Source organism: Thunnus thynnus, chromosome 19 (assembly GCF_963924715.1).
Source record: "Thunnus thynnus chromosome 19, fThuThy2.1, whole genome shotgun sequence".
NCBI classification, from domain to species: Eukaryota; Metazoa; Chordata; class Actinopteri; order Scombriformes; family Scombridae; genus Thunnus; species Thunnus thynnus.
Window position 1 is genome coordinate 26807607 of NC_089535.1, and position 72089 is coordinate 26879695.

Here is a 72089-nt window from a genome sequence, read left to right on the forward strand (position 1 = left end):
ATAATTGCTCCATCATTATTACAAAAGACTAATCTGCATATTCTCAATATAAAATGATTTTTTTTTTAACTTAAACCAACCATTACATAGTGCTGATTCAGGGAACTGCTGAGCCTTTTTTAGAAAAGTGAAACTATATACTTGTGAGCTGTTTTTAAAGAATTACATCTTCAGTAGGAATCAATGAGCTTGAGGCTATGTGCCACAGACTAGGCACACAGCCCAGGTTTTAGTCTTTTCTTGGAATTTGTTGACAATGACAAAAATATGGATTATTGCCTTGCCTTATCATCTAAGGTTTTCACATTCAGTTCAACAGTTGTGCATACTCAGTCAGATTTTATTTGAAGTTTATTTGGCGAAGTTTTAGGAGCAGGACCACACCTCAACTGCTCCACTTCCAGCATTCCTATAAATACCCACCTAACCCCCCCCCCCTCTGTCACTCTCATATTCTGCGTCCCTCCCCTCCACCCTATTTCTCTCTTCTTGTTACTTCCTGATTCTTCCTGTCCTTCCTCCCCTTTGTAGGATCCTGAGGTGGTCTGTCATTGCCCAGGTGATGCAATGGATTCCCTATAAGCTTCCCCACAGTCAGCAAGTGGAAGAACTACACACATCAATTGTTTTTCTTAATAGATCATTTAAATGCATCTTGTAAATGATGTGGTCCTTGCTAGTGAATTTCAAGTTAAACACAGTTAAGTAGCTCTCTGTCACTGGTCTCACAGTTGGCTCAGAGTGGTTGCTTGTTGTAAAAATAGGGGTGAAGTCTGGTTGAGACCCGCTTGGTGTGCAGCTCTAGTCGACCTGCCACAATCCTCTGTCATCAGCAGCAGTACCAGAGGATCCTGTTACAGGTGAAGAGGCATCCTGCTGCTGTGTGACCTCACAGAAAAATGACCCATGAACAGCAGCAGTAACATATCATCCACTTCAGTACACTTATGTATAATGTCCTCATATAAAACTACTTCTCCAAGTAAATGATCCATCGTCCATTGTTGCCTTTTAAATTCCTAACACTACATCTGTTTAGTGTACAAAAAAGAAACCAAGAGCTATGAATGTGAAGTCACATGGTCTGAAAGGTAACTCTATGTGTGGTATCATCCTGTATCATCAATCCCACATGGAAGTGCCAGGGAAAATCCAAACACAGTTTATTCTGCTGAGTCATCCTGCTCTTCTCTGAGCCTTGTGGCTGTATTTATCATCTCTGTCAGTCAAGAAGAGCTCATAAATACAAGCCTTATTAGTCTAGACCACAGCTGGACCTCATCTGTGATTAATAATGATGAGCAGTTAGAAACAGGATGGAAATGAGACATCCTGTACTACAGTGTGATGGGGAATTGGTTGCAAAATAAAGATTGTAATGTCTACTCGAAGGAAAATTCAATTGTAGTTATTTTCTTCTATGAGAATCTTACTCTCATAGTTTAATAGTTGAAATCGGGGAACAGAGTGACATTACTTAACATTGTCAGACAGTTCAAGAAACACAAACGGTCAGATGATCAGACAGGTTGTAAACAAGTCCACAGTACAGTTGCTGGATTGCAGCATACAAAAGGAAAAGAAGTGGTCCACATACTGAATATCGCAGTTGCTTTAAAGACATTTATTGATGCAACTTTTTAACCTTCAAGGTCTTCAGGAAAACACATAAACAACATGAATGTCAAGATATTTCATTAAAAAAACAAAACTATCAAGTCATGGTGGAAAAGTCAGACAATCACCAAATTCATACAGTGAGTCCTCCAAGGACCTTGAACAATTGTGATAAATTTAATGGCAATTTTAGAAAATTAAAGTGTTACAATAAGTGTTCATGAATAAATTACCCTATGAAGGAGGTCTCCACACCAGGTCTCAAAAGGGAGTCTCCAAGATCATAGACGACTGTGCTGTATACTGAGCTAAAACTTTACCATTGCCTCATTGCAGACAGACCTCTACCTATTTATACACCCATAAAATAGAGACAGCACAGCATGTAATGTGTAGGGATGAGCTTCAAAGGCAATTCTTTCTGTGCACTTTTCATTTATGTGTCTGTTGAGTTTCAAAAAAGCCTTAAAATGGAAAATAATTAAGGATTATGATGCAAAATGATAAAGATGTAAAATAATTAGGGATTACAATTTCGAGTAAATTTTCTTTTTTTCTTTATTTCATACTGCTGATACTCTGGGTTATCTTATGGATTGTATAGGATAGGCAAAAATAAGCCTTGGCTTCAGCCTATTCCTTTTTCAGTCATTGATTCCGAATCATGTAGCAGGTGGATGTGACTCCCCTCATTGAGACCTGTTGATAGATGTAACAACGGAGCAGATGAGAGAGACTGAGATAGCGATGTAACCGACCTATGTGCTGGTATTTGACATGAGTTTGTTTTTCTTCCCAAAAACAAAATACTCGTATGAAACAAATATTCTTAAAAAAACAATATTTGTGGGGTTATAAAATACAAATAATGTATTTGTATACAGGCACACCCCTAGTGTGTATATCTAAAAAGTTTCTCCAAATCGCAACCCTGGAGAGAATTTTTGATTGACAACTGATGGTGTGGTCAGCCTGTTTGAAATAAGCTGTGATGGGGTTGCGAACCAAAATGCATCACTAAAAGTCATGTGAGAATGATCACTCTGTTCATTGGTTAGATGTGATGGGGCGGGAGTGAGAAGTTCCTGAAGAAGATCCAATCTGCCTTGTAGTGGGTCAGATCAAGGTTGGAACACATTCGCACCACAAATGAACTCCTCCAGAAAACATTTCAGAGAGGACTGAGAACACTTCTTAGTCTGGGTCCGGTTGCTTTGGTCTTCATCCGAATATAATTGCTGCCCAAACAAATCGTAACAAGGATGAAAACCAACTGGAGTCTGATTCAACTGGACTAATAATGCACGTTTGAAAACACCCTCACTGAAATGCAGCTTGGGAGTCTTTGAGTTGCAGTTGACTTCTGTCCATCAACTTTTTCACATACAGGGTAAAGAACCAGATAATATATATTCTATTATATTTATTTATGTTATCTTTTGTACTGATGATACAACCAGGAGAGTTTCATGTCCATCAAACCCTTGAAGTGCTCCAACTGTCACCTCACACTGTCTATGAGAAAATGAACCTGCAGGAATCTTGCACTCCCACAGATCTATACTGAGACATGCTTCACACTGATTGGCTGGTTGCCAGGTGGAGCAAGTATTGTCTGGAGGCGGAGCTTCTACTTGGATCCTTGTCAAAGTAATGCATGTCACTGCTGTCTGTCAGCATGCAGGATGACTCTGGTTAGCTCACAGCAATGGTTTCTGATTGGCTCACTTATGCTTACAGATGCTTTGTTTATTGTTGCACCTGTTGAATAAAGATTAATTTCACTTCTGTGATTTCATTCATTTCACGTCACTTCTCTGCATTTCCAGGCTGCCGGCGGCTCTCCTCGTGTTTGCCGTTGCCTCACCCCAAAACTAAATTTAGAGCTGCAGCTCTGGATCTGTTAACGTGTGAAGTAAAAATAGCAAGAAGGAAGCCTGCGCACAACAGAGTAATATGCAAGACAAACTGAGTGCACGCTGGTTAAAGTTTACTGCAGAAACTGACTGAAGACAGACAGACAGACAGAGAGATAGACGGGTTGAGAGACAGACAGGCACCTACGTAGCTACTGTAAAGATTAGAGACAGACAGGCTCAGATAGAGACAGACAGATAGTGGACACATAACTTAATGTAAAGTGTTATTTGATACAGCAGGGGATGTAAACAGACACTGAAAGAGACAGATAGACATCAGGTAAGTCATGATTGCTTTTAATGGCACCTGGAGTTGTGAACAATTCTAATTTAAGAATTTTTGTTTTTAATCACATTTCTTAAAAGAGCGTGGGAGTTGTTTATTCAGTTTTAGAGGAGCTAGGCTAGCAGTCTTACTGCTAGAACTAGCACAGTGGAAAAGCAGACAACTTAAATTCAAATTCATATTTGCTTTATCGGCATGAATGTCACAACAACAATATTGCCAAAGAATCAAGAGTCAATGAAACAGAATAACATTAACATAACATTAAGATTGATATATATTAAAAATTATGTATAGTATATATTTATGTATAGTACACACAAATACATACACAGTATATCCTGTGTATGAATTTGTGTGTGTGTGTGTTTGTGTGTGTGTGTGTGTGTGTGTGTTTCTAGGTCATTCACTGGCCCTCAGGTTGTTGCTACATACTGGGCAGGAAGATATGTCCTGTCTCCTTCTCCAAGGAGTATTTTTAATTTTAAGAGGTCATTAAGCTCTTTGAAATCCGAAATTACAGAGTTGAACTTGTTGAAGTAAAATGTTCCTTATTTCACTTGTAGGAGGAAATGCATCTCTGTCTCAGCCTCACCTGTAGAACAGTGACCACATATTCTGTTTTACTGTTGGTTTCCATGATTTTTTGTGTCGTCCTTTTTTGATTGCCAGTTTGTGGTCACTGAGCCTGTGTGTGGTTAGGATCTGTCGCTGCTTTCTATTTCTGACAGTAGAGAGATTTTCTGCCAATTCATAATCTCTTTTTAGGGCCATATAACATTCTTATCTACTTGTTCTAATGTACTTGTTCTTGTATCTAATGTTCCTGATAGGTTTCTTTACATTGCGTTATAATTTGGTTTACTCTGATTGCTGTTTGGAAAGCAGTGTTGGTGTGAGACTGGTCAGGTGTGTCTGAGAGGGCGCACTTAGTCTCAGCATCAACTGACATAGGGGACTCTTTTTTCTTTTCTTTTCTTTAACTGTCCTAGAATTTCAAATTTTAGTAAATAAACACATTAACTGCTTCTAATAGCAAAGGGAAAATTAGTTTGTTAGTTTGTGTTTCTCTGTTCTTTTACCTCTGTTTTGGTTTTACACACAAAGCAAAGTCAATTTCTGTGATTTAAATCTTATCCTCGATGTAAAATTTCTGAATGCAAAAATGATTATAAATGATTATGAGTGAATCTAACTGCAACTCAATAAAGACAGTAGCTATACTTCTCTCCAAAATGTGACATTTTCTTTATTCATGCAATCATTTCCCATATTCATTCCAATTTTGAAAGTCACATTTAATGATCCTCTAGTACATATTGAAAAGTTTTAATTTCTTCATCACAGTTCTTTATATTCACAGAAGTTTCTGAATTTTCCTTTGCTGCTGGCACAGCAAAGCTTCCACCAATTTTGAAATGCTGCTGATGTCTCTAATACTGAAGGCGCAGCCCAAACACAATTAATTAAAAACACTATCATGTACTTACTTTATTAATAATGTTTTGGTCCTCAGACCTTCAAATGTTTATCATCATGAAGTGATGTGATCCACAGTGTGCATTTTTTGGTCCTTTCACAGTCACAGTTTACCTGCCCACAAGATCCTCTGAAGTGCAAGAACTTTGTCTGCTACTTTGTAACTGTTTCTATAAAATAACGCTGATTCAAACACCCCCATCAATGGTGATTTTTTATGGTGTATAATGGTGTATGGTGGATGTACCTTTTCCCTCGTCATTATTTTCACAGAGGCCGGTAGCAGTGCTAGGAGTAGTTATTATTTCTGTACGCCAACTTACAACAACCTGTGTAGCTGCATCCATCTCAACCACATTTTGTTGCCATTTTTATGTCGCAATGTTTCTTGCTGTGGTACAGGGAGATGGCATCTTCAGTCTTACACACCAGACCAGATACAGAAATCTGAAATCAAGCTACATTGCTAGCTGTCATTGTGCTAAGCTTAGCTACACATATGTTGGATCTCTCTACTGGACACAAAGAAATCTGGGCTTTAACTTTTTCACTTTTATGAAAGGAATGCTCAACTGACTTCCTCAGAAAATGATGAGAGGATAGATGTCAATTTCATGTCTGTGTGTCCAGTACAGAGATCCAGGATGTGATTAGTATAGCTTCACACAAGGACTGGAAGCAGGGGCAAACTGCTAGCTGAGCTCTGCTAGTCAACTCTAAAGTGTTTTAATTTACAAGTTGAATCTACAACTACAACTAACGATTATTTTCATTACCAATTGATCTGTTTATTTCTTTCTCAATTAATTGATTAGTTGTTTGGTCCATAAAATATCAGAAAATGGTGAAAAATGTCGATCACTGTTTCCCAAAGCCCAAGGTGACGTCCTCAAATGTCTTGTTTTGTTTACAACAGACCACAACCTAAAGATATTCAGTTTACTGTTACAGAGGACTAAATGAACCAGAAAATAATCACATTTGTGAAAACTGGAATCAGAGAATTTGGACATTTAGTTGGCAAAGCGATTAATCACTTAATCGTTGCAGCTCTAAACTTGTGTGCTTTTTAAAAGATTGTGTATCATAGGAGCAGAGACTATTTCCGTGTTTTAACCCATTTCGGACCTCTGTGTATGGTTTTAAAAAACATGTATGATGAAGTCACTGAAATTGGATTCTCAGTAGTTTTCATTGGGGACCTCAGGGAGGTGAAGGAGAAGGTCTGAGCTCATTTCCTAATTTTAAGTCATCGTTACTTGGATTAGTCAGCGTCATTTGTCAACACAGACACTGCTAAGCCCCAGAGCCCAGCCTCCAGACAGAGAGGAATTTAAGTGTGACCTCTATTTCTGTAAGACCTTGGACTAAAGTGGCTTGTGTATATTAACATATTCACATGGGGAAAAATACAGGTGATTTTTGTATATTCAGCCCATTAACTATAGTTCAAATCCTCCATCAATTTTTAAATTAATTTCCATTGATTTCAGTTCATTACTATAACAATCAATTGGCAGAGACAAATAATCACACAGTCAGTGTTTAGTCATGTTTGTGTGGTATCTTCTTTGAGAGCAGAAAGTGTTTGTTGGTGTGTTTGAAGGCACTCTGACATCTGAGATTTCAAAACCAGCTGAGAAACAAATCCACATGATCATTTTCATCCATGTTTGTTTTTGAAAGTTAAATAATAATTGATATAATTTTTAAATGACAGTGAGCAATATGTTGTGTGTGGCTCATAGTGATGAAACTACAGAGAATAATCAGCAATCTGCAGCTCCCCTCAGTTTTAAGGAGCTTTATAATGAGTTTCAGCTCATTGTTTAGCTGTCCGGCTGCAACTTCACTGTTTTGGTTCACACTCAACACACTTTTCTGTGAAAAAGCTCTAAAAACCCACTGCACACTACCTGCTCAGTACAAAATGGCAAAATGGACACAGTTAGCTGTAGACTAGCTGGTGAACATAGTGGAGCATTTAGCAGCTAAAGAGCCAGATATTTCCCTCAGGAGTTGGTAGAGAGCAAAAACAGCTAAAAGAGAGTAAATATTGGACTTATATTCACCAGGTGGACAGAAACACAACTCAAAATAATGTTAATGTTGGTCCGTAACTTCTGGATGTGGAAATAAGCAACTGTTTGCTAACAAGTTCAGCATATCAGCTTAAAATGTGATGATGTGTCAGTGTTGTGTTCACTACTTGTTTTCTACTGCTTCCAAGTGGCCAAAAAAATCAATGAATGCAGGTTATAATAATGATGAATTCCTCATTTTAAAATTTTAGACCCACCAACAGAATCTTTACAGAGCAGTGGTGTGTTCTTGCTTGTTTGTGCTTTTGATTTCTGTGTATAGTATGTTTGATGTTTAGCAGAATGGACATCCTGTTTGTTATCTCTTAAGACTAAGCCAAGCAGTCAGAGGACTTAATTTGAATATTGGGTGTTTTTCCAGGACTGTGAATATGTTGATTCCTTTCAAAGAATTTCTCTTTTACTGGATATTTTCACTGCAGAGAGGGAAACAGGGAATATATATAATCCCAATATATTTAATCCAAAGTGAACTCACTTTCTTTATAAACAATGTTAAAAATCCTACAGATGTCTGTATACTTTGTTCAGTTTAATTACAGTTAAGAAGTAGAAACAGTGTTCATATCTGCTTTTATTGTGGTCAGTGTTCAGTTACTGCTGCATGGTAATGCAGTTGCAAATGCAGGCAAATTTAAAAGGCCTGCCCTGAATTAACATGCAATATTGATATAAATTTTACATGAATAAAAGCAGATTGGGCTACAACAAATGATCATATTCCTTATCAATTAATGTATAAACAATTTGAAAAATGCCCATCAGAAACTGAAGTCTTTAAATGTCTTGTTTGGTGGAACCAACTGTCCAAAACCCAGATATATTAAATTTACATTTGTAAGTTTAAGTTTATAAAAACAGAGTAAAGCTACAAATGAGTAAAGCTACAGTTGATGGAAGCAGACAGTGTTGTGAATGAATGACTTAAATTATTATCAAAGTTGTTGCCAATTAATTTAACTTTGTCGACTAATCAGTTAATTGACTCATTGTTTCAGAACTTGTGATGGATTACTTAAAGTAGCAATAATTTATATTTTTATAATAACATTGTATTAAATGACAATGTGTAATGTCAGAGGTGTGGCTCGTAGTGATGAACCTACAGAGCCACCGGCTGTAGGACAGATGGTTTATAGTTAGCGACTAGCTGGTGAACATAGCTGTGGCATTTAGCTGCAATTCCAGAGTTTCCTCACCAGTTCATGAACACAACACACACAACCGTAGAGAGATTTAAGTTAGCTGGATACACTATAGAAAGGCAACTTCACACCCTGAGTGACAGGTTTGTTGTTATGTCTGTCATTTATTGTTTGTTTGTTTGTTTGTGTGTGCCTCCTAGGCAACAGGATGTTGTCAAAGAAGGAGGAGCGGAGGACTTTCGGCAACGGGAGGCTCAGAGACCAATGGGAGCAGAGAGCTCAGAGCGTGGCAGACCAGTGCAAAAAGGAGGAGGCACGGAAGGAGAAAAGTTCTCTTAAGTTGTGAGAATAAACAATGTTTTTAGTTGTTTTTGTGTTCATCACAGTGAGGAAAACCTGAGCATGTCTTCGATGGCCACTAAATGCTGGCTCCAAGTAACTCCCAATCAAAAAGCGTCAACTTCTCCCTAGAAATATTAAGTCAATAATTTTTATTCATTATGGTCTCAATTGTTACATTCAGGTCCTCTTATAAAATATGGCGCTGAACATAAGCAGCAACTCTTGGCTTAAAACTTGCAAACCAATGGGTGACATCACATCTCACTACATCCATCTTTATATACAGTCTGTGGTCAGGTCTCAGAGCCAAGTGAACCTATGAAGACCTCAACCTGCATCTGCTTACAGATTAACCCTCATAGAATAGCAGATTTATTTGAACCACATGAAATAAAGTCCAACCTTAACCTCAACAAAACTGCTACCTTACAAAGTATGTTAATGCCTGAAATCATCTTCTCAGGCAGAGTACTCCTACGTACCAGACAAGCTCCGACAATGCAAATCTTTAAAAAAAAAAAACAATTAAACCCAACTAGTGCTAATATGATTACTCAAACTAATCAGCTGCTTTGTGGAACTTGTTGAGGGGAACCCTGATAAGTGAATTTCAGCACAAAAAAGTCAAAGCACATTTGCTTGCTAACTGTCCAGACTGCTGCAAACTATTCTGATTCAGTGTTATTGTCCATTATATAATGCCATGACAATGTTCTCTGACATGGACTAGTATCTCATGATCATGAATAGGTATTTGATAAATAGAAGGTCCGTATCTGTGAATTACCAGAAAAATATACAGAAAAACTGGTCTGGCCTGATAAAGTGGACACTTATTCTGACTGAATATCTGGATTGATTTTATATAAAATGATTTTGTTTATTTTTGTATGTGCAGACTTTTCTCAAAGTGGAATTATCATTGGTTGCTGGTCAAAGGAGAGAAGGCAAAAGAAGACGCAATCACTGGCAAAGATGAGGCAGAAAAACCCAAGCCAAAAATTAGATTCAAAATTGTCCCTCCTCCTCCCAAACCCAAACCTAAGCCTCCAACTCCGCCTCCTCCCAGGAGGGCAGCTTCACCCAAACCTCTGATAACAAGACGCAAAGTAGAGGTGGATGTATTCCGGATATATTGGAGAGAGTCCTGGATGAGTCTGAAGCCTCCAAAGTATCTTTTCCTGAGGGCCAAAGAACCAAAGGCTGAAATCGTGGGATTCCCAATTATAGAGCTGACTAACAGCAGGGAGTACAAACCAAAGGGATACGAATTGGAGACTGAATGGACATGTTCTACTGATGAATGGAGTCAGTCCTGGAAACAGGTAGACTGACACAAACTGATGGCTTTACATTAAAATAGACTAAAACCATTGCTCCATTTTCAGATAGTTCCAGCCATGGTTTATCCATCGTGTTTTATCCATCCAGTGGCTACCAGTGGTGATCTTAGTGTATATATTATCATGGTGGGAAGAATTTCAAGTCTCCAACTACCGCTCCCATGACCACTATGATCACCTGGGGTTAATGTTGTCTTCTTATAAACCTACTGTACTGTTTTTTTTAGTAAATGCTACATATGTGCACCAACAGATATCAGGAAGTGAAACTTCAGAACAGTAATAACCATTTCGGATATGCAAAGTAAGATGCTTATTCCAAATATGCTTTTTAATGATGTTCCATCATGCATTACTTTTTGAGACAATAATGCCCTTCAGTACAAAGAGATCAATCAATATTTTGTAAATCATATTTTTTATTTATCATTCTTGTTTCCAGGTGAAGGATCCAGCCATGCCAGAGCCCTTTGAGGAGAAACAGATCCAGTGGGAGATTTTGTTTGTCAGAGACCTGCTTTCCAGAACTGAAATAGGTGAATATCGTCTTCCTACCTGGGCTGGCACCTGGAAGATTATGAACTTTGCTTTCAGACAGCAGAAAGAGAAATGGGATTGTATTTGGCCTGATTACCAACCAAACATCAGCAACAAGTTTGACAAAGTACAGCAACTGATGGAGCAGGTGGGGATCATCATCGACATCATTATAGTTATTTACTTATATTCTGTTTTTCATTCTCACTGTAAATAGTGAACATTATTAGGGTTAGGGTTATTCCAGGTCAATAGTTGGATCTTTTTTATATGTTGAGTCACCGGGACACACAATTTTTTCCCCATCATCCCCTTTTCAAATTTTATGTTTTCAATGTCAAACAGGACAAACCCTCAGGTTGGGAGGAATCATGGAAACTATCTGAGGTAGAATTTGAACCTGAAGACACAACAGACAGTACGCCCAATACAGTCACCTCTTTAATGGTGAGGATAGACGATGTGTCCCTGCCCGGGTGGAGCAATTCCTGGCTGCTCTCTGCAGCTCCACTGAAGGAAGCAGAAGAATTTCAGAGGCGCTTGCGCTCCTGCTGGGGATACAGGCAGCATATCATGTGAGTGACCCATTCTTAATGTTATGCACAAAATGTATTTTTTACTTTGAAAGGTGTATGTCACAGAATGTATGCGAAATGCACCATCAGGAGTTAGAGCACGACAAAATTAATTTTGTGCCATGAAATAAAGAAAATTTGGCACCGTCATAATTTGATTTTATCGTTATCAACATATGATTAGGATAAAATGCACCTTTATGATAATTAGATGGCATGAAATATGCTTTTATGCCAATTGGAAAGTATTTTGTTTGCAATAGACACATTATTTTTATGTAATCTGTGTTATTATTCTGACAATTCAGTTTCAGATATTTCTCAAAGCATACATATTTATGTATGAAAATATATTCTTTTACGACACATGGTGTTCACTTTGTGCAAAAAATGCCCTTTTGGAATATACAACTTCCTAGGTGCATTTACAGTGATAGATCCAGTGATAGAACTTAACGTACTGTTATATGCGCACAATGAGTGTTAGCTAAAGATGACACTTTTTAGAAAACTGGCAACACAAACTACAGCTTAAAGAGTTACTACACACCCTAATTCTGCTAGTTCCCTCCTTTCCAGGATGTTTAAAAAATGCAGCAGAGGACTGCACAGGACAACAACTGTAGGTGGTGTGGCCTCGTTGCTATGTAGATGCGAGAAGTAAGGGGACTGGAGCTATGACAGTCACTAGGCTCTACAATGAGAGGCTCTCCGGTGTGTGTGTGTGTGTTTATGTGGGGGAGTGTCAGTACGTAGCCATAGCCCTGCTGTATATCATGTTAACGTTACTGTTGTCAGCCCTGAATATCTCATGAAGGTCTGAATATAGCGCAGTTAGTTATTGGTGGACTCATGTGTTGTGTTTACTGCCCCAGGAAAGGAATAAATCTTTGGGTTATTTGTATAACCATGGTTCTCTGAGTAGCACAACGTTGCCTCTCTGCCGTCTCTTATCAGGCTTATTAATGCCTTCAGCAGCTCTGTGTGAGACACACAAACTGAGACTATGATGATTATCAGTGTTGTGATATTTATACATGGCATGGCAGCAGTTTTTACACAAATTATGTGTGTTATTGAATAAATTACCGATATTAATATCATATGCCAACATAGACCCATGTGATTATGTGTACAGCGGGAAAAAAAGACTTAGTGTGTACTTTAAATCATACAGGATCGACGATGAAGTCTTCTGAATTTGCTACATTTTATACCTCTGACAGTCTTCTACCCCAAAGCAGTAATTGGGTCATTTCTTACCTTCAAAAATCAAAATCTATCAGTTTCCTACTGTGAAAATTGGTGTTTTATGTTACTTGTTCCTTTTGAAAGAATCCTCATTATTTTACATCAAACTATGGAGACCTAAACCCAAACTAAAATTGTGCCCACAGGCAGCGCAAAGTTTCACTGGAGTCCCATCATCGACACTGTGACATGCTGACGAGGAGACGTAAAAACATGAACCTCCTTCTTACATCACAGCTTGATGATGAGATCACAGACGCCACAGAGTGGATGGACGCATGGAGGATTCCTAAAATATGGATCCCACCAGAACTAGATGAGACACAGGAGGAAGGAGAAGAGGTGGAGGAGATGATGGATGACACAGAGGAAGAGGAGGAGGAGGAGGAGGAGGAGGAGGAGGAGGAGGAGGAGGAGGACAAGGACGAGGACGAGGAGGAGGAGGAGGAGGAGGAGGAGGAAGAGGAGGAGGAGGAGGAGGAGGAGGAGGAAGAGGAAGAGGAGGAGGAGGAAGGAGTGGACAATGAGGAGGACATAGAAGCAGATGAGGAGGAGGATGAAGGAGTAGAGGAGGAGGATGAAGATGAAAATGTAAATGAAAAAGAGGGGGAGAAAAGAGATAAGGTGGAGAAAACACAAAAGATACACAAGGAGAAGGAAAACAAACAGGTAAACAAGAGGGATGAGGAGGAGGAGGAAGAAGAGGAGGAGGAGGATGAAGGAGTAGATGAGGAGGAGAAAGAGGAGGATGATGATGAAGAAATACAAGAAGATGAGGCAGTAAGCAAGAAGGACAAGGAGGAGGAAGTAAGTAAAGAGGATAACAAAGATGTGGACGAGGAGGGGGACAGTGAAGGAGAAGAAGAAGAAGAAGAAGAAGAGGAGGAGGAGGAGGATGAGGAGGAGGAGGACAAAGAAGTACCTAAGGAGGAGGAGGAAGAAGATGAAGAAATAAACAAAAAGGATGATGACAATAAAGTGCATGAGGAGGAGAAGAAAGATGTAGATGAGGAGGATGATGAAGAAGAAGAGGAGGATGAGGAGGAGGAGGAGGAGGAGGAGGAGGAGGATGAGGATGAAGACAAAGAATCAGATGAGGAGGAGAAGGAAGACGAAGTGGACAAGAAGGACAATGAAGAACAAGATGATGAGGAGGAGAAGGAGGAGGACGTAGAAGTAAAAGGAAAGGACAAGATGGACAAAGTCGAAAAGGAGGATGAGGAGGACGAAGAAATTAAGGAGGAGGACAAAATAGAAACTGAAAAGGACAAGGAAGATGTGGTAGAAAAGGAGGAGGAGGAGGAGGAGGAGGATGAAGAAAATGACGAGAATAACATGGCTAAAAACATAGAGAAGGATGAAGATGAAGATGTAGACAATGAAAAGGAGGAAGCAGGAGAAAACGAGGAGGACGAAGAAGTTAGCGAAAAGGAGGAGGGGGATGAAGACGATGAGGAGGAGGAAACAGATGTAGACAAAGAGGAGGAGGACAAAGAACAGGAAGAGGAGAAGAAAGGGGAAGAGGAGGATGAAGATGTAGAAGAGGAGGACAAAGATGAAGAAGTGGATGAGAGAGGCGAAGAAGAAGATAATGTAGATGAGGAGGAGGAGGACAATGACGAAGAGATGGAAGAGGAGGATGAAGAAGTAAATGGGGAGGGGGAAAATGACAAAGAAGACGATGAAGATGAGGAGATGGCGGTCAACACAGAGGAAGACGACCATGAGACAGTGAACAAGAAAGAGGAGGACTTTGTAGTAAAAGAAGAAAAGAAGGAACAGAAGTTGAGAAAACGAATCAAACGCAGGCCGAACGTCCCGCTCCATCTGCAGTTCCACAAACTGAACGCTTCCTTCTCCTCATGGCAGCAGTCATGGATGGTGGCTGTAGCTCACAGAGGAGAAATTGTAGAAGAGGAGGAAGATGAAGAGGAGAAGGAGGAGAAAGAGGAGTGGTGGGCTTGGAAAAACTCGTGGAGACTCTGTCGCTGGAGGAAGAAGGAGGAGGAGGACGAAGTGTTTTGTTTCTCCACTGAGCACAGGAGTCAAAGATGCATGGAACTGATGCACGAAGAGGACGGCATGCCAGAGGAGGAATGGACTCTCAGCTGGAAGATGAACAAGACTGCAGCGAAGGATGTAGACAAGGAAGAAAAAGAAGAGGAGGAGGAGGAGGAGGAGGAGGAGGAAGAAGATGAAGAAGAAGAGGAGGAGGAAAGTTAGTTTTCCGAGTTGTGAAGTATGTTGACATTTTTAAAAATGTTGGAGCTCAGGGAAGTTGGAGGGGCTGGGAATCAAACCTCAGTTCTTATATGAATGTGTTAGAATGTGAAAAAACTGTCAAGAACCATCTGGTCAGATTCAACTTGTTTACTTTGATCAGATACAGTAGTTCCTGATTTCAATCCAATTTTTTGCTTGTTTTAGGCAAAGTTCTTGTATGGCTCATTTGATGGCTTTAATACAACTTGGATTTTATTTGGATTATATTGCTTATGATAAAGAGTGTACATTTGGTTTCAGAGGTTTATACTGCCATAATAATGGTAGTATAAAAAAGAATGCTACCTAAACTACTGTATTATTAATGTACCAAACCTGTTTAAAATCATAGAAAAGAAAATGTCCTTCAGACACTCACAGGGTCGTCATCAGGGCTGTAATAATACGTATGTACTAAAAATTTAAATAAAAAATTTCCACACTGATGAGGTCAAAACTGGTTGGCACTTTAACCAATATGCCCAACTAATTAAAGTCTAAGAGCACTAAGTGCCTGAAGAACATTTTCTTTTCTGTGACCTTTTTTTTTTTTTATCTTCAAGAGCACCTTAAGGTTCCCTGGACTTATTGCATATGAAACTGAGTGAGCACTTGGCCTCTTCATTTTTGCTGCTTAAAATCATGTTCAGTATCCTTGATAGAGACTTCAAACTTTATGAGATATTTTTGTAGCCTACTTGCATTTTTACTGTGTCCTTTACTGTCTTATCTTTGATTGATGCTCAGTTTTAGCTTAGATTACATTTAAGGTGGGGTGCTTTTTTCAAGTGAGTTCTAGGCTTTGAATGAGCTACTTTTTCTGGCAACACTGCCTGTATGTCGCCTGAGAGGTGGAACCCAGAGCTAAAAAGTCCCCAAATCACTTACTACACCACTTACTGCTGCTCATAAAGCTTATTGCTGTAAGTTCACAGTTCTGATAACATTGTACTCACCGAAGTAATTGCTTAGATCTTGGAATGCCACAACATTGCTAAAAATAGGTCCAACAGGTCAAAAACAAGATCCTAGACAAGATCCTAAACAAATCCTCCGGTTATAGGCAAACCTATTTGAAATATTAAAAAAGGCTAATAGTAAAATAATCACCCAAACTGTCTGTTGTAAATATCCATCCCAGTCTATAGATCGACTAGTCGTGCACACAGTGTAAAGAGGATATATTATTGAATTTACAAGTGTTCTCACTTTCAGTTATACTTCTGGAAATAAAGTAGCAGCTAATCTGGTTAAAATGTCAACAATCACCTTGCCACTCATGTTTGCTGCCCCCTTGGACCTATTTTATCTGCAGATCTCAGCAATAACATCAGCAATACAATGTTATCATGAAAGCCAAAGCCATGAAAATAAAACCCAAGTTGTAATAAAATGAAGAGAAAATATTTCTCAAAGTAAAAAAGTATCATTTTTGTGCTTCAGAACCCAAGGTATCAGTATTAGGTCTAGCATTGAAAATGTACCCAGCCCTGCAAGCTATCTCTGTCATCTACTCTACTGAAAAGCAGAGAAATCAAAATCATTCGCTGTTTTCTGAAAGAAGAAGAAAACTGTTTTGTGTGTGTGTGTGTATGTTTGCTTGAATAGCTAACATACTGTGTACTCTTTTCCCATGTTGAAAACATGACCTCACGAGTTACACTTGAAGGCAGCAATACTTATAAGACCATTTCATTTAACTGAATTGTTCAACCCTATTATTATTCATGTCAAAATGGGTCAAATTTGACCTGAACAGTGTTTGAGGGTTAAAATGTAAAATGATAAGTTATCGGGTAAAAAGAAGGGTATGAAAATGAAAATGTTTTGATATAAGACAATGATATTATTACTGTCATTATATGAACACCAAGGAGTCCACTCTATCTCTTATACCACTGTAGCTGTTTCCTCTGACCTTGGTCACAAAGAGTTAATGTTAACTAGCTATCTCCCATTGCTAGAAAGCTAATGTTTGTACCAGTGAACCAAATGTTCTGCCAAAGTTCAACATCACTTCAGCATCAGTTTGACTATACAGTAGGAGTTTACAGGCTTGACTGTGGTGGACAGGAATGATCAAAAATGGGGAATAAACACTGTCCAGGTAAAGCTGATTTCAGGAAAAATGTCCCAAAAGATAAAAAGAGAGAAGAGATAAAGAGATAAAAAGAGAAAACTGAAGAAAGATGGTTACATGAATGTTTGGATGGAGGGTTGAAATCACAGACAACTGGAGAATTCAGCCTACAAATCCATGTGATTTTATTTTCTAATACAAAAAACATGAACTGAACAGTGAACATACCAGCATCAGTGTCATGATCCTGTCACAGTGGCTCTATGTTCCTTAGTTGCCATTATCCACCAGTCCACCAGATGCCCTTTAGACTTCTATCCCTGTTTTGTGAAGACTGAACAGAGTGGGAGAAATGTTACCTGTGTACTGAAGTTATTTCATGTATATTTTGTTATGCTATGCCAGTCTATATCATCCAGGATTGAATATTCCTGTCCTGTTTCAGACAGACTTTGCTGCTGCCATCTCATAGTTCTTTTAATCCAGAGTTTATGATTATGAGCTTATTGGATAAATAAGAGGACTGTGTTTCTGGGTTTTTGTTTTTTTGTTTGCCCTGTGTTTTTCCTCCTGTGTCCCCAACCTGCTTTTCCCCCCACACCTGCCCTGCATCAGCCTCGTTAGCCCTGCTCTACTCCCTGTGTCTTCCCCACTCTATCAGCTCCTTTCCTGTTCTATTGTTCCACCTGCACATCATCCCCTTGTCAGTTTAGTTTGTATTTAAGTCCTAGTTTGCAGTTCAGTGTTGCTTGATCCTCTGTTCTGTTTGTTCTGTCTTGTTTGATTTTGCTGTACCTGCACGCCTGAATCTTGATTAAAGAGATATTCTTCTGTTCATACTGGCTGCTTTGTCCTGCGTTTGGGTCCTTCTGCTGCTAGTCTCATGACACACAGAAACTGTTAACATGAGGTAGTGACTGTCTGGGAATATGAAGCACTTTAAGAGAGTTGATAGACATTCAACGGAGAATTTGTCAAAATATGTAGAAAGTGTTAAATGAGAAATGTTCAGTGGTGTAGATGCGAGAGACGATACAGAGATCAATCTTAACAGTTTGTATAATGCTGTACGTCTTTACTGCATTATTGTCAAGGAGATCCTGTATAAATGTAAAAAATGACTGCAACCTTTCAAAGTTATGAACCATAAATGGTATGAAATAAAATGGTCTGTGTTGTGTTATGTGATGGTTTATTACACTTTATTTTATTAGGATGCCAGGTAGCCAGAGACTTATTCACTTTTTTCTGATAGTGAGATGACTTGGTCGATACCAATCTTGTGTGTTCATGATAAATACAGAGATGGAGTCTGGATGTGGTTAGCCTAGCTTAGCATAAATACTGGAAACAGGGGAAAACAGCTAGTCTGACTCTGTCCCAAGGTTAAAATATCAACACCTCTAAAACTCAATTATTGACATGTTGTATCTTATTTGCTTAAACTGTGCATAAACATAAATGAAAAACCACAGTATGTGCTTAAAGGTGATGTTACATGCTGCAAATATTTCTTGACTACAACAGCTGAACACAGTGACTGTGTGCAGCTTCATCAGTGTTCGGCAAGTAACTTTAAAATTTGTAATCGATTATATATTACTCAGTGAAAAAAATACATCATTGTACTAATTAACTAATCAACAGAAAATAAATCTGTTATGTTACTTGTTACTATCGTTACTCAGCTTATCTCTGTCAAAGATGCTCTACTCAACTCAAAAAGCCAACCCCAAATTTCCAAAGTAACGTAGTGTTACTGGGATTAGTAACTGTAATGTCATCGCTGAATTTCAAATTATAACCCTTTACTAATTGTTACTGAAAAAAAGCGGTCACGTTATGGTAACACATCACTAACTAATGTGTTACTGTCCGACACTGCTTGTCATCACAGTGAGGTTGCCAGGTTTAGTATCATCATATATGTACAGAGTTAAAAAACAAATCCTGTGCTCACTGTATCTGACAGCCTGCGACATCCTCTAAATCCCCCTAAAACCACAAACTGTCGCTTCAACATTTCTTCAATAGTTTCTCCAATCTAAAGCATGTAAATAAAATCTAGATTGAAAAACAGTGAAGTGATCCTTTAACTTCACATTCAGTTTTGTGTTGATTGTGTTAATAAAATCGGCCACCAGAGGGAGACACAGAGTCATCCTGTGGTCAATCTCAACCTGAGTGGAAAACTGACTCTCTACAGTGTACAAATGTTCTCATGTCACTGCTTTGATTTTTTTTTTTCTTTTTATTTGTCAAACATTAAATATAATCCATCTTTCTGTCTCCTCTTTTGACACATACATGGCCCATGTCCATTATGATGAAGGAACATTTACTTATTTACTTGCTTACTGCTCTTTATGCCTATTGGCATGTAGGGCAGCAACAAAGGACCGCAGGAGTTTTCTGAGGCTCCTTGTGTGGAATGTTGACAGCTTGGAGAGGTCGCTCTCTGTCGTTCTCCAGCATTCTGAGCCGTGTAGCAGGGTAGAAAGAACACAGCTCTGGTACAGTTTTAGCTTGGTGTTGATGCTGTACTAGAGGGACTTCCACACATTGTTCAGCATGCTGAAAGTGTTTCTGGCCTTGCTGAGTCAGCTTTTGATGTCACTGCCTGCTCCTCCATCATATTTAACAGTGCTTCCAATATATATAAACTCCTCTGTTGTGGGTTGTGTGTTTGTTCCATCTGCTTGTATCTGTGGGGAATTTATGTTCAAGGTCATTTGTTTTGTGAAGGTGTTGAGAAAGATGTTTTTTTCTTGCACATGGTGATTGATATTTGTAGTCATAAAAATAAATCCAAGATGCATATTCATACACCTAAAATAAGATGCAATTTGTTCAAAACGATATTTAGTTAGTAAATAATTTTGTTTAGCCTGGAGATATTTTCTAAAGATTTAGTGTAGAGGGAAATTTATTTAAGATATTCATGAAGGGAGTCTGATTTGGTAAATTAGTACTTCACCACTAAAATCATATACATCTTTGCATCTCCTGTACATTTTTGTCCTCCACGATGATCCCATTACACATTTATCTCTTTAAAGATAAATGATTGAAAATATCTGACCACATCTTCTTGATAAATATGCAGCTACAAAATAAACGTTAATATGTTTTAGATTCACAGAAAAGCAATTATCTATATTTGTATATTCATTGGAGGGATATGTTTCATTTAGGATATCAATGCATATTTCTTTGCATTTATATCAGCTGACCTCACTTCTCATCCTCCCATCAAAGCGCTGCTTGATGCGGGTCGACTTTTGCATGAATGATTGCCTTGATGTGGGTTGACATGCAGAAACGACATAAACATCATTTACTACAAAGTGAGTCGATTTAATGATGCTGATGTTCAAAATTAATTTGACCGACTCCATGAAAAAAGAAAGAAAGGAAACAAGTCATGAGCTTTTCTTACAACAGCACATAACCCAAAAGACTTTTCATACTACTCTTGTGAAAAGAAATAAAAGTGACAAATTACCCTATTTGAAAGAAGAGCCAAGAACATGATGGGAAAAAGAAACTAGGCGTGTATGTGCTTTAGTAGCCATGACAACCACTGCCACCATTTGATTCTACCACCAGTCAGCTGGGAGACACTTTCACTTTTGGCCTCTTTGCATCATCATATAATGATACAGACCTGCTTTGCTTCATATATCTGTGTCTTCCTCTTCCCCTCTGTGTCTTCCAGCAGCCTGAGAGCTTTCACATGCAGATTACCTGTTGTGTTCAGATCAGGTTTTTCCCTCCTGCTGCTGACACTCCTGCTGTGTATTAGCATGAGATCAGACTGCATTGTGATGCTGCACAGATTACAAAATACCCATTTCCACCTCTGATTGTCCCTGTGTGGTCAAAGCAGAGACAGATTAACCACAGCTTGACCTCTATTTATTTCTCTCCAAAGACACGCAGTATATAACCTCACTCATCCATCCGTAACATACTGATGAACCTGTTTCTCACTCAGCAGGAGCAGATGATTCAATGTGGATTTCAGCACATTCACTGACCTCCTTTTTTGTGATTAATTATTACATTTTAGTAAAAAAAAAAAACAAAAAAAAAAAACAGGGAAAGTGCAAAAACTAAAACAGTTGTAAAAATAATAATAATAATGATGATAAAAATAATTTTCAGTGATTCCAAACCACACCTTAACTCTTAAACCCACAAAAAGTGAGGGAAAAAGATATTATGATGAAAAATATCATTTCGGCATTCAACCAATCAGCTGTGTAGGATGATTTCCAACAGCAGGCAGACAGTTTGCCACTGTGATCACCTCTGATATACTCATACACAGACAGATTTAAAGAGGATTTACCATTCAAAAGAAGAAGAACTTAAAAAAGATCTTAAGATTGTGGATAAAAAATTTTTCCTCCATCTTCAAACATTTCTGGGCAGTGTCAGACCATGTGGATCTAAGCAACAAAAACTACAATCTGGTTATGATCTGGGTCTAATTAGATAAAAGTGATTTAACTGATAAATGTATTGGAATCTATAAAATCTGAAATACCTTCATGTATTGTGCACTATGTGGTGCTAAATTGAAACAATTAATATTGGTGTCTGGGTTAAAAATAAAGCACTTTGTATAAGACTGGAAAAAATAACACACTTTTAGAGACAAACTGAGTGTCTGTGAAGAAATCTCACTATGATACTATTATTACCTCTATGATGATGCATGAAGAACTGGATCATGTTTAACTAAAGTGTAATGGGATGCCTTGTAAGAAGTGATGAGAGTCTTTTTATTTCTAAAAGTTTCTTAAACTTATTCTAATTAATTGGATTTTTCAAAGAATCTCAAGTTCTTTCAAGGAAATAGCTGCTTATAAAATCAACTAAACTCAACTAACCTTTATATTTATTCTTCATTAATAGGACAAGATTACATTCCTGAAAACTTTGTGGGAAATAATTAGGACCAAAGTGATACCAAGTCCTCTTTACACTGCCAGAAAAAAAACATTCTGGTGGCAAAATACTAAATTCTTAATTGACTTTTTCCACATATTTTTCAGCTGACCTGAAAGTAGTTAAATTAAAATGTACTGAGAATATAAAAGCCTACAAAGCTCCTGCAGGTAGCTAAAAGGAAATACTCAGAAAAATACCTGACCCCTAAATAATATGTAACATGAGATTAAGTTATGAGAAAAATGAAGGAGATTAAAGGGAAGGATTCTTCAAATGAAGTTTCTTCTTGTTGTCTGCAGTGGACATGTTTCCTTGAAGGTGGACTTCCTTTTAGCAGTAGGCTCATTAACATGTGAAGGTATAGCTGGATGGGTGAGTGAGCTTGATATACATGTGTATGAAGAGAGGGAGAGACAGAGAGAAGAGGGGGGTGTTGGGTGAGAAAGAGGGAAAGTAGAGAGTGGGGGAGAGGAAGAGAAACATGAGAGCAGACAGAGACTGAATTTTATTCTTTCACCTGCAGACAGAAATACTGAGACTGAAGAATGTTTTTCTAAATATAACCTGAAGATTTTTTAAAAATTCACTATTTACTGAGATCCCAAAACATTAACTAATACAACATTTCTCGACTCAGGAAAAGATAGAAGAGCTTTTATGTCACTGTTTCAGTAATTATAGTCGTACATTTATGTACAATATATAAATTACGTCAACAGACACATCAAACATTATGCTTTTTCTTGCCTTCATAAATGTTCTCTTCAGTTTCTGCCAGATCGTACTGAATGTGATAGAAATACTCTTCTGCTAAAAATATCACACCGAACTGAAAAGCCAAGATCTACTAACATGTTTTGTTTAGATATTTTACATGCTTTTTATTGCAAAAGTTGTTTTTTAGGACAGTTTCATTATTGTTGATCCTGAGCACTTTCAGACAGACGGAAACATAGAGATTAGGAATGGGCGGGACTTCCGGAGCCCCTCCTCCTCTATGAGAGTCACCTGGACATCAGAAAACAGCGAAGAAGAAACCAGCTGAAGTGAAACAGAGTGACGAAGGTTGAGAGGAGACGCGCTGGAGGAGGAGGACTGACTGCACTGATTTTATTCCTGCACAACCAAGGAAAGTTGTTTTTAATTTTTTAACTTTTGGGCGTTTTTAAACAATCGGCGGTGAAGTGAAAACACAACTCAGTGCAGGAAATTGGAAATTGGTTTTGGCACAATTTGTAAGGACAATTGTTTCAAAGTTTTTAAAATTTTATTCTCGCTGTGACTGTGAAGAAAAATCGAGTGTGTTGGATTTTTTTCCTGCATCCATCAAGTAGAATGAGGTGGACGCAGCTGCTCAGGTGAGTCTAGAGATGACATGAACCTGTGATGCAAAGAAATGAGACATAAATCATTGTGAATATTTTGGGAGTCTTCCTGTTGATACAGTGTTATTGTTTGGATGTTTTCAGGGTTGTGATCTGTGCTGTGATCTGTCTCCACTCTGCTGCTGCTCTGCCTGCTTCAGGTCAGTTTATCATATTAACATTCAAACATCTTTCTCATGTGTTAGCTGCTGATGAGTATTTGATTTTTTTTAAATATTTGTTTATTTTCTATATTTGCTAATAAGGAAAGTGAAGTTTATTCAAAACAAAATTAGATGACAAAATCCATATTTGCAAAAACTCTTAATTTTAAGTCATATTTTAAATATATCAAGAATATAATAACATCATTTAAACTTGCAGTCATGCTGGTAAACTTCCAGTTGATTTGAACATATCAGTTTTTGCGTTTGTGTTTGTGATTTTAGTTTTTTTGATGAAACAATGTGTGTGAAAATGAATTTAAAGGACCAATGTTTTAGTAAATTTGAGCTTCTTTACTACATTTTTACTGACAATCCTCAAATACAGGCTGTACGGTTTGAGATTTTCTGACATTTTTCACTATTCTGGGCAGCCATTGGTTTCCATTAATTTCCATATGAAATTTAAAAAAAAGAAGAACATGAATACTTATACAAGTTATGACAGAAAATACTGAACACTTGATGTTCACTCTGGTGGATTTACACAACTCAAGCAAATTTCAAATCTGCTAATTGATTTACACACTGTAGAAATGTTGAAAAATATCAATTTCAAGATTTCAAGTGTTGATCTTTGTTTTCAGTGATCTCACTTGTTGACTCAGTTTTCCAGACTTCATTGACTTTATGCAGATGTTAGTGGGACAACCTGCTTTCATTCAAGACAACTCCCCCCGTCCCCCCGCCCCCCTTCTTCTTTATAGTCAGTGTGTTTGAGGATGATGTCTCTGATTATGAAAGTCTAGATAACACCTGATTTTACTGCCTTTTATTTTTCAGGCTGTGAGGGAGACGAGTGCAACAGAGGCCAGACCTCCTCTTCATCCACCTCCTCATCTTCATCACCTTCTTCTTCTTCTTCTTCTTCTTCTTCTTCTTCTTCTTCTTCTTCTTCGTCTTCTTCGGTGGTGAAATCCCCTCAGACCTCCCAGGACTTCCTGGGTCAGTTTACCCAGGTGAACTCACCAAACAGCGGGGACCGTAAACACCGTGACGCCAGCGCCGTCCTGCCCTTCATCGGCCTCACTGGCAGTGAGTTCACATTTTACTAATGTACACACAGACAGAGGCTGCAAACCCCCCACCCACCTGAAATACCAGCTAAACCCCAGCAAAGTGAAGAATTTCCCACTTTACCCAAAACACCAACTGTATCCAGACATAATTTAAAGTTACACTGGGGAATTTCTTAAAAAGGCAAACAGTATAATAAAAACATTTTTTCGACACAGTGTCCTTAAATTTTACAAACTTCTGGCCATAAGAAGTTTGAAATATATAAATGAGAAACTACAACAATTTAACAAATGTTTTCTTCAGAATTGATTCCTGGCAGAGAAGGAAAGATTGTTCGCAAACATCTTTAAGACCATCATGTAAAGAAACTCTGAGAAACTGCTTTAACGAATGAAATGAAATGAAAAAGTTGAATAATTAAATATAAAAAAAATCCAGATTCATAAAAGTTTTTACTGAATTTTCTGCGTGTGGGCTGGAGGATCAGCTTGGACTCATGACTTCAGTGTTTTATAAGTCCCAGCTACAGTCCTGGTTCACATCTACTGTAGAGGGTTAACAGGTCCATACATTAGTAAGAAACATGAAACTAGAATTAAAAAAATCCTCAAAATAAGCTGAATAGCTTTGGATAGATCTCTCCTGCAACAGCAGAGTTTTTTAAATTATTTTAAGAAGGAAAAACACTGTAAACTGTACATTCAGGACAGGTGATGTAAGTTCTTGTACTTATTGAAAGAGTGCTCAAGTTAAATTTCAAATTGCTTATGCAGCAGAATTTGTACGTTCTACCTCTCTCGATATTTCCTGCAACATAAAGTGATCCAGATCAAATATTTAAGTACAGGAATGAAGAGAAATACGTCCACTACAGAGGTTAAGTAGGCTGCTCATGTCACATTTATCGTAACAAAACCGCTATGATCACATTTTTAACAACACATGTTAAAGTAAAAGTTCTGTCTTTTCAAAAAAAAAAAGACTTTCTTTAGTACAAAAATCTCTCAGACTGCTCTCTAAATAACTGCGTCAATGAGAAGTTGTGTCAGACTGAGGAACTTTCTGGAGTTTTCAGGCAGTTGTTAGTTAGCTTTAGTGTTTTTCTGCTATTTTCAGATGTTTGTTCTGACTCTCGGTGTTTGTCTGCTGATGTAAAGCAGAGGAGGACAAGAATGTGCCGTCAGATGGAGACTCTGGTTCATGTCACAGATAGATAGAGGGAGAGAGGCTCAACTTGAGGTCTGGGGGCAGTGCAGGGACTGTGACAAAAATACAATAAAAACATAAATGACAATAAATGAAAAACAAAGTAGGAGCAAATAAGAGAAATAAATGAATAAAAATACAATGAAATAAAATGAAATTGAACAAATCTAACTGTTTTATGTTTGTCTTAGTACAGTTGAGTTCTGTATATGGAGGGAATAGATTTAGATTGTTGAGATGTCTTCTTGTTTTTCTTCTTATCCAGCTGCTGAGCAGAGTCGTAGCTGCTGTAAGAATGGAGGAACCTGTATTCTGGGCAGCTTCTGTGCCTGTCCGCCGTTCTTTACTGGGAGGAGCTGCGAGTACGACCAGCGTGTCAGGTAACAACAACACAACAGCACTGCTCACTGGTCTGCATTTACATTCAGCTTCTAACAGGGCTGACGGCTCCAGAGTCGCCCTTTAGTCTGAAACATTTAGCTCAAACTCCTTCTTTTTAATGTGTTTGAGAGAAAAAGTCTTTTTATAGATGCTCAAATCAAAGTGAGTGTTGCTTATGTCAGATTGCATATTGAAGTACAATATGTAGTCAAACATGCAAACATGCGTAACTGCACATCTAAGAGTCTTAAACTAGCAGTTTTTTCAAGTAATATAGTGTTTCCATATTTTAGTAATTCCTATTTTATCTGTCTCTGCAGGAGCTGTGGTTTGATTCCTCATGGCGAGTGGGTTCAGAAAGGCTGCTCCTACTGTCGCTGTGGTTACGGCATCCTGCACTGCTTCCCCCACGTCTTCCATAAAGACTGCGGTAAGATACATGTGTATGAAATGACAAAGTTTCACCTCTACATTTCTGAGTAGGCAGGCCTGATTTATTGATCCGAATCATTCATCATATTTTTTTAAAGATTTAGATTGGTTTCAGTTTATTTCTATGAAAATCAGACAGACTTAAAACTTCATTCAGTATTTAGGTTTAGTAGATTTTTTTGTTATCATCATGTCGTGATGGAGTTAAGAGCTGTGATTGTGTTTTAAAACTCTCCCTGTGTTCAAGAATGTGCAGAGAGTCAGAGTCTGTTCAGTCATTCCTGTGTCAATCAAATATTTCCATGTGAGTTACTAGTTTTCTGTGTGTATTTCCATGTCTGTTCACCAACTGAGGTATTATTCAGGTGAATGGACGGTAAACTTTTTTTTCAATAAGGGTGTGGACGACCCGTTGACGCCCAGCAGTCAGACCATAAGTTTAAAAACTGTCGTTCACACGTTGCAGTCCCTAAAACAAAACCATCAGGGTGTTCACAGTAAAGTCCTGCAGAGTGTAAATGTCCCTCTGAACGAGCACAGACCCCACCTCCTCATTTACAGTTCAAGGCTTTTATTCCAAAATGCAAAACATTGTTAACTCCTGTACAAACATCACACATTAACCCGCCTAAATATGAAGATGTTTGAAAAACATCTTTCTTTCTCTCTCACCAAAACAAGAGCATTTCTAAAACAGTCTTTTTGATTGGGTAAATGTTAAAGTGCCAGCTTATAGTCAAAGTTTTTTTTTTTTTTGTTTTAATCAAACAGGCCACATTTATTTAAGATTTTTCATAAAGTTCCAAATACAAAAGCATCAGTCATTAAGTATCAGGACTCAATAAATGTCAATAAATGTGATTATAAGTGGGGTCAGTGTATTAATAATACAGCAAATTGCAGAGCATGTCTAACTTTTACTGCATATGTATTTTTTGCCCTAAGAAACCAGGATTTCATTCCCCCCACCGTTCTGAAACCAAAACTACACTCTTGCTAAAAAAGTAAAAAAGTATAAGTTAAGATGAAATTAGATAAACAATATTGATCCCACTCAGAGTTTGAAGAGTCACAGCAGCAAAAAGAAGTAAAGAACAAAAATAGTATAGATATCATCTGTCATCTTAAAAAGGTAGAATATTATATCCACATTGAGCATCTACAATATACAGAATGAAGCACTGAATAACAAAACAATAAAAAGTAAAAAAAATGCTACAAAAAAATAAGACAAAATGAATGAAATAATTAAATACAAAAAATTTACTTGAGATCGGTGTTGAATGATGAATCCAGTCCGTCATTTATTTTCTGTTTCTTTCTCTGGTTTCCAGATGACTCCGAGGAGGTTCGTTGGTATCATTCGTCAGCTGTTCGGACGGCTCAGACTGGCTGCTTCCTGTATCTGACGCTGCTTTTTGTCCTGCTCTCGTTCCTCTGATGGTTTTTAAAAATCAGCTGCTGGACAGAAACACTAGGAGAAATGGGAAACACTGAGCTGTGGATTTCTTAAGCTGCTTCTTCAGGACTAAAGATCAGTTTCCAAACCCAGTCTGAGCATCATAATTTCATCTTTTATAAAAATCTTTGGTTCTTTCCAAATGCCACAGCAGTGGAGGAGTCAAGAGTGAAGACATGCTGCTTTCAAGTATCCCTAAAAACAGACACATCTGCATTTTAAACTCTATAGTTAGAACATGTTGTGCTTTCTGGGGACATACAGAAGGTCTTCTGCATTATAAAAAAGTTTAAGTATTCATACTGCATCACATTTTTGACTCTACCACCCTTTAAAGGACGAGTCTGTGAAAGGTTTGGGGATCCTGCTGAGGAATGAAGGCTAAATGGACTCAAACTGGACCTATGTTAACATTTTCAAGCAGATTAATTTATTCAAGCAAGAAAAGCATTTCAGCCAGTGTGTTTGGACTCATTCCATTTGCTCCCAGCGCAGTTGTTCCTCTTATTTTATGGAAGTTTCTAGATTTCTAACATTTAGGAATCAATAACTGACTGAAAGATATTTTAAAACATACAATTTTAAAGTGTCGATTTTAACGAAAACCATGGACGGCAACAAAAACAATGATTACAACATGATATTTATCTAGTTCTCCAACTGTAGACACATATTTAAATGTGTGCATGTTCAGTCTCAACAGTTAAAGCGACTATAAATTCTTCCAAACTCTGTTATGTCCCTGCTTGTTGTTTATTTTCCTTCCAGTGGAAGGTTGTCTGTGAGTCTATGATGTCTGGAAGAAATGTGAAGCAAACTGTACATAAGAGTTTTATGGAAAATATGTTTTTTTTTTCCTTGTAATTTTAGGATCTGCTGCATGATTTTTTCTTTGTAAAGGAAGATGCAGAGTTTCTTGTTTTTTTTTACTTTGTTTCTTCTGTCTGTTTGCACAAACTGAGCTGAGGTGACATTTTGTCCTTTAAATATAACAGGGTAAAACATGTATGCATTATGTGTTTATTAAAGATTTATTGTTGTGAGAAACAGAAATGACTTTGTCCCTGGCAAAACACACATTTACACATTTACAGTGTCATCACAAATATGACACTGAAAGTGACATGGAATTAAACTTTTGGCTGTATTTTTAACAGCCTGATAACATTTAATAACTTACAGTTTGTTTAAAAAAATACTTACAAATGTTTCAATCTAAATATTAAAATAATAAGTTTTCATTTTAAACAGAATCTTTCTTTGCTTAAAACTCTTGTCTCTCCTCTCACTCAGTTATCTGTAGGTATTTCCAGTGGGAGCTGCTCTCCCTCTGTCTCTTATCTCCAGAGTTTATTGATGAGGTTTGGATTGATTATCTGCTGCTCTCTTATCTTAGACAAACACATCAGCTGTTCTGCAGTCTGTCAGCCCACCAGCTGTTACAGCTTGCAGCTCTTAAACTGATAGGCACAATAATTATATAACTTTAAAAAGGTTAAAATAAATGATCATTGAAGGATACTTCTACTTCTATTACAACTTGGGCCTTGTGTTCATAGTTTTGTCAATTATTTCTATTAGTCATATTAATATTGTACTGTTGAATCTAAAAACGATGACATCACTAAAAAGACATCTGATGGATCAAGACACTTGGATCAGACAGGTTGAAATGATGCACAAAACTATGAAAATAATAGAACAAAACAGTTTAACATGTCCTTCCAGGAACCATTAAATGATTGCAGTCACAAAAATAAATACAAATCCAACCATCTCACCTCCCACATTATGGGATAGGATGTGGAAGATGAGTAGATGGAGAGGAAAAGTGGACAGATATCAGGTCTTTTGTCAAGAAGCAGGGTTTTCCTCAGTTTAATACCACAGTTATAAGACTTCAGTCTCTCCTTTGTCAGTCAGCCAATCACATGTAAAAACTTCTTTAATTCAAGTGTTTCGATTGGACGGATAACATCCATGACAAATAACTGGAAAATGTGATTTAACCTCTAAGATCTTGTCCTACAGAGAGATGTAGACATATTGTGTTTTTTCCCCCTCTGCTTCCACAGCAGATCCCCACTGAAGGATTGTACACTCTTAAACCTGAGAAAATGTGTTTTCTGCTGAAGCGTCCTTGATTGACAGTTCCTGCTCTCGTTTCCGTTTCTCCCAGCTGATGATGAAATGATTTAAACCTCTCTGCTCAGTGCGGGAACGTCTGCTGATTCCTGAATGTTCTGTTTGTCAGGTTCCTGAGGAGGAGGAGGTAAAGGGGATTGGAGAAGATTTAAGGAGCTGAAGGTGGAGTCAGAAGGAGCATCAGGAGACGAACAGAGGAGGAGCAGCAGGAGGTTTGGGAGCAGATTTGAAAGGATTAAAGAGGATGTAAATGAGAGGAAGAATGTTAAATGATTTTATCCCATGTTTTCACATCCTCCTGTGTTTTTAGGGACGTCCTCACATGTGTCAGGGACTGATGAACACGTGAAACCAGAGAGAGAAAGAAGAGCTGATATCAAAACACCAAAATCCCCCCAGTTTCAGACTGTACACTTTGTCTAACAACAAGATTCAACTAGTTTCAGTGTTGAGTAAAGCAAATAAAGGTGAAGAAAGAGAGAGTCAGGAGTTAATTATACCGAGGAGGAAGCTGTGTGTTTGTGTGTGTGTGTGTGTGTGTGTGTGTGTGTGTGTGTGTGTGTGTGTGTGTTCCTTATATCTCCAAGTTCCCAAACAACAACTTCACTTGCTGATAGCAGCAGCCAGAGGAGAGCACACAGCAGATAACGACACACACGCGCACACACACACACACACACACACACACACACACACACACATACATGTGTTTTGTGAGGACTCTCAATGACATAATGCATTCCCTGGTTCCTAACCATAACAACTTAATGCCTAATCTCAAACTGTACTTAAACATAATTCTAACTTTAAGCTTAAAACCAAGTCTTAGCCTTCAAACAGTCTTTTGAAATAGTAAGGACTGTCCAAAAGCATTTTGCATTGTCCCCACAATGCAAAAATGTCCCCACTAACGTCATCTAAAACAGCAGTTTATGTACTGAACTGTCAGTCTTTCTCATGGACTGTAAAAAATATTGACGTAGCCTCCGTGACGTCACCCATTGGTTTCTGAACAGTGGTTTTGAAGCTCAAAGTGGGCGACTCTGGTCGTCGCCATCTTGGCAGTGTCTGACTCCGCCTAACTCCTGGCTAATCCAAAATGGGCAAAGAGGTGGAGCTGAGGCGGGCCAAATGAAGCCTGGTTGATGAAATAAGCCACCCAGCGGCTCACTCAAAGCGGCCACGTCCTTAATTATGCATAACTTTACAGCTTAATAAAATTTAAATGGGTGAGTTATAAAAAAAATCACCACCCGTACAGTTGTCATGAAAGGGGAAATTAGCTATAGAGACCAAAACCGTTTTTTGTAACCAGGCTGTAAACATGTTTATTTCTACAGTAAAGTTGGATATTTTAACGTGGTGGTTTATTGGGATTGACTCACTTTTGGAGCCAGCCTCAAGTGGCCATTCGAGGAACTGCAGTTTTTGGCACTTCAACATTGGCTTCATTTTTCAGCCCCAGGAGTTGCCGCTTGGTCTTTCTCTCAACTGAACACAACTGTTAATAGCTCTGTACTGATATCTACAGGCTGCACCCTGAAAAACCACTTCTGGCTGTTATGAAGGCCTCTTATAGGAACGTTTTGGTGTGTAAAAGTGTGTAAAAATTTGAAGAATGTCAGTTTTTTTTACCCTTATGAATACAATTATGTGGTATACACATAAACATTACTTAGTGAAAAGAATTGGTCTCAGATCTCAAATTATATAATCTACTAACCTAATTACAAATCACCAAGGACAGGCAGAGGACACATATTGTCCAACAAAAAGAAAAAGAGATTATAGACAGGTATGATAAATTGATTAATAAAAAAAAAAGATACAAGCTCTGTCTCATTCCCCACACAACACAAAATAGTTGAAATTATAAATTTAATTTATTCATTGATTAAAATTGTATTTTCACCAAGAATTACATACTGTAAAAGTATGACACAAATGCTCTGTATTTAGTCATATTTTTGGCAAGCTGTGACTTTTTCTGTTACATTCATCAAACTAAGACATTTTTTCCAGGTGTGAAAACACCTTATTACAGGAATCTAATGTAACTGACATGAACCCAGTTCACATATTGTAATGTTTCATACTCAAATCATAGATTTTTAGATCATTGATTTTTGCTAAATCAGTGGAATGATCCTTTCATAGCATTCAGTTTTATTAACCCACAAACACAGACATGTTACTGTCAGCTGTTTTAATCCCAGCACAGAAGTTTGTTCTGTGGTGCTGATCAGCTGTTTGGATGGATTTGAAAAAAGTCATTGGGGGGGGGTGTGTGTGTGTGTGTATGTGTGTGTGTGTGTGTGTGTGTGTGTGACATCATATCAGAGTTTTGTAATGCCTTCCATCTGACTCACCTGTTGAGGGATTTTGTCAGTAGCCACAAGAAGTCTTAATTAAAATGCAATTCACACACACACACACACACACACACACACACACACACACACACACACAAATACACAAAAAAAATTATCAATTTTTATTATGTTTTATTATTTTTTAAATTTTATTCTACTTTGTCTATTGTCTAAAGGTTAAAGGACTAGTCAGTGATGCTATATATGTTAACTATATATGAGTTTTTGAGAATAAAGATGTAATAAAAGTCTGAAAATATTTAATAACAGTCTGAGAATATGGAATGAAGCTTGAGACATTAACCTTCTCAATGAAAATGTAAATATAAAAAATCAGCTTAAGTATCAAATGTTATGGGGAGAGAAATGAGTGACAAACCTTTTAATACAGGAACTAACACTGTACAGAGATATTAATGTTTACTGATACTGTAATGTTTGTGAACACCGCATCTTCATATTTTCCACATAAGTCTGTATTGCCCTTAAATTATGAACAATACTGTGGGAACTGGAGTTTCTACAATGTCATGTAGAGCATGACGTAGCAGTGACATTTTCGTTAAACAGCTTTGTCATTTTCAGTCATTCTAATCATAAACCGAGATCACAGCACATTTATCAATGAAAGTTTCAGTCTCTCTCTCTCTCTCTCTCTCTCTCACACACACACACACACACACACAAACACACACATATCGTTACGGACTCTGGGAAACTGGCAGTGTAAAGACAACTAAGCTATCATTAAGATCTTGGTGCCATTTGGTTAAGCCATGTGACATCTGTGTCTTTATGTGTGTGTGTAATAATACTACTGTGGACAGATGACTAGAAACAGAAAAATCTAAATGTCCTCACATCTGTGACCTCAAGAGACATTCAGTAACTCAGCTCCTACTTCCTCTCTTATAGTCCTTCATGTAAGTCAGGCTCCAAAAATGCTGAATCCCACATTTCCCATAATGCATCTCAATCTTTTGTTATATCCCCTGCCTGGTAAACTCCACACCTCCAGTCTTTAACAGGCTTTTTGTTATAAATGCGTACTCTCCATGCCCAAGATGAGGTAACCCAGATGACATCACTATGACATCGTCAGGGTTACTTTGGAAAGCTCACTTCAGGACCACACATGACATTAGACAACAGTTTTTACAGGATGTGTCATACACCTCATGATGAGTAAACTAATCCTCAAGTGTACATTAGGGGAGTGTCCCTTTACAAATTACAGCATAAAAGCCTGACCACACCTGACCCACCTGCAGGGTCAAATAAATCTGCACTAATTTTTCATGCCAAATTCAACTTTGGTGAGCCTCGAGCTGCGAATCTGTGCCATTGACCAACAGCAAAGTGTCTTGATAGATCTTTTGAGGGAACACAGAGCTGGGGCCTCATTCATAAAACAATGCATGGGATCCACATAAAAGCCGAAAATAATCAGATTTATAAAACTGTACACCTGCAAGCAATGTTCCCTTTATAAATCAGTCAACCTGGAAATGTGTGCACATGGATTAGCCTCATATTCCGCCCCCTACACTCCCACATTCAACCATAAATGGTCAGTGCAAAGCCCCTCATGAATATTGATGCATATATAAATGAGCCTGTTAATCAATTGTTCTTTATGGTGAATCATGGCAACATACAAACAGAAGACCAAGAAAAAGAATTTCCCTGAGACAGGAATTGAGGTGCTTGTGGGTGAGGTGGAGGTTAGAAAGCACATATTGTTTGGTGGCGTTAGCAGTGTCTGTGTGTCAGAATGGTCCTTATGACCGAAACGTTTACACTTTTTAATAAATGAATGCAGGGGTGATAAGTGTGTGCGGGAATTGACTTTTTTCCAGTTCCATTTGACTTTGGAACTGGATCTTTGGGGAAATTGATTCCCTGCATCACAGGAGAGACTAAGCAAGTAGTGTGCATGTTGCCCTCTACTCTTGGCCTTAGCAGTTGTGTCACAAATGAAAGAAAATTCATTGAGTGGCAACATGTTGCTGCTGTGGTTAATGCAGTGAGCTCCACAAACAAGACAATACCTGAAATAAAAAAAGGGTCAGATATAAAGGTGAAAGCAAAAAATTGCATTGCATCCCACTGTCAGAGCGTGTCTGCTACTGGTTGGGACAAGGGCACACCTGAGCTTTCACTGCTGGAAACCCAAATGGCCTCTAAACTCAAGGAAACAAGTGTGTGTGTGTGTGTGTGTGTGTGTGTGTGTGTGTGTGTGTGTGTGTGTGGCATAGTGTCAGAGGAGGGAGACACTGACATGGCTGAGACCTCAGACAAACCTGGTAAAGAACTGTTTTATCTTTAATTGCTTGTCTGTTGATATAGATTATACATACAAAAAACATGTGAAAAAGCACAGTGGGCTTAAGTTATTTAGTTTTTTTCCCTTAGTTCTTCTTCCAGAGTCGATGGGAGTGGTAGGTAATGAGGAGGTGCCTGGCAAGGGGGATGTAGCTGTAGAGCGTCCAGCCATCCCCAGCACCATTTCCAGTGTGTCTCATGTGCATGGCCCCACTGGCAGTGGCCGGGTCCTGACGGACACAAAGAGACACCATCAGTGCAATTAATATCTTAGCAGACAAACTGAAACAGTTAAGAGTTGTGATGTGTGAAATTTGATTGTAAGTTGATTGCCTTCCTTTCGGAGGAGTCCACATACTGGGGGGAAGGGAGGCCAGGAGGGAGAGGAAGGCCAATCCTCTCTGCCATATTATGCAAAACAGCACACGTCCTGATAATCTGGCAGACTGTTTTTGGGTGGTATAAAAGTCTGCCACCTGAGGCATCTAAACACCACCATCGGCATTTTTGTAGGCCAATGGTGCGCTCCACAACTGAGCGTGCATGAGCGTGGGCATCATTTTAGCGCATTTATCCCAATGGTTGACGGGGTAGCCACTGTCACCTGAAAGTTATAGGTGGGAGTAATTATACATCAGGTTTATATATAATGTGTGGTGGTGGTTTATATGTACAGATTTGAATGGTTAGAATTTCTACAATGAGATGATTATTAATTTACCAAGAAGCCAGCCATCCCTTCCCTACACTGTTCCCTACACTGCTATGTGTCTGAATAAAAGAGATGTGTTGAGCCAGGCCATGGTGCCACTACATTTGTCAGGACCAAGTTAGAGTCACATATAACTTGGACATTAATTAAATGAAAAGATGGAGCCCTTATTGCAATGTAAGTGCAGTCAATTGCATCAATTACATCTGGGACACCAGACATTGCTGCAAATTGCCTTTTGATGTTTGCAGAGGAAAGGTGATGTATCAACTACTCATTTTAATAATCCCATCCAAAACGACAGGCATTATGGAACTAATTGATGGCTGCAATATCCCACACTTAGGATACAATTTAGCAAAATTATATTATTCTCAAAAGGGGCTTTAGACAGAAAAATAAACATTATACAGGGCCCTGTTTTCATGGAGGCGTAACAACCAGCAGAAGCAACACTCCGACTGACCTTGAAACTCTCTTTGCCTGTCTGTGTGGTATTTTGGTGACCAGCGCAGAGCCACACTGCACAGGTGGGAGTAGAGGCGCAAACAGGTGGGCGGTTCATTCAAATGAAGCAGCATAAAGACAGTTGTTGTATTTTGGTTGAAATTTGGTCCCAGACATTGCACTAGAACCAGTTAATTCATTTAAACTCTCTTCAACCAAAATCAGCAGAGAAAATAACATTTAATGTGGTTAAAGCAGAAAGTCAGTCAATCAGTCTGCATAATCTGCAAGTGATTCTTACAGTATCTGTTGTCCACAGCTGCTTTATAGCCCACTGTATGAAAACCTTCAGTTCATTAAGTCCCTACAGCATCTTTGGCTTCACCAAATTTATTTGTGGTTTCTATCTTTATCATAGGAACTACTTGGTGAAAAAATCAACACCATCTGTCTTTGGTTGCAAATTTGTGGTGATGAGTGTTGTCATGGTCGTATGTCGTGGCGCTCTGAACTAGTGCTGGCATCAAATGAATGATGGAATTCAAAGTGTTGACTCATTTGTGGGTTCGATACGTATCGGGTCTGTACTGGTACTGCCTCAGGGAAGTATCCATACACTTGCACTCTAAAGTCCAACACTAATAAAAGCCCTCACTTTCTCCCATGCACTTTGTTTTATGTGCCACCCGACAAGCTCCCAGTGATAAAAATAGAATCATTACAACCTTATCTGTGTTAAAAACTTAATTGAGTGCTGTGTGACAAACATTTAGCTGCTTTAAGCAGTGCAAGTGGTGACTGATTGACACATTTGTCCCTAAGGGATTCTCTCGTACAGACTTGCTGCCCCTGACACGTCCTGTACATGCTGATCTGCTGCCCGTATGCCAAAGAATACCAAACACCGCCTGGGGCTTGAGGGCTCACCAGATTCGTTCATGTACCCGAATCAGACGCAGTTTCCATTACTTTGCTATCAGCATCACCGATTCCTCCTGTCCTGTACAAGTGCACACATTCTCCCATCAAATTATTTTTGTAAATCTCACCTTTTCTGTGGGAAGTGACATCCAACTCTTTCAAGCCACATTTTGTTGCATTTTATGCAACGGTTATAAATGAGGCCCCTGGAGAGTCCAAAATAGAGGAAGTCATTGTAGCTTATCAGCTGTGTTGCACCATTCACCTTTATTTAACCTCCTCTGTTGGAGTAAAAACTGAGAAAAGAGTAATGGTTTGCAGAGAAGTCTTTTGAATAAACTGTGTTAAAGTTACTACAAGGAACTTTCAACTGGTTATGAAACAGTCTCATGATGCCTCTGATGCCTCTATATGACCTACATAAGCAAACAAGACCATCAGCGAGAAGACTAGAAGGCTATTTCTACATAAAATGCCTGCCACCGGGTCAGATTCCCTCCAAAATCAGATGAAAGAATTTACGACACACAGACCAGAAGAGCATATGTTTACATTACATGCAGCATTGCAGCATGAACACAAAGATGTTACTAGGACGAGGGGAGGATATTCTCTTCGTTTGATAACTTTAAAAGTAAAGTTAGACTTGTTGTCAGATTCCTGACTCATTTTTAAAAAGAAGAGAGAAAGAGAGAGAGAGAGAGAGATGAGCAGAGAGAGAGAGAGAGAGAGAGATGAGAGAGAGAGAGATGAGCTAACTGACCATTAGCAAACTTGTTAGCTTAGTGAGCTTTATTTTCCATCTTCAGTAACTGTTTGTTGAACAAAATGGTGTACAATGGAGAACAAAAGGGGGAAGTAAACAGAACAGTAGAGAAAAATAGTAAATAAGCTCTGGGAGCTAGTGTGACAACTAACACAAGTTGGCAGTTAGCTCGTCAGTTACAGCAGTCCACCAACTAGCCCTGCAAGAAGTCACTACATCAACCACGTCACTACATCAACCACATATTTTGTGTGGACGAGCAAATGTCACTTTGTGGTGTGACCTTCACATAATGAAAAAACATCTCTGGACGGACAAGTCAGGAATGAATCTGAGGAGGGTCATGCAATCCTGGTGGCTAATGATTCTGTGTGACGCTTGATCTGATCTGATCCTAACAAACCAACAATTAACCCTCCAAAACCTGACAAGTTAGAGAGGAAAGGAGACAACAGAGGAGAGCAGGAGAGAAGAACAAGAAGAGAAAGAAAACATGCAAAGGCAGAACAAAGCCAGAGTTACACTTGTGTGTCAAAGAGTGACACACACACACTTACGTGAACAGAAGAAGGAAGAACAGAAAAGAAAAGAAGGGGAAAGAAGTCATGAGAAAAAAAGTGGAGATATGGGAAAAATATAGCACTGAATGAAAAAAGAAAATAGAGAACATTCCAGGGAAGGAAACAAATGATAAAAAGAGGGCAGAAAAGAGGTGAAAGAAAGAAAGAGAATGAAAGAAGAGTGAGAGATAGGAGGAGAAAGTAGAAGAGAAGAAAGGAGGACAGAAAAAGGAAAAAAATGAGGGGAGAGGAGAGAGCAATAGAGAGATGATTAAACAGAAAGGTGGAGAGGAGGGGAGGAGTTAAAAGAGGAGATAAAAGGAGTAGAAGAGAGAGAAGAGGACAGGAGACAGACAGAGATGTAAAAAAGAAAGGAAGAGGGTGAGAAGAGAAAAGAAGAAGGAAGAATAATAAGGAACCATTGAGAAGAGAAATATAGCAGGAGGCTGAGAGAAGAAGAAGAGAATAGAGAAAAGAAAAAAGAAACAAAGGAAAACTGCAACTTAAAAACAGCAGTGAGTAACCAAACCAGATTCAGTTCATCAGGATTTACGAGAAAATTAATGCAACTTTCGAACACACTAAAACAGCAGTGGTGGATGGAGACGGAGAATGGACTCAAGATCAGATGTAACAATGTTCCAGACATACAAACCTTCATGTGAAACATGTGTTGTCAGGTGATGAACGCAGCTCGGATTCATGACAAACAGAAACTGAAGTCGTTCTGGGAGCAGAAGATCATTCAGCACGGCGAGCAGATGGATGAGGAAGACAGCCGCATGAGGAGCAGCGCTCTGGCACGGTCAGCAGCAACATTATTAACAGGAGGTCACACTCCACCATACATCTGTCATTTTAGTATCAAATACTCAGCCCTGTACTGGAAGATATCTGTTACAGGTTTGTGAGTCTTGTTTGTTTACAAGCTAAATTTGTGAGTTTGAGTTTTTAGACATTTTCACTTAATCACTTCATGTATCTTGGAGGAAGATAGCAATCAGATATCAAAGAATCTAAGTGAGACAGACTGATATCTGATACATTCTGGCCAGACGTTGGAAAATGATATCTGTCTCTTCAAGGAGCACATGTACTGTTTAATCCTCCCTAGTGAACCATACGTCAGTGAGCAGTCTGTGGAAATAACTACTTACAGGGTCTGTCCCCTGTGATAATGGAGCTAATGTTGTCCTCCCTGTCTTATTACAGTGACGGGTAAAATGGGTTCTATTAAGGGGAGCTATTTCAACATGTACATATCATACAGAAGGCACACCAAGCTGCTCTAGCATTTATCTAATCCCTGATAAATTCAGTCAATGAGTAACCTCTGTGACTGAGAGAGAAGCATGAGTTAGAACATGTAAGGACAATAAAACTTATGTCTTGTCTTTTGTTCACAAATATGATTCATCCATGTATAAGTTTAGTTAGTGTATTAGTTTATGTATGTTAACTTTGAAGCTAAACTGTTAGTGTTGTAACCATTGACTGTATGTAAAGATGGACGTGTGACATCAGCCGTTGGTTTGCATTGGAGCCAATTTGAAGCCCAGAGTTGCAGTTTATGTTCAGCGCCATCTTGTCCATTTGGAGCCAGGCCCACTTCCAAATAAGGTGTACGAGGTGTTGCCTTTCACGCTCTGGAAACACGCCCCACTGCACACTTGTGTAACTGTCAAATCACAGCTGTCAATCAGCAGACATCAAAGCTACTATAAGTCTTCAAATCTATTAACGGAGCAATAATTTCCAAAATGACCACCAGCACATTTAATAGAGGGCCTGAATTTCGAGATTGAGACCATGATAACTCATTAAAAAAGATGATTGAGTATTTCTTGAGAGAAGTTGAGGCTTTTTGAATGGGAGTCAGAGCATCTAGTGGCCATTGGTGTTGGTTGCACTTTAAAGTACTTTCCCAGATAGCAAAATTGCTGTGGCCCAGATCTGGCCCACACCCGACACTTTCGGCACTTTCATCCGGCCCACCTACATATTTGCTGTTTTACATGTGAGCCATTTCAGGCTCACATCCATTTTGTCTTGTCTGGGCCAGAAGAAGGCCAGCAGTGCTGCATAATTGCCTAAAGTGGCCCACTTCCGTATGCTATCTGGGTCTGCATTGGCTTCAGCCTCAAACTGTGGTGGTTGCCACTTGGTTGTAACTAAACTGCAAGTAAATGGTAAATGGACTGTACTTGTATAGCGCCTTTCTAGTCTTCCAACCACTCAAAGTGCTTTTTACACAACAAATCACATTCACCCATTCACACACATTCATATGCTGAATGGATACAGGGGCTACCATGCAAGGTCCCAACCTGCCCATCAGAGGAAATCTAGTCATTCATACACATTCACACACTGATGGCACAGCCATCAGGAGCAATTCAGGGTTAAGTATCTTGCCCAAGGACACATCGGCATGCGGACTGGAGGAGCCAGGAATCGAACCGCCCATCTTCCGATTAGTGGACGACCCACTCTACCTCCTGAGCCACAGCCGCCCAATGCAGGAGTTGTTCTTCTTCTGGGGTTTTTGGCAATTACCAAACAACTTCAGGAAAATTACCACCACCCTCTTGGATTGGATTAGGGCTGACCCTGATTTTCATGTAGCCTGGGAACACCAAGACAGAACACATTTGTGATTTGGCTAACGGAGATGCATCAATCTGGCCAAGTATAAACGAAAGTGTTTTAAATCATATCTGGATTGTATCCAGATACGAGACACTCAAAATGACAAGTGTAAATAGGTACTGAGTTACATATTACTGTTGTTTCAACAGCCATTTGATATTTTCATGAAGGACACAACACGTCCTCCAACCTAAACAACAAAACAGGTCATTTGTGTTGCCTTCCTAAATGACCTTTACGAATGTTTTCTGACCTGGAGACCTCACCAACAGGGTGGTGAAAGTTTGGTCAAGTGTAGGGTCTTGGGAAATGTTAGAGAAAGATGGTAGTCATGTTTAAAAGAAACCAAAGTTGGATGTTGGTGAGAGATAGGAGACAAATGATGGTCTCTGGTGTTATAGTCAGACACGTAAGACGCCCAAACATCCACACAAACCTCCTTACTAGGTGGCTTGTACATCTGTCTACACTCTGACAGATAGAATCTCATATATTTTGTATCATGTTGTTCCAGCTCTGCTTTGAAGCTATGATGTTTACACTGAGTGAAATGTTCAAACTATAGACTGTATATTAATATGGACGACGCTATGCAAAAGTGAAGCCAAAATATCTCCTTTCCGGGAGCTGTCATCTTGCTTGTGTGATGTCATTTGGAACCAGAGTCTGTGCTGTAGAGTCGGGCGGTGGGATTACGACCCTCAGCCGTCCCACTGCCTGACAGAGGTTTGAGAGTGGCTGTCACTGCTGTCAATCATGACGTCAGACCCCCTGTCTATATCGTCAAATAACTACTTAAAAACAAACTTATAAGAAAAATAAGCACTTGGATAAACATCAGCATGATAAGAACTATCTGAAATGACAGAAAAATTTATTTGACGTGTACTTTGATTTTTTAGTTTTGCTCATGTCCCATCCGCTAACATGGAGGGGACCCAACATACAGTATTTGGTGTCTTTGGAAACTTTTGATCTCTATTAGAATTTGAAATCAAGTTTTATGGGTTTGGACAAAGTTTATTGCGCTGGATAAACTGCAGGTTCCAGCAGGGTCAGAGGGGAAAAGAAGAGCATTGAAAGAGCTTTAAAAATAAACTTTATTACTGTCCTTAGCTTTCTTCTCTCTCTCTGCTCCATAACTTGATTAGTTTAGATAATGCTTCAGTCATGTTTACAGCTCGTCTCTGTCATCACATAGTAGCCTGAGAATGTTGATTAGAGGCTGCACAGCTATATGTTTGAATCCAGGAGATCAGAATGAATATCTGAGGACAGATGAGCAGAATGCTGCAGATTAACTGACACATGACGGAGCGTGCTGATAGACGAACACTCACTAACACAGACACAACAATATTAATCCTGTCACAGCTAACACAGCACCCACACACACACACACACACACACACACACTGCTCCTCTTTTTCCGTAACACAATTATCCTTGACAGCAATGACTGCAGATCAGGTTTCACTGGATGTCTGCACGATTAATTTAAACCTAGGAGTTATGGTGTCAGGGTAAATACTGGCCTCTGATGCTCTGACATAACCTCTGCTGATGTCTACCTCAGTAACAATGAATGCATCCTACACACATCCAAATAGAAATGACTTCATCTTCTTTAAACTCACTTTTGAAATATTCTTCCTTTTAAAAGTTTCATACTAAAATAGGTTTTTGTCAGCCGCAGGCTCTATAAAGAAAGTGCTGTGGCTTGAAAGATGCCTAGACATCTCAAAACTGGCGTAACTTTTGGTTGAAAATCTTTTAGGTTACATACATTGTTTCATGTAAAAAAAGTAAAAAGTCCTAACTACACAATGAAATAGAGATCAAATTCTGTTATAATCTAGGGGTCTAAAACATACTTTATTTTTTAGTTTAGTGTGATTAGCCTCTTAATGTAGTGCAACTTAGCAAATGTTAGGGTTAGGGTTAGAAGGGTTAGTCCACACCAACATGTGTGAACATGTCCACACCAATGTGCTTTTGTTTTTTTTTAAACATAGGGCTGTTTTCAATCTGAACACTCACTAACTTCTTTTTTCTCCTCTCCTCTTCATCCTCTTCCTCCTCTCTCTCTCCCCTACTCTTTCGCTCTCTCCTTCTCCCTCCAGGCTGAGGGAGCAATGGTTGGTCAGGTTGGATGATAGGAATCAACACCAGCAGAGTTTCTTCGAGGAGAGAATCAGACGAGCTCAGAAAGCTCAGCAGAACCTCAGAAAGCTCGACTCTCCCTGAAACCAGCAGATCTAACTCCTCCACCAATCAGCTCGCAGGTGGAGCGGCTGTTCGGTGGCAGCAGTGTAGAGTCAAAAAATGAAGGAAAGAAACTGAAACCATTATATTATTCATAATTAAATAAATCCAGTAAATCTCATTTGTCATAAATAGCAAACATATGAAAAAAGATGTGTGAGAGGAAAGTGAGAGATTTATTTGCAGTCAAGCTTATACAAAAATGTAGTTGCATAACAACTTAAATATTTTATACTTTACACTTTAATTAATAAACACGTGGATTCAGTTTTATAGCTTATATGTCTTTTTCTAACTTGTATTTGTACTTCTAATTATTCTGCTGTATTGCACACTATACTTTTTAGCACAGCCTCAAGATTTTGCCTCCAGCATTTCACTGCATATAGTGAATGAGCATGTGATACATAAAACCTTCAAATCTTTTAAAAATTCTGAACCTATCCTTTACAGTAAGAAATATTTCTTTCTAATCTCTTACTTCTTACTAAGTGTGGAGACTTTTACTAAGGTCTTCTCTTGGAAGGAAAGGCCTTGGGGGTGTTTTTTTTGTATTGGTTTGGAGAGTCACTGTTTGCAGGAATCTTGAATCCAGCATATTTATTGGTGTATTTGGAGGAACAGTGTTTGCTGCAGGGATGTGACCGTCTGTTCCTGATGAGAACTGCCCACACACCAAATATATCTGCAAGGCAAAGATCCAAACCGGAAACATGTCCTACCAGCCAGCCATGCTTCACACACACACACACACACACACACACGCACACACACACACACACACACACACACGTTTTCTACCAGTTCTGAACAGATGCTGATTTATCAGTGAGAGTCATCAGTTATTTTATTTAAGATCAGTTACAACAACTCAAAGAGTCACCGTCAGGAGGCAATCCAACAACTTATTTCACATGCTGTGATTGTATTTATTTATTGAAAGAAGGACAAGAAACTATATTTAATCAAGTTTATCCGAACACTGCAACTCCCCGATCCTGACCTGTGCTGATAAAGAGACATGTAAGCTGTGATTTACACATTAGAGATGGAGAGCTGTTTAAAACAAACACTTAAATCTCTGATGGATTTAATTTATTTAAATTAATAAATAAATTGCCATAATTGATCTGGATATGAATGTGGTGCTGATACTGATGCAGTAAAATGTCCTTTTATACAAGATACATACTGTATTTAAACATCCAGGTGGGATATGAACCGGTTACCACTCTGTTAGAGTGTCAGCTGAGCTGTCAGGTCTCTTTGAACTACATCAGCTCTCACTCCGAAAATAATTAGATCTTGAGTCCAGAATCATGAGAATAAACATCAAGTCTGACATTATGCATTACTACTTACATGAGTTTAGTTGTCAAGTGAACAGTTTTGTCAGTTAAAACACGTTTCAGACTTAAAACACAGAATCTCAAGAGTTTGAAGTTGCAGCTTGTATAGACCTGCTCTCTACAGATTTATGAAAGTGAATTTTCTGTACTAAAATAAAAATCATCTAGAAATAACCCAAAATGTGTAGGTGAGAAGAAGGTGTGGTTTCATGCAAATAAATGAGATGCTATCACAAAAAACACATATGCACACACACACTTACAAATTGTGTTAAAAGTGAACAGTACAGTTAAAAAAGCATGCAGGGAAAGATGATAGGATGGTGTCAGTGGTAACACTCAACATAAACAGAGAAGTGGGTCATTGTTTAAATGAAGTTGAAAGGTCAAAAATATCAACTAATAAAGCTTTGGGAGAGCATTTTACTTGCTGTTTGTGATGTTTTCAAATTGGCAGCTAAGGTCTGAAGGTATTTTGACTGAAGTTCACTGATGCATGTATTATATAATTCCCTTTTAGTACAACACAGTACATCTACTTGTAACTGCCAAAACAGTGCACGGCCAACAGTAGTGCATGGTGTGCAGTATGGAATGAAGACACATTGGTCTGCAAAATGAGGCTGCAGTTCTTCTTTTGACCACCAGAGAGGAGCAACACACAGTGAAATACCCAATCATCAACACCCTCTTATTATTACATAGCCAAAAGTATGTGGACAGCCCTGTGGTCTGGGGCTGTTTTTCACGATTTCAGTGAAGGTAAATCTTAAGTGATAGTGTGCTTCCAACTTTGTGGTAAGACTTTGTGTTTAGCCCTTCACTGTTTCAACATGAAAATGCCCCTATGTGCAAAGCCAGCTCCATAGCGAAATGGTTTCCCAGATTGGTGTGGCTCAACCCCGTCCCGCATCTTATCACCCAACATCAGTGTTGGACCTCACTAATGCTCTTGTGACTGAATGGGAGCAAATCCCTGCAGCCAGGTTCCACTATCTATTGAAAGGGCTGACCTGGAGAAGAACCTGAGTCACAGCTACTGCTGATAAAAAAAACACATAGAGGAGACTAACAGCTAGAACTGTTCTGTGATTAGAAATAATGATGGTGACAGAGGTGATGATGATGATGATGATGTTTTTGTCCTGCTGGTGGTGATGCCTGAAGGCACGTCTGTCGGTCCATCTTTGTAGAGATAAGGCCTATCTGTAAAACTACAGGCTATTTTAAATGAAATCTGTTGTGGATAATCATGGTCATCAGAGGATGAATCCCTAATAATTTTGGTGACCTTCTGGCCTTTCTTTTAGCACCATTCACACGTGTCTCATTTGTTTTGTTTGACCATTGTTAGTTTTTCAGGTTTTTCATGTCTCACTTTTATGGCAGTAATTAATAGCCATGTAGGCTTGATTGCTTGTCTTGGTATCCCAGATGTTCACATCTGACCAGGTCAATTTGAGCCATGAGATTTTTGATCTGGGTTTATGAATATTGGGTACTTGTATTTTCAATCTGAATCTGTGAATCCTAAAATATAGACGCCCATTTATACCCAGTATTAACATGTGATCTGTATCTGGATACATCATCTGTATAATGACATCCGATGTCTTTGCATTTACATCTGGTATTAAAATGTGTTCTTGTTTTCTCAATTGTGCCAAATAACGTATCCAGATAGAGATCACATTTTATTACCAGGTGTAAATGGAGTAATATATATACTGTGTATAATGGAAAATTTTGTAATTCAACAACCTGAAATTGGCTACTGAAAGCTTCAAAAAGGAGAATTCAGACCACATAAATTAAAAAGTAAAAAAGTAAAATCTTTCAGTGATATTTAAAGGGACATTCCAGTTTATTTCTACATGATGTATTTCCCATAAATGTGTCTCTATGGGTCATGCTAACCTTGTACTCACCAGCTCCGTTATAGAGATTCAGGAAAACGAGGACTCGCTCAAAATTATGTAAATCAGGGCAAGCTGTGCAAACCTCCTTCATCTTTCCAAATAAACATGGTTTTAAATGAATAATTTCAACCGTTTGTCTCTGAGTCTGAACGAAAGTGGAGACACTGTAGAGAATAAAATGATTAAAAATAAATGAATAAATACTTTGTAGATTGGTTTCCCTCAGTTCTTTCAGTCAACCCAGTCAAGATATTTGATTTTTCAAGCAAATTCCTCTGGAAGTCAAAATGAACTCCACCCAACTCTATATCTTCTGTTTTCATTGTAACCTTTTCCTGTTACTTTCTATGTCTTTCTTACAAACTCACATAAACAAGTTGGCATTTACTGTGTATATATTGTCCAAGAACATCATCTTAGTACTGGTACCGATTGACGGAGAGTTCTTTCCAGGACATATCTCAGAAAGTTTGTTAGCAATTACAGGACCTGTCAAACAAACTGCTATAGTTTTTTTTTCTTTTGCTTCTTCCTCATTTCCTTCCTCTTCTTCTGTTAGTGTAAAATGTCTGTTAGTTTGCTTAACACAATTGTGCTGCCATTTTGGTGACTGTCTAAAAATTAATAAATACTGATTTGCTTTTTTCACCATTCTTCACACCAAAATTTCTATATGCATAATGTAACATGCAGATTGACATTTGGTGACAGTTACAGACCACAGAGAGACAAATACTTTTCATTCTGTCTTTGTTCATTTGCTTTTCTAACTAAAATGTAATAAACTTCTTACAAATGATTGAAAAATTGTTCCATTTGTGAGCCAAAATCATTATCAGATGAATATATATGAGTTATACCACTGCTAAAGAAACAAATTCTCCAGATAGTGTTCTGGATTCTGCATTTACACTATTTTCTGTAGTTGACTGAGATCATACTGACCCATTAGCTTCAGGGATTTTTGGGGTTACTGGGGTCAAAACACCTGGGAGTGTTACCTTTTATTTTTTATTTATTTATTTTTTTACACCTCTGCCTCTCTGCCCTCTTTTCTCACTGGGAAATCTTTCCAAAAATAACGACAAACATTTTTGTAAGTTTTTAAAGGCAAAGAGCCAAAGATTCACACATAAATAAAAGGTGAGAAGTTTAGTCACCTTATTAATGTTTGTCTGATCTTTGTTGTATTATAATCCTCTTCGATGTGTCTTCCTAACATGCTCCATGTTAGATCATTAAAGTTATCTCTAGAAGAAGACAAACAACATCGAACAGAACATCAGAGTTGGATAGTAGGAGGCAAGAAAGAGTGTTGGTCAGCAGGGGGCAGCAGTGAGCTGTCTGTCCAGATGAGTCCTCTGTATTAAGATTCAGAAAGGGCTGAGACATGAGTGGCTCGCTCTTCCACATTATCTGCTGTAATCTGTACTAGTGCTGAGTTTAACAGACAGACTCCCCTTCATGATGGCTCTGTTTGCTCTGTGATTTTCAGGACTGAAGCTCTCAGCAGCTCATTATGGAGCCTGTTCAGACACTAAAGCTCTCACGCAGTAAAGCTCATTTTGTTTAAGTGCTCAGTGGTGATCCAAAATCCCCAAATATGTCCCCAGCACACTGTTGGTATTTATAAAAAGAATCTAGAAACTACAAAGCATTCACAGTCAGAAAGTTTCTGTGATCTTTACTCCGTACCATGACACAGTGACGGCAAAAACAACAAAGAAAGACAACGGTAAAGAGACAAAGACCAACAAAAGCTACAAGAGATGATGGCACAGAGACAATGATATATACAAAGACAAAGAAACAGCAAATACAACAAGGGCAGAGACAAATAAACAAAAAGAAAATAACACTGACAGTAAAGAAAAAAATTCAAAACGGAAGCTTGTTTGAACTTGTTTGAAGGTTTTAAATTTATGTAAATTTAAATTTATAAACTTATTTTTTCATATACTTGCCAGTCTGTTGTTTATATTCCCTCTCATTGTTTATTTGATCTTGTTAAAGATAGCTTTCACTTGATGATATGTGAGCAGTGTCCACCTAAAAGTCAAATGAAGCTCAGTTCTCTGGGAGCTAACAGGAGCTCTGATTGGCCAGCTGTTGTGCTGGCAGCAAGCTAGTCAATCAGAGCCCCGGCTTTTTATAAATTGATCAATTATTAATTGATTATAAACAGTGAATGGCTAAACTCTCATGACCCCTCCAGTATTCTTAGAAGCGTCAACATGTCCTTTGTCGAGGCAGCTGGTGTGCCAACACAGAGGACTCTGGCAAAAAGAGTGCAGGTTCATCCAGCAAAAAAGTTGAACCAGCTCAACTTTTGCCAAACCTGACATCACAGTGGCCAATCACAATAAACAGAGAATTTATTTTATAATTTATTATAAGAATAGCTTTAAAACCTGCTTTATAAATCGCATTGTTTGTGTTTTGGCATCTGATAAGCTCTCACATTCACTGATCTATTACTTAAACTGGACTTCCTGGATCATATTTCATATCTCACCAGTACCTCAAGAAACACAACCCCAGCAATGCAACTCTATGAGTTGTTTTAACATTTTCAATCTGAATGCTTGCTTCAGACCATGGCCCTGTTTTAATGATCTAAAGCACATGGTCTGAAGCGCACGGCGCAAGTGCATTTAGGGTGTGTCCAAATCCACTTTTGCTATTTTAACGGTGGAAAAATGGTCGATGCACCAGGCACATGGTTCAAAGGGGTTGTCCATAGTCTCCTAATTAATCACGGGTATGTTTTCGGCATAACATGCAATAAACCAATCAGAGTGTCATCTCCCATGCCCTTTAAGGGCCAGGTGCCCTTGTACCTTGGCGGATTGCTATTATGATGGCGCATTTGCCAGAAGGGATGCTTCTCTGCAGAGGAAATGGATCTGCTTGTGTGCAAAGTGAAAGTAGACGATCCATAACGAGCACACTGGCCCCTGCTGCTCCTGAACCCTCCTGTGGTCAGCCACAGACCACCAGTTTAAGATCCTTTTCATTAATTTGTTGCAAATGTATTTTCGTTTGGTTTTTGAAAAGGTTTATTTTTTAATTACAGCTCTGGCTTCTTTAAAATCGTTTTGTTCAGTAACGGAGTAACAGGTCAAATCAGTTGGGTTTTAATTGCTGAAAGCATGGAAACCTGATCACTGTAATCTCCAAAATGTTGAAGAATATTTGTTAAATATTGTTCAAAAATTAAATCATTAAATGTAATCATGATCAAAGAATCATCAACACAGTTGTCAGGACTTGATCAGCTCTCCAAGGTGCTGATCCTGCTGCTGGCAGCAGCTAGAAGCTGTGCAGATTTATTTCCTTCTTTAGTTTAATCATTGTTTTCATCCCCTTTTATTTCCTCATGTGTTCCTCATGTGCTCATGTATTGATGCAGCAGGAAAGTCGATCTGTGTCTGATCCGTTGTTGTCTGTCTGTTTAAATACCTCCGTGTATTGCCACGATTTGGTCAAATAATTTTTAAATAAGTTTTATCCGTAATTACTGCGATTAGTTAATTCCGATAAATATTATGCCTAACCATGATGACATATATTTTTTAAAATATGCTGATATACACAATAATATTCTTTCACATTGTAATCCTTTTATTTGTAATCTTTTGCATGATTGTGCACTGCTGCGCGTCCTGTGTGTGTAACAAGCAGAGTTACGCAGATTGTGCACCCGTGCAATGTTCTGTCACAAGAAGGTGTGCTTCTTGTAGGAATACATCTGGTTTAAAAGTTTGGAGATGTGTAAATACCCTGTTCTGCTTGATTGTATTATTAAGCACTTTAAAGTTCCAGGTAATGAAATTAGTGGAGAAGGTCTTAGTCTTAGAGGTCAAATTATTAGGAGTAGCCATAACCAGTCAGTTGGTGGAAATAAGTCACATAAAAGAGCGTGAGTGCTAAGTAAGGTTTAATTGATATCAACAAAAGCCATCCGTTCCACACAAACCGTGTAAATCTGGCCTTTCAAGTCAGTAGACAGAGAGTCAATCATTTTATGCAGTTCATGTGATTTTGAGTCTACTTTTTTGTCCATGGTGTCTATTCTTGTCAGTGCTGTCTGTTCCAAGTTGATTATTGCTGCCATTAGCTTAGCTACCTCCATGGCACCGAAACCTGTTTCTAGGAGTGTCTCCTCAGGTCAGCGCGTTGCTTTGCAGGCTGCTTTCGAGGTGTTGTTTCTTTGGCATTGTTGCTCCAGACATTAACAAATAGTTAATACACAAATATTGAATAAACTAAATTAAAAGAAGTACTCAAAAAAATACCATCATTGTCTAACATATGAAGTGAACAACATGACGTGGTGTTAAGAAAGGCTCTGTTCCAAGGCTGGATTTTTGGTTATTCAAAATCCAATTTACATTTTTTAACAACGAAAATGTAATTTCTTACTTTTGGAACAGAACCCAGACGTTCCACTTTCGCTTTGGCTCTCTAGAGGGAAACATATACAGGGACTTTGTACATTCAAATACATGTCAAATTAAAGTACAGTGCACTGTTTAGCAATTTTCTCTCCGAAATATACCATGTGCACCTACCTCGAGAATAAAGAGAGGCTGTGTTGTACCCCCCATGTTTTAAAGTGTGTTTGTAGTCATTTTAACCCATGACTAATTTAGTTTCACCACGTTAGTTAACTGCTAATAGAGCCTGAAGCAACAGTACTGTTGCTATGGTTCCCTGCAGTTGAATATACTTTGCCTATATCTGATTTAGAGTGATGGTTAACCAGACCAAAACTGTTGACTAGAACCATGTTTCAGATGTCCACATATATTTTTTAACACCTTACAGCCAATCAGAGAGCAGGATTTTTTGTTGCTATGGGGTACATTACATTAATAGGAAGAAAGACACATCTGGATGACAGTGATAGAACAAACACCCAGAAACAAGCTGTTTGTCTGGCTGAACAGATAACGACAGTAGAACCTGATAGATGTACAGTTGGCCTGCTTTTGGCACAAATGGAAGCTCATACATTCAGCTCCTGACAGCAGAGTTATTGATCAGCGTCTGCTGGACCTGTTTCCAGCTCACAGTCAGTCAGAGCATCCTGCCTTCATCACCTGCTGTCTGACTAAGAGCTGAAGCCACATGAGCTGAAACCACATGTTACCTGCCTGACTCTGCTGGGTGAAATACTGGTCATTATACAAGTTAAGGGACTGTCCTTAAATGTATATGCAGCATTTGCAGATTCACCTTTGGACAATAAGGGCCTGAAGTATGAAAACAGCTGAAACGCTCACAAAAGAAGACATGACTTACAGTGAAGAGCCTTTTATATTCAGCGGTTCTGCTCCTGATAAACAGAGAGGACTCTGATGTCTTTCTGGCAGCTAATTAGCATATTTCCTTTATCAAGCAGGAAATTAATCTGACGTTCTGTCCAGATATCACTTCATCACTGACATGCTTTCACTGGTGGATTTTATTCAGTCCTGTTTTAATGAACACTGAACCAGAACAGAGCAGCTGTTCACTTTCTGTTCAAATACCCAAGAAAGACATGAATAAAACTCTGAATCAACTTTAAAAATGCAAGTTTATTTCCTGTTTGCTAACAATTGACAGGACTGTTGAATGGTATGGGCAGTCTATACATCTTTGTCTTATACGTCTTCCGAAAGGTTCTGTAGAGCTTCACGGTTTCCAGCATCCTTTCATATAAAATGAAAAGAGATCCCTCTATTTTGAAATAACATACCAAATCATCATTCTCTGCAAAACCACAACATGTGTTGTGGTGTTAACAGTCATTCATAGAAAAGGTTGAATTACACAGAGGAGAAAACTGTATCCTAATGAGGCTTAAGGTTCTCTGCATGCTGATATGCTGTCTTTTAGTTTATTTCTTGAAGAGACAGATCTGTTCTTTACCCTTCAGTTCAGTTACATTTCTTCTATTTGTTTGCCAAAAAAAGTCACATTTGTAGGAACAAATATTTTAACCTTAACAACTTACTGGAGTGTTGAGATTTGGTTTCAGGACTGGGAAGGACAAATGTAACAAGGACAAATGTAAAACAAACATTAAGATGTATGCTTGATGAATTGTGGTAACAGAGTCTCCTTTTTCCATCTCTATCTGTTTTTTCAAACAATTAGCACTGGTAGGATTTACCTGGTTTGGAGGTGTTCTGGACATGAACAAAGCTTCCACACCAAATTCACCAAAATTGGAAGTTTCTTCACTGGTGACTGAAAGTGTAGACTGTTCAGCTATGAAAAAGTACCTGGTTAAAAGAGTGAAGAGTGCATCTCAGCACAGTCCTTGGGATATGATATGCCTCAATTTAAAGTTTATGGTCCAGCCATCATACTCACCTCAGCCTTTTTTTGATCAAATTTTTGCTTTTGTTTTTTCTAAATAATTCTAGGTTTGTGATCTTGTTAGGCCTTCTCAAGCATCCATTGTAGGATGCCTCACTCCTTTTTGTTTCATGTATAAACTTTGATATCCTGTCAGCATTGACAAAGTACAATAGGATGGACTTTACCTTGGATGGGCCTATCTTTTCAGGCTGTATTGCTTGGACCTAGAATAGAATTTAAAATCCTTCTCCTAACTTACAAAGCCCTTAATGGTCAGGCACCATCATATCTTGAAGAGCTCATAATACCGTATTATCCCACTAGAACACTGTGCTCCCAGTATGCAGGCTTACTGGTGGTCCCTACAGTCTCTAAAAGTAGAATGGGAGGCAGAGCCTTCAGCTATCAGGCTCCTCTTCTATGGAACCATCTACCGGATTCAGTCCGGGGTGCAGACACCCTCTCTATGTTTAAGAGTAGGCTTAAAACTTTCCTTTTTGATAAAGCTTATAGTTAGGGCCGACCAGGCTCGCCTTGGATCAGCCCTTAGTTATGCTGCTATAGGCCTAGACTGCTGGGGGACTTCCCATGATGCACTGAGCTCCTCTCTCCTCCTCCTCCTCTCCATCTGTATGCATTCATGTAACATTAATGCATGTCACTAACTTTGCTTCTTCCCCGGAGTTTTTTGTGCTTTCTCATCTCACAGGAAAAGCTGAGTCCCGGGCCGAACCTTCGCGGTCCTTCACAGTCCTGATGGCATCCTTCCCTGGCTGTTGCTGCTTGTGCTTGTTGTTGTTGTTGTTGTGATTTTTTTTCTTCTGTCCCCCCTCCCCCTTTCCCTCTCTCTTTCTCTCTCTCAACCCAACCGGTCAAAGCAGAGGTTTCTACCCGTTAAAGGGGAGTTTTTCCTTACCGCTGTCGCCAAGCGCTTGCTCATGGGGGAATTGTTGGGTCTCTGTATATTAAAGAGTACGGTCTTGACCTGCTCTATGTGAAAAGTGCCTTGAGATGACTTCTGTTGTGATATGGCGCTATATAAATAAAAATTGATTGATTGATTGATTGACCTTGCTCTCCCCTTCTGTATCCTCATGTCCTTGCTAAGGCTGCTTATGTGTGAGGTCATCCTCAAATTTAAATGGTTTGCTATTTATTAAAACTGGTGCTAGATATGTTGCATTAATTACATTACCTGAGTTTTGGAGGTGTTGATATTGAGGCCTGTTTGCCTGACAAATATGTCAAGCTTGCCTGTCAAGTCCCTTCTTGTATGTTATCGTAGGTGTCAACGCGATGGCTAAGGTTGAGTTTGGTTTAGGCACAAAAACAACTTGTTTAGGTTCAGGGAAACATCATGGTTTGGGTCTAAAATATTACATCCTTAAGGTTATGGCTCGTTTGTGGTCATGGTTAAAAGTAAACATTCACTGTTGGTTGAAAGTGCAGTCTCCTGTGTTAAAGTCCAATGTTTTGTTGACCCACCTATTCACCCTAAATTCCTTTCTCTACAGACTATCACTGTAGAATAATGTCACATACTTTGCTGCCAGAGGACAAGAAGCATAATTACTGTGGCCACTAGGGAACCTTGTCACCTGAAAGATACGAAACATGTTTTTTTGGCTGAAATGACTAATTCTCTCATTTTTCACTGGAGGACAGTCTCAGGATGCAACCTTTTATTACACCAGATGATGACACAGCATTCAAAGTTTGAGACAATCTTAATACTCAGTTAATGTGTTATTTACCACATTGTTATAAATGCAAATAAATGCAAGAAATACCATTGGTCATTCACATATCGGTTGAAAATTTTACCTTTGACTTCAGTTTGTCCTCCATACGTCTGAAAACAAACATTTGCATTAGTATAACCATACTTAAAAATCTATGATATGGCCCTTTAAATTTGTCTGCACTGAGACCTGTAACTGGCAGATGAGAACTTCAACCTCTAACTTTTTTAATTTCCTTTAGTAATTTTAAAATCTAATTTTCCTTAGCATTTCCCTGAATCACTGCAGATCATTCTGGATTAGCACGTCAGCTGTGTGTGTTGTTTCCTCCCCTGTAGCATAGTATGAGCATGCTGTTACTGTGGCTATTCTCTCTAAAATGAGCGGCGAGTGGATTTGACAGCTCACTGTTCACTAACTGACAGCCAATTAGCCCAGTTTCCATATGGAAATGAAACAGACACTATTCTTGGATTGTGAATTGACATGACATGTTTCACTGTCACACAGCTTAGAAAATCTCTCTGTTTTATTTTAATTGCACTGCAACAAGAAGCAGGTTTCTAATTAGAGTGGGTGTGGACAGAGAGTTTCTTAAAACTAAATCTAGTTTTTAAGAAAGCAGTATGGGCAGTGATGTGGTTTTTTTGGACTTGTGTGCTGTCAGACATCATGATTTGTCACTTCATCAGGCAAAAGTAATTTCAGTATTTTTGAGTCTGAAACAGTTTTACAGTTTGAACATTACCAGGTGCCGGCTTCACAAAGATAGACTTTGATTATGGCTTAGATAAAACTAGTCATACTTCAGATAGACGTCTGAATTCATCCGTTGCACAATGCAGTTTAGTTCTTGACCATCTTAAACAGGACTACGGTACAATGAATTCTGGGTAAATTAAGGCCCTTTTCAGAATAAAAAAGTGGCCGCATCCAACCACTCAGCTCAGTTTACCCCAGCAGAAAATATGTGTCTTTTGGAATAGAATGGTTAGAATGGAGGAACAGTTACAAGGACATTTTATTTGGAAAATTCAGTGAAGAGTATAACAATAAAAAAAAAATCTGATATGGAAAAAAATTGCAGCAACAGTAAACAGTCCCACGGCTGACAGGAGCATCAAAGACATATAAAAGATATAAAAACATGGTACAAGACACAAAGAAAGAAACGTTCAAAAGAAGAAATCCTAAAACTGGAGGAGGACCATAAGAAAAGCTTAAAGACTCTACGGAAATGGTTCTGAAGATATAGATAGAGCTGGTAGCTAGATAGCTAATGACTTAAAATACAGCCTACAAGGAAGCTAATGGCAAATTACATGTCAAAAAAAGCTGTAACGTGGGCTTCAGAATAAAGCAGCGCTTTCAGTCTCTATTTTTCTGAGCGACCCTGTCTTTGTGCGCTCTGAATGAGACAGCAGAGGAGGAAGGCAGGGAGCAGGAGAAAGGGAGCCAGGTGATCAGAGAGGAGAGAGGACAGGAGATGGGGAGACCGTCAGCTGCAGCTGGTCTGAGCAAAGAGGTCTGCCTTTCAGTGTCGGAAGGAACCACTGCAACTCTGTTCATGGTGCTAAACGAACAACAACAAAATCTCCAATTTGAGTCAAAAAAAAAAATTGAAATCAAAGTCTTAAAGCTTCAGCAAGATAAACTGAAGTTAGATGCAGTTAATGGAGGAGTAAATATATTGTGTACCTCTAATAACTAGAAGTTTCTGTAATTGAGGCAAGTTTTAACATGAATTTACTGAGACTGCAATGCTGTGTTTCTTTTTGTCACGTTATTTAAAGAGTTTCATCTGCTAGTGCTCATCTGTTTGATATTGGGGTTTTAATTGAGGAATTATTTATTAATTCATCAGAATAATTTATTGAATGAACATTATATATGTATATATGTTAATTGTCTTGTGAGAAAGTTAAAATGTTTCCTTGTAACACCTGAGTTATAAAAAATAAACTGAGACAATATTATGTGTTATATAGTTTGCTACACAGTGACTCTGATTCATGTGATTTTTAGTTGTGATTTCAGGCAGAGAAAAGTCTGTGAACATACATCTGTCGTTCATATCGACCAGTTCCATTCTGCTCCTCTGAATCTTCCATTGTCACACAGGTGGGTGGGTGGGTGGAGCAGGTGGACCCAAATGCAGAGACGGCAGGTTGGATATGATGATGAATATTTAATGAATGAACTCAAAAGTCACAGGAGACACAGGGACCAGGAACAAAGATCATAAACACAGGAAAAAACTTGGAACATACACAGCACGAAAGCAGACGACTCGACAAAGACCGAACTGGACTATAAATACACAGGGTGTGGAGACACAGGTGAAACACATGAGATAATCAAACACAGGAAGTAAAGGTGAACCAGACACAAGGAGAAAATATTTCAAAATAAAACAGGAACTAAAGTAAACAGACAACAGGTGACAACACACGGGCAGACTGGGAGCAGGTGAGAGGAGGTGCACACACAGGAGGAACACACAAGGGAAACAGAGAAAAAACCAAAACCAGGCAACATAAATGCAACACTGAAAACTATATAGTTGTAGCATCAATAGAAAAGAAGTGATAATCAAGTATTTAATATTTGAAATAGCTTGCAATTAAAATAGCCTGTTTTTGTCACATACCTTGCCAAGTTATGCAGCACAACAGTCGCACAGATGATGTTGCAGACTCTGTCAGGTGTCATCTGCAGTTCTTCATGAAGACAGTGAAAACACCTCTTCAGGACTTCAAAGGCCCTCTCTACTGTGTTACAAGTTGAACCCTGAGCTGCATTGTAGTTCCTCTCTGCATGTGCGGTAGGGATCGGGAAGGGAGTAAGAAGCCATGGTTTCAGAGGGTAGCCAGAGCCCCCCAACTGGATTCCATCGATGATGCCTGGCTCAAAGGCGAGGTAAAGCTGGGAGTTTTGCAATAATCATGAGTCATGAATTGATCCGGGCCAACGGGCAACACAGTTGAGGAACCAGATATTGGGATCGCAGATGGCCTGAATGTTTAGGCTGTTATATCCTTTTCTGTTTACAAACAAATGTTCATCAATTGACGGCATTTGGATTCTCACGTGTCCCATCAATGGCTCTTACAACATTGGGAAACCTTGCAATGCTGCAGAACCCTCTTTTGACTTTATTTAGCCCAGCAGGTTGGTTTGGAAACTGAGGGAGCTCATTTGAAAGTGTCCTTGATACCCTGTGTACAACCTGTGACACTGAAGATTTTGTGAGACCCACAGTGTCCCCAACAACATTTAGGAGGGTTCCTGTTGCATAAAACAGTTAGTTAGTTACGGATTGCGGGGTTCCTTGGACCATGGGTGCAGGGACCCTGTGCTGCCGTGGTGCTGCTTGACACACCTGCCTGCTATTATTATCATTATTAGTCAAATTTCTATTATTGTTATTATTGTTGTTATGGTGCTTCTCTGTGTTTCTCTCTCCCCTCTCCCCCTCCTTCTTTTTCTCGCAAACGCAATCGGTCAAGGCAGATGGCCGCCCACCTAGAGCCCAGTTCTGCTTGAAGTTTCTTCCCATTAAAGGGGAGTTTTTCCTTGCTGCTGTTGCCAAGTGCTTGCTCATGGGGGAATGTTGGGTCTCTGTAAAATAAATAGTATGGTCTAGACCTGCTCTATGTGAAAAGTGTCCTGAGATAACTTTTGTTATGATTTGGTGCTATATAAATAAAATGAACTGAATCAATGCAGTGCAAACCTGTAGCAGAACTAAGTGCTTCCTTAAGGTTAGGAGGTATGTGTTGTTATGGTTACTGTAATAACCATATGGTTATGGTACAATTGTGGTCATGGTTTTAAAAAACCCCACTGTTGACTTGCAGTTGAAAACAGGAAGTGAACAGTGATCTCCCTTGTTAAAGTCTGATGTTTTGTTGGGACTTGCACAAAAATAATGTCATCCGATTTCCTCATTTGCTCCTGTCATAATACCTACAGCAAGAGGGCACTGTCACATGAACATTATTCTTGGGAGGACAGTCTATGTAAAGCCAAGCGGCAACCTCCGGGGCTGAAAAATGAATTCTATCTATCTAATAGCCATCAGGGGGCGACTCCACTGGCTGCAAAAAGAAGTCCAATTATATGGAAGTCTATGAGAAAATGACCATACTTCTCTCTTGATTTATTACCTCAGTAAACTGTTTCCTAATGAGTTTATGGTCTCAATTGCTAGTTTCAAGTCTTCCTCAATACAGCATGATGTTCATTTTGTAAAGTAGGGCTCAATTTAGAGTAAAATAGACGATAAAGCAGCGTATGCTTTAGGGCGTGGCTACATAGTGATTGACAAGTTGCTACCACAGCGTTGCTTACGTAACCTAACAATTGTGTATGGGCGTAGCTGCTGCTATTTCACAGTGTGTTTTCAGTTCACTAAAGTTAATTGTAACATTGTGGTCATCTAAAAACAGTCTTGTTCAGCTTTTGGTTGTAATAAAAGACCCATCAGTGAGTCGGATGATAAGTCTTTCTAGTGAGTACATTTTGTTTTTACGGTTTTAGGCCTGTTTTTTGCTAGCGAAAATTAGCATTAGCATTAGCATTATCACTGTTAACCATGAATTGTAAAAACACCATGCTAACCAAGCTAGCAGGTAGCGCTATGGTCAGCTCCACCCTCTCATTCAAATATGGTCACTTCTGGCTCCAAAAATCAAACTTGGCCAAATCCAAGATGGCGATGGTCAAATCGCTACATTTGAGGCTTCAAAACGGCAGTTCGCAAACCAATTGGTGACATCACAGTGATTACGTCCATATTTTTTACAGTCTATGTGTAAAGCTCACGTAATTGCTGGACTTGAGTAGATGGTGGTAATTAAAGGTGATTTTGGTGATATAAACATTTTATCAACTCTTCTTTCATCTGCGTTGTGGGGGCTAGTCAGTAATGCCAGACAGATACTGTGTCGATTTAGGCTGATTTCAACCAAGAATCAATCATTCCCTGACAAATTTTTGAATCAGGATGAATTCCTACCAGATCATTTGAGGGTCACAATGCCTGATCTCGCACCAGCTGAGTGTGAAGACGTAGCAAGGTGTAGAAGGAGTTTGTTTATTTCATCTTTATTGTTTATTTTCAGTTGTTGGGAGGAAGACACTGTTATTTGCATGTTGGCGTGACAGATGAACAAATGTCCTCCAATAAAAAGTCATTTCACAGTTCAATACACTGATCTAACAGGGGGAATGCAGTGTGTGTGTGTCTGTGTGTGAAGGTGTTTGTGTCATCACCTCACTGATAACACAGGTACAAACAGCTTGTGGCTGGAGATGCTTCCAACCATAGACATCAAGTCTGAGGAGCTCAACATGTTTTACAATAAACTAAAGAGATCTGTGATGAAGCTGGAGGTTAAAGACACTTCCCATATCATACACGCAGTTTAATCACTCCTATCATAATACATATAATTATCGCTTAACAGCATGTCACAGACACAGGAGGGATTCTCTTTTTATCCTATAAAGAAAAGAAAAAAAACACAGCTGAGATAAAGTCTGTATCGGTCTCTTTCAAATAAACCTTGTAGTTAGAGTAACTTGCAGGTTGGAGACCCCAGTGAATCAGTGTGTAGGAAAATGGTGTAGGAACTAGATTCTCATAAAAATATACTTATACAGTGACTTCTGGAGTCGTTTTTGTCATCTAAAAAAGCCAAACTGGAAGTGACGTAACAAAAGTACCTCTTTTTTACCTCTCTACCATGGATGTATTTCTCTCTATCACCTTCTCAGTGTCTTTGAAACATTGCAATAGAAACAGTTTACTGGAGCATTTATTTAGGTCTCAACAAAAATACATGGGGTAATACATTGGGAACTGACCCACTGGACCAGGCATGTGAACAGATAGACCCCAGGTGGTGCACAAACACCTGCCCTTTTTGCAAGACTTTTTTTTTCTATTTCTTTCTCTAATTTTATGCTTTAGTTTTTAAATTTGGCCCATGGCATTCATTTTCAGTTAAAAGCGTATTGTGATGCCCGACAACTGCATTTGAGTTCTAATTCTGCAAGACCATACGAGCCCCTGCCCCTCCCTCTTTGACTTCCCATCACAGCCACCACAGTTAACACACACAAATCCAGCGCCCTGCAGAGCAGCATGATCCACGTCTCCCTGACCTGCCTTTTGGTGTCAGCCAGGTAACAATAGTGTTTGTCCTAAGCCCCAGAATTGTTTGTCACTGTTTGGGAAATTAAACTACTATTAAAACATCTCAATACAGCAGACAGCCTAATTTACAGTGGGTGATAGTCCACCATTAAGCTTAACAGGCAAGCAAGTTAGTCCAGCATACAATAGCGTTGTCAATGAAAAGCAATGAACTCCAGTAGGCTAGTTAGTTCCTTTGTCAGGCAACTGAAAAAAATAAATATGCAGTATGTGGGTAATAGTCTATACAATCATATTTGGATATCTCTCCTCTCACCTCCTCTCTCCTCTTTATCTCTTGTTTTCTCCTCTCCCCTCTTCTCCTCTCCTCCTGTGTCAGCAGGTCTTCTGTGAGCAGCAGTATTCAGGCTCCAAGGGCTTTTGGGGGAGACTGGCTTTAAGATGCCACCGAAGCAATAAGCTGCAGGCTCTATTAACCCCCCCACTCAAACACCTCCCTCCTCCTCCCCTTTCAGGCCCTGCACTCTTCCTCTTCCTCCTCTTTCCAGCCCTCTCTGGTCCAGCTGAAGCAGAACAACTAGACTGATAGTTTTCATTTTTTATTCTGAGGGGTTTCCACTCTGAGAAAGAGTCTGAATTTATTGGTGAACAGGACTCAAACGTCAACCTGATGAACTTTTACTTCCTGAGTGAAAATTTGTAGATTTAGATCTAGTTCAGGTTGAGCTTATTCTTCAAAAACTGCTGGATTTGTTCTGATGAGACGCAGTTTAACAGTTTGATTGATTTCCTATTGATTGTAAAATTGATCAAAGTTGCTCTGGTTGGTTCCTCTGCTGACTGTATGTGTGTGTTTATACTGCAGTACCATCATTGCTGTGCTGTTGAGATGACCCAACAGACATGTAATGTGAATTCATGTATTTAGTGCCCTTTTTTCACTTGAGAGGATGTTACAAAGGGTTTCAATGGCCTAATTTAGGTGACAATTAATACAAGTTATCACAATGATAACCAAATGTCTGGATGTATGCTGTTCAGAGCAGCTTCATAATTAAACAGACGCTGCATTAATTGCAAGGCTTGCAGGCATCAGCAGCTAATACTAATAACAAACCTATATAAATAAAAACTATTAGTGCATTCTAATATTCTCCAACTGTATTGAGCAAAATAAAGCAGATTATGTAATACACATATAAACCAAGGTTTAATCCCATCACCAACATTAAAACACTAATTTGGAAGTTACTATCACCATCAAACTCATCAATAAGTGTTTTAACGCATAGAGTGAACAGAAGGCAACCACTAACCTATAAACACCGATACGAAATATACTATATCTATTTTTGACTAGAATCTGGTAAGACATACAAAGTTTTTAAATAGTGTATCTGGATGTATCTCAAACATACTGTATATGGTCAAATTAAAAAATACCAATTTAATCTTTTAAAACAACCAGAGAGCAGAGAGTGGATACGCCAAAGCCGCATAATGCTTCATTAGCTATTTCAGAATGTTTCAATCTGCATCTGGCTCTATGTCAAAATACACACAGAGATAGACAATCATGAGACCGGTTTTTTATTTAAGTACCATGAGTAAATAGTGAAAATGTTCAAAAATACCCCATCACTCAATCATTCATTATCTAAATTTTTTCCCCAAATTTCACATAAATCTTACCAGGTTTCAAATATAAATAACTAATTGAGTCAGTGTGAAACTGAAAATTTAACCTCTTGGTAAGTATGAATATGAATTGTAGAATTAATCTGACTAATGTCAGACTGCAAAGTGAGAACCACAACATCCATGCTGGGTTTCACACTAAAGTCCTGTGTTAAACCGTAAAGGCTGTGAAAGTTATGAGTCGACTGCCTTGTGTTTGGTCCCCTGTTAGATCAGTGTATTGGTCCCTGGACCAGTTTCAGAATAGAAACAATATGTTGAAAAGAAAATGTTAGACATAAAAACAGCTGTTTTTAAAATAATTACAAACATCAGGATACAATTTTTACCAACATGCCAAGTATTAAAGAAATGTTTTTTTCCTTCTGGACACAACATGGTGGGATGTTGAGACATTTTCAGATGTTGCTGAGCAATCGGCTGACACACCTGCTATTTATTAGCTGTTTCCTGACACTTCTACTTACTCCTGAGGATGGTTTCAAAGTAACACAGAAAGCTTGAAACTGCAAATATGTGTCTGTCCTTTTTGAGAGTAACTTTTATTTTACATTAACAGTGCAACGTCATAAATACACTATTCTGCTGCAGAATATGGCGAGGGTTAATCATCATTAACTGTGATACAGGACAAATGCAGCTAGTTAGTTAGTCAGTTAGTTAGTTAATGTTTTGTCGAGCCAGCATGCTGACTGATTTGGAAGATAAAAACATTAGAAACAAGGACTTACCAGAACAGTTCATGTCTTGGTGGAGCTGAATCTGTGATGATCTCCAGTCGGCGTGCTGAAGGCGGAGCAGATGAAGCAGCTGGGTTTACCAGAGGAACCGCCCATCCAGGAATTTGACTCTACCCAAGCGGCAACCTCTGGGGCTGAAAAATGAAGCCAATGCGGGAGTGCCAAAAACCTGCATTCTATCTAATAGCCATCAGGGGGCGACTCCACTGGCTGCAAAAAGAAGTCCGATTGGATGGAAGTCTATGAGAAAATGACCCTACTTATCTTTTGATTTATTACCTCAGTAAACCTTTTCCTAATGAGTTTATGGTCTCAATTACTGGTTTCGAGTCTTCTTCAATACAGCATGATGTTCATTTTGTAAATTATGGCTCCATTTAGAGTAAAATAGATGATAAAGCAGCGTATGCCTTAGGGTGTGGCTACGTTGTGATTGACAAGTCATCACCACATGCTGCCGTGGTCCTGCTTGACACACCTGCCTGCTATTATTATTATTATTAGTCATATTTCTATTATTGTTATTATTAATGTTATGCTGCTTTCTTGTGTTTCTCTCTTCCCTCTCCCCCTCCTTCTTTCTCTCGCAAACCTAATCGGTCAAGGCAGATGGCCGCCCACCTAGAGCCCAGTTCTGCTTGAGGTTTCTTCCCATTAAAGGGGAGTTTTTCCTTGCTGCTGTTGCCAAGTGCTTGCTCATGGGGGAATGTTGGGTCTCTGTAAAATAAATAGTATGGTCTAGACCTGCTCTATGTGAAAAGTGTCCTGAGATAACTTTTGTTATGATTTGGTGCTATATAAATAAAATGAACTGAATTGAATTGAATACACTCTCAATGCAGTGCAAACCTGTAGCAGAACTAAGTACTTCCTTAATGTTAGGAGGTATGTGTTGTTATGGTTATTGTAATAACCATATGATTATGGTACAATCGTGGTCATGGTTTTAAAAAACCCCACTATTGACTTGCAGTTGAAAACAGGAAGTGAACAGCAATCTCCCTTGTTAAAGTCTGATGTTTTGTTGGGACTTGCACAAAAATAATGTCATCTGATTTCCTCATTTGCTCCTGTCATAATACCTACAGCCACTAGAGGGCACTGTCACATGAACATTATTCTTGGGAGGACAGTCTATGTAAAGCCAAGCGGCAACCTCCGGGGCTGAAAAATGAATTCTATCTATCTAATAGCCATCAGGGGGCAACTCCACTGGCTGCAAAAAGAAGTCCAATTATATGGAAGTCTATGAGAAAATGACCCTACTTCTCTCTTGATTTATTACCTCAGTAAACTGTTTCCTAATGAGTTTATGGTCTCAATTGCTAGTTTCAAGTCTTCAATACAGCATGATGTTCATTTTGTAAATTATGGCAGCGTATGCTTTAGGGCGTGGCTACGTTGTCATTGACAAGTCACTACCACAGCGACAACATTGCTTATGTAATGTAACCATTGCATATGGGCATAGCTGCTGCTATTTCACAGTGTGTTTTTAGTTCACTTTAGTTGTTTGTAACATTGTGGTCGCCTAAAAAAAGTCTTGTTCAGCTTTTGGTTAGGCCTGTTTTTCGCTAGCAAAAATTAGCATTAGCATTAGCATTATCATTGTTAACCATGGATTGTAAAAGCACCATGCTAACCAAGCTAGCAGGTAGCGCTATGATCAGCTCCACCCTCTCATTCAAATATGGTCACTTCTGGCTCCAAAAATCAAACTTGGCCAAATCCAAGATGGCGATGGTCAAATCGTTACACTCGAGGCTTCAAAATGGCAGTTTGCAAACCTATGGGTGACATCATGGTGACTACGTCCATATTTTTTACAGTCTATGGCCCTTCCAGAAGAAATCAGCATCAACGCTGTTTTAATGCACGGGCTAGCCCGACGACATGGAAGGGCCCACGAGCATAGATATATCTATACCCATGAGGCTCGGGGAAAAAAACAAATAAATAAAATACACAGGGAAGGAAAAAAAATCCCTGCCTTGTTTGTATGTTTTTTTTTGTCCATTCGTGGTGTCTGGATTTAGAGCAATAAAACATCTGTCCTTGTGATTAATATCTCTGCTGCTCCTAAACGGAAACTGGAATTACGGTGTTTGTTTTGTTGTCAGCAATAGTTGTCGCCTTTACACTTTAGTTTCACTCTTATTTCAATCCTTCTGTCATCTCTTTCTTTTTCTAAGAAGCTTGTTTAACCTGCTGAGCGTCAGTGTGCAGCAGTTACTAACTGTTATTCAGATTTTTAACCATCCAGCAGTTGTTTGTTGGTGTGTAATGTTGGAGCGGGAAGTTTGAAGTTGAGGGTAGCATGCCGGCTGGTGTTTCAATTTAACCAGTGGCTGTGTTAACTGGTTGTTGTAGTGATGGTAGCTGTTGAAAACATAAACAAAACATGTAAGTGTCAACCTTAAAGTCTTAAATTATCGTATGTTCAACACAGTACATATTCATCTGGTCCTTTTAGTATTACATTATGTAAATTAAATGGTGTTGCCAACAAGAAGCATTCACATGTCCTCTCTTATTTTTCTTAAATTAACCTTTAAATAGCTTGCTTGAGAGGAAATACTAAATCTTGTTGCAGCATCCACACTGATGGTCACAAATAAAACAGACGTTGGGCTGGTCAAACCCAGTGGGTACTGGCCAGGTGACCACACAGTCTACATAATATTCAGCAACAAACTCTACTCTACTTATGTAAATAGTTAGCATAGATAATGAACATAGATGACTATGTATTAAAGTAAAATTGATAAGGCTTTTAGGAGCCAGCCGTCACTACCAGCAACCACAACACATTCAGCTGAAAGTTGCCAATTAACGCTGTCACTAGTTAAAATGAAACACCTGTCAATGATCAATTTATAAAATTAAAACGGAGTCATGCTTGACTTAACATTGATGTTGTTGGAAAATTACATTGTTAGGGCCCAGGACCAGGAGGAGGATGTTTTAAAGGTAGGAAGGGGCTTACGCTAAAAGTAAAGTTAGACTTTGCTGTCGGCTTCCTGACTCATTTTTAAAAAGACAGGAGAAATAGAGAGAGAGAGAGACAGAGCGGCTGTGGTTGAGTGAGCTGTAGAGGGAATGAAGAGAGGGAGCAGTGGTAGCGAGAAAGCCGGTGAATCAGATCACCGGCTTTCTGGCTACCAGCGCTCCCGTTCTCTCTTTCTGGTGCTCTCAGCCCTCTCCCCCTCTTTATCGTCTTTTTTAAAGTGAGCCGGGAAGCTGACAGTAAAGCCTGACTACTTTTAACATTATAAAACAAAGAGAAATGTTCACCCCTCTTCCTAGTAATACCTTTGTACTCCCTCATTGCAGGGTTTACAGCTCTGATTAGTCTGATCGCCAGCCGTGATTGGCCACTGCAGCGTAACGTAGGGTTGTGGTTCTCCAAAAGTTGACTCTGGATCAACTTTCTCGCTGCAGGCTGGAGTGGCGCTGCTGTGGCCAAAACACCCACAGCCTAAACACACTACACCCATTCAAATGAATGGGAGGACTGGCATTTTCGCTGCACTGCCTGATTTGGTAGAATACAGCCTCACACAGTCCTGGCTTCGACATCCCATCGCATCATCATATCGCAAATAACAATCGTCCTGTCTAAAATGAGCCTGCACAGGACTGTGTTCTTCCATCACAGAGGCAGTAGTGAAGTCCGTCTCTTCACCTGCATGAAAACTAGCTGCCACTTTTCCTGCAGGGAAAGTGAACTTCAGGTCCTGACTGGCTGGAATTTGTGCAGCCTGCACAAACATATTATTCACGATGTTGAAAAATGATAAAATGTAAAACAAAACTAGCAAAAAAAAAAACAAATTCACTAAATGACGACCGTTCAAACTCATTAGTACCTATTACTGCACAGTGTACTGCAGCTGGAACAAGGACAGTGACTCCCTTCTGTGATGTAATATGACACGTTGTTGGAAAAAAAGCTTGTTTTAAGGGCGCTGTTCAAAATGCTAACTTTTGCGCCTTACTTTCTGCCTTTATGTCTTGTTAAACCAATATAATCATACATTGACCTTTCACAGGGTAATTTTCATGACACATAAAAGTAAAAATTTCAACCTGCAAATTGCTCTTTAACATCAGCAGCAAAATAAAACCAGATCATTTGGATGTTTTAGGCGTGTAAAACTTTATTCAGTCTGTTTGTCAAATAATATGAGGAGGAAAGAGAGAAAAGAGGAAAGCTAGGAGAAAAGAAAGAGAGAAGATGCAGCATAGGACGATGAGGAGGAGGAAGCTGATATAATTTGCCTGTCAGAATTCATTAGGGCTAAACTAGTCTCTCACACACACACACACACACACACATACACACACGATGGCTTTAATTCCAGAATCTCATAATCTCATTTCAGATCTGATTAATTACTCTCTCACGCTTGACGAAGGAAATCAGCAGCAAAACTGAAGGGATTAACACACACACACACACACACACACACACACACACACACACATGCAGATGGTAAATGAATTATTCATCCAGCTCGGCTGTTTTTGTTTTTGTTTTAAATTGAAAATGCAACACAACTGCAACACAATTATATCAACAAAACAATGGAACATAAACTATATGTGTGTATGTAGCACTGAGCTAAACAGATAGATGACCAGAGTCAAATGAAAACAAAAGTAACACATTTTGTTGATGATAACAAAAACAGCTATTTATGGGGCTGTTGTTCTGTCATTAGCTTAGCTGCAGTATAAGGCTCAGACATGATGTCTGGAACTAAATGTCTCAAAAACATTGCTGCTTCCTCATAAATTGTCTAAACTGCACCTGCTGTTAAGTCTAAATCCAGTCACCATGTTCTGTAGTAATACCCTTAATGATACTAAGAGATGACTATATCTGAGGTTTACATTAAACCTTCTGCAGAGCAGAGGGGTGTTTCATGAAAGCTCAGGAAAGTCAGGCTTAATGTGAAAAGCCAGGCTTGAATGATTCTAACAAACAGCACCAGGTTCAAGTTGTTTCATCATGGCTGAATCCAAATGTCCAGTCAGTGTTCAGTCATATGCACAGTGATGTGCTCACTATCATGTCATGTTATCCAGGCTGTAAGGCTGCATAAGCCTCTGATAAATGGGCCTCAGCCTGTTTCACTCATTGCTGTGGAAACGCTTGAGACTACGACTAACAAAGGATACAAACATAAGGACTGGACTAAGACTAAATTGGGTATTACTTACAATGGAAGACCTTCCTCTGTTTTTCTTTTTGTTGCTGTTTTTTCTGCCTTGCTGTTCTTCCATATTTGGTAACGCACTGCATGGCTTTAAAACCATCAGAAAAAAGTCATAATAATAATGCTTTATTTACTTCCACATATTTCTGCAGTGTTATATGGTTATGGTTTTCAACATCTTAACATACTTCTTTTATACATACATATATATATATATTTTATGTTTTCTTTGACTTGATAAATTATGGATATGGATTAGCCTTCAGCAGCATGGACCTCCCAGGACTGAGCCGTGAAGTCATTGAGTCTGAAAGTGCAGTGAAGTCTGGACGTTTGGACTCAGCCAAGTCCAACTCAGAGCTGAGTCAAGTCCATAGACTGCATATAAAGATGGATGTAGCATTGTATGACATCACCCATTGGTTTACATTGGAGCCAGTTTGAAGCCCAGAGTTGCAGTTTATGGTTGGCGCCATCTTTTCCATTTGGAGCCAGTTTACTGCTTACTGGGAACAGTGAGCGCTGCACACTTGGGCTAGCGTCAGCTACTTTAGCTAAATTATGCTAACAGGGCAGGTATAGTTATCAAGTAACATTAAATTTAGTGAAATATTACGACAATAGTCCAACTCAGTGCGAGTCCTGGAGCCGGGGAGAGCAGTAGGTGAGCCAATTGTCAATCACATTTGTCAATCAACACCCGCACAGCAGACATCAAAGCTACTAACAGAGCAATAATTTCCAAAATGACCACCAGCACACTTATTAGAAGGTCTGAATTTAGAGATTGAGACCAAAACGACTAGTGGAAAACACTTGTTGACTTACTATTTGTAGAGAGAAGTTGAGGCTTTTTGAATGGGGGTCAGTTGGAGCCTTCGGTGGCATTGCACTTTAAAGATCTGGTATTATGGCCTTTTTTGACTAATTTTTATAAATACTGAGTCTATTTTAAACATATCTGTGACATTTTATTCACCAAAAGTTGTTTAGATTTCTCTAAATCCATTTTTCTTTACAGTCCAGATTCCCCTCTGTCCTGCAGTAGGCTGATTCAGAGGCTATTTACATAAAATAGGCATTATTAATGAGCACCTACTGCTATTCGACATACGACCTAATGAATAATGCAAGTTCCCTTACATCGCATTTCAACATGGAGTAATGGCTGCCACTGGACATGTAAAACAGTATCTAGCAGTCTATGAACTGGAGTCTGATCATGAATTAAGGGGAAGAACCTGTTGTTGACTTCAAAAGGATGTTTCAGAATGATGAGATTGGGTCTAAATTTCCTAACAAAGTAGCTGAAGGTTGTTAGCATAGCTTTAGCACACTTCAAGTGTCTTGCTTTGCTCGTCATCCGGCTGAAATGCAAACTCTGACTACAGAAGTTAGGTATGCACTCAGCATAGCGCTGAGCAGTGGTGGCCTCATGCTAAAGCTTCCTGCATATTTGATTTGACTGTTAGGTGTCACGTAGTAACAAGTTCAGCCTCAACACCACTCGCTCTATAGCTGTGAATTTCAAAAAAGATAGAATTGAGTAATATTACAGCACAGGAGGGCCAACTATCACCCTAAATCTCAAACCTCATTTTTATTGTTTCTACAATACCAGCACCTTAAGGTACTTCCACATTGGCCTATATTCTCTATCATTTTTATTATGTTATTTATTATATAATAATATACAATAATATGGTTTATAAAAGTGACAACAGCTTGCATATGGCTCAGGAGGTAGAGCAGGTCATCCACTAATCGGAAGATACCTGGCTCCTCCAGTCCACATGTCAAAGTGTCCCTGGGCAAGATACTGAACCCCAAATTGCCCCTGATGGCTGTGCCATCAGTGTATGAATGTGTGTGTGAATGGGTGAATGAGGCTTGTAGTGTAAAAGCACTTTGAGTGGTTGGAAAACTACAAAGGCACTATATAAAAGCAGTCCATTTCCGGTCCATGTGGTTTAAATACCTTCAAATTGGATGCCTGTCCCTCTAGTATTTTAATAGAGTAATTTATGTGTGTTTCTTTAATTTTATTTAATTGACATTTAAAGATAAATGGTGACAGTGCTGCTTATTATGAGGCTACAGCCATGAGTCAAAGCTAATTAGCTTTACTCTAACTGCACTCTATTTAAAATCAAATATGATGACTCAAATAGTGTGCAGATACTTCAGACTGAAAAAGATATGAGCTCAGATGTTATTTAAGTGCAGCCCATGTCAAAATGTAATACATTTTTTATGTGCTGCAAATTGACTCGTGTTCACAGAGCATCAGTGAAGAGGAACCTTCAGGTAGGAATTCAAGAGAAAACACAGCTTTTCAGTCTGGCAGACTGATTGTAACACTGATTAAACTTGAAGCTAAACCCAAAAACTAACATGACCAGGACCAGGTTAGACTGGAAGGATATGTTTCCATGGTAGCCTAATTCAGATTTATTTAAACCAATTTTATGAAACAGAATAATCACCTTCATGAATCACCCCTCAGGTCAAAACAACCCTGAATAAGAACACTGATATTGGACAATTCTGCAAAACCCTGGATGACTTTTAATGCTAACACATATTTGAAATTCGATATCTGCGCATGCATGGCAACTACTGTATGGTTAACTGCAGGTCTTTTGCTTTGCATGTATTTTTGTGTTGATCTGTCTGTGCCCTCACATTGATTACAGATTGTTTACACTTGTGCACTCGATTTCATCTGCAAAGCACCACTCCCTGCAGAGCCCAGGATGCCTCAGGCCTATTGCCAGTTCATGTCCTATGGGATGAACAGTAGGGATGTGAAAGATTACCATGTTCATTACTTGTGATCATTCATGTCATCAAGATTTTACGATTACAGAGTTGTGTGAAGATTAAAATACTGTTCATTGACAATATCAAACCAGCAGTGCTACGTCCTGGCCTGCGGTTCAGGTGAGGACCAGTGTGTGTCATGACTGAAACAGAGCAGAGTTTATTGGCAGTTGCTCTCTTTCCCCTCTGGGTATCTTTGATGGCCCGGATGGGCCCACAGTGAGAGTGCTGAGGACTTTTGCTCCAGAGAGGATGATCCTTCAAGCTGACAGGAAGCCAGTCATCCTAAAGTAGATGCTTGTGGCAGTGGAGATTTTAAGTATTATTTCCCCCTGTTTTAATGTGGACTTTGATAGGCTCCTGCCTACTTATTTGAATTAAACCACATATTATTTAGTGGACTATTCTTAAGACCAGGGTCAGCAATTATGCTCCAGCATGGGCCATTTTCCCAGCATTATTTTGCTTCTTTTAGGACTTTGTCTGAGGGCAGATGTGTGTTTATTTTACTATTAGCAAGTGACAGTTACATTACCTTATATTAATAATCCTTTGGCATAAAATTAGTCATATATGCAAAATTAGGTTCTGTGTTGCAGCACAAGACTAGAAATATAATGTTATCCACAAACCATAAACAGTGGCCTGGTTCAGTTATGATTGAATGGAAGTTTTGTTGTTTTAGTTTTCTTGGAAAAAAGATGTCATCAGCAGGCCTTATCTGTTTGACTGCCACCTATTTGTGTTACCAAATATTACTGTTTTTGCTATTTGCCTACCACTGCTTTAGACTATTTTAACACAACAGAAATATTTTCCTCATTGCTACCTACATTTTTTCTACTTTTTATTTTTTTATATTTTGTTGTTGTGTTTTTATCTACAAGGCCTGTGTTTTAGTCTTACAATAAAACATTTTATTATTGAGTCTCTG

At 38.9% G+C, this 72089-nt stretch overlaps 3 protein-coding genes across 5 annotated transcripts; all 3 read left to right on the forward strand.

Moving 5' to 3' along the window:
- The first annotated feature begins 3557 nt into the window (after positions 1 to 3557).
- Positions 3558 to 18121, forward strand: LOC137170619 (glutamic acid-rich protein-like). 2 transcript variants are annotated; one of them, XM_067574122.1, is made up of 6 exons: positions 3558 to 3816; positions 8749 to 8890; positions 9789 to 10215; positions 10676 to 10918; positions 11116 to 11345; positions 12743 to 18121. In XM_067574122.1, exons 2-6 carry the CDS (start codon positions 8757 to 8759, stop codon positions 14817 to 14819), a joined length of 3111 nt encoding a protein of 1036 aa, XP_067430223.1. In that variant the 5' UTR covers positions 3558 to 3816; positions 8749 to 8756; the 3' UTR covers positions 14820 to 18121. The 2 variants fall into 2 exon arrangements, with proteins under 2 accessions (XP_067430223.1, XP_067430224.1); XM_067574123.1 differs by lacking the exons at positions 3558 to 3816; positions 8749 to 8890; positions 9789 to 10215 and having other exon boundaries at positions 10676 to 10769.
- A 4590-nt stretch (positions 18122 to 22711) lies between these two features.
- Positions 22712 to 29036, forward strand: tdgf1 (teratocarcinoma-derived growth factor 1). Of its 2 annotated transcripts, XM_067574125.1 has the most exons (7): positions 22714 to 23255; positions 23367 to 23422; positions 24269 to 24334; positions 24371 to 24520; positions 25977 to 26091; positions 26413 to 26522; positions 27859 to 29036. In XM_067574125.1, exons 1-7 carry the CDS (start codon positions 23233 to 23235, stop codon positions 27963 to 27965), a joined length of 627 nt encoding a protein of 208 aa, XP_067430226.1. In that variant the 5' UTR covers positions 22714 to 23232; the 3' UTR covers positions 27966 to 29036. The 2 variants fall into 2 exon arrangements, with proteins under 2 accessions (XP_067430225.1, XP_067430226.1); XM_067574124.1 differs by having other exon boundaries at positions 22712 to 23255; positions 24269 to 24520.
- A 9129-nt stretch (positions 29037 to 38165) lies between these two features.
- LOC137171073 (protein FAM240C-like) lies at positions 38166 to 43538 on the forward strand. The gene is made up of 3 exons (XM_067574813.1): positions 38166 to 38746; positions 38912 to 39036; positions 43004 to 43538. Exons 2-3 carry the CDS (start codon positions 38915 to 38917, stop codon positions 43125 to 43127), a joined length of 246 nt encoding a protein of 81 aa, XP_067430914.1. The 5' UTR covers positions 38166 to 38746; positions 38912 to 38914; the 3' UTR covers positions 43128 to 43538.
- The last annotated feature ends 28551 nt before the right edge of the window (positions 43539 to 72089 follow it).

What these genes read in the sequence shown, in the direction of transcription:
- LOC137170619 (XM_067574122.1), top strand. Translation starts at nt 8,757, where the DNA reads ATGTTGTCAAAGAAGGAGGAGCGGAGGACTTTCGGCAACGGGAGGCTC. An exon ending in GAGAAAAGTTCTCTTAAGTT is followed by an intron (nt 8,891 to 9,788) that starts GTGAGAATAAAC and finishes TTGTATGTGCAG; the next exon opens with ACTTTTCTCAAAGTGGAATT. An exon ending in GGAGTCAGTCCTGGAAACAG is followed by an intron (nt 10,216 to 10,675) that starts GTAGACTGACAC and finishes TCTTGTTTCCAG; the next exon opens with GTGAAGGATCCAGCCATGCC.
- tdgf1 (XM_067574124.1), top strand. Translation starts at nt 23,233, where the DNA reads ATGAGGTGGACGCAGCTGCTCAG. An exon ending in TGCTGCTCTGCCTGCTTCAG is followed by an intron (nt 23,423 to 24,268) that starts GTCAGTTTATCA and finishes TTTATTTTTCAG; the next exon opens with GCTGTGAGGGAGACGAGTGC. An exon ending in GAGTACGACCAGCGTGTCAG is followed by an intron (nt 26,092 to 26,412) that starts GTAACAACAACA and finishes CTGTCTCTGCAG; the next exon opens with GAGCTGTGGTTTGATTCCTC.
- LOC137171073 (XM_067574813.1), top strand. Translation starts at nt 38,915, where the DNA reads ATGAACGCAGCTCGGATTCATGACAAACAGAAACTGAAGTCGTTCTGG. An exon ending in AGGAGCAGCGCTCTGGCACG is followed by an intron (nt 39,037 to 43,003) that starts GTCAGCAGCAAC and finishes TTCTCCCTCCAG; the next exon opens with GCTGAGGGAGCAATGGTTGG.